A 61636-nucleotide genomic window follows, 5' to 3' on the forward strand; every position below is an offset into this window, starting at 1 on the left:
TCTACTTTCTATTACGAATAATGTCACTATGAACATTTGTGTACAAATTTTTGTGTAAGCATATGTTTTCATTTCTCTTAATGAAGCAACTCCTCTCTTGCTTCTGTTCTTTTTATCAGGGAATCCAAAGATTCACCAATATGCTTCCCCTTCGTTTCATTGGTCAGAGTTTAGTATCATGGTCACCTCTGTCTGTGAGCCTGGGAAAAAGAATGTTTCTGGTTTATTCTATCATGGGAGTTGAGAAAGGGAAGCGGGAGTTGAGAATGACTACTGGGTTATCCAACTAACTGTTCTTCCAATGGACCTGTGCCTGCTGAATATCTCCACTTGTGTCAAAGGCACCTCAAAATCATCACGTCCAGCTCTCAACCCAGCATCTCCTTCTTGCCACCAAACCTGGTCCTTCTCCACCACAGCCTGGCTTCCTGGTCTCCTTTCTTTCCCTCACCCCTGGAGCTAATCAATCTCCAAGTCCTATTTTACCTCCTAAGCACGTCTCAAATCTGTTCACTTCCTTCCATCTCCTCCACACTATTTCAGGAACCTTCATCTCCTCCCTGCACTGACACAATCGCCTCCACTCTCTCCTCCCTCCAACCCATTCTCTACACCTTGCCCAGAACCACAGCTTCCAAATGCAAATTAGTTCATGTTCCTGTGAAACTTAAAATCTTTTGAAGACTCCTCATTGTAAAAGCGGTGATAAAGACTAACATCCATCAAGCCCCTTCATGACCTCTCCTGCTCCAGGCCTTTCCACAGGCAGCTCTTTCTGGCTTAAATGTTTCCCCCTATTCCTTTGTCTAATTTTAATTCCTACTCATCTTTCAAAGTTCAGCTCAAACATCCTTCACTCTAAAAATCTTCCTTGATTCTTCAAACCAGGGCAAGTCTTCTGCTCTTATAACATGCATTTTGCCTTCACGCATTTAACACATCCAATTAACTCAATATGTGATTACGTGTTTAACATCTGTCTCTCCAGCATGAAAGTAAGCTCCATGGGTCAGGAAGCGTAGCCTTGCTCTCTGCTCCTTCTCCCATGCCTAGCACAATACGTCACACATGGGAGGTACTCGGATAGTTGTAGAACATAAACAAGAATAAATGAATTAGAAATAGATGGAAAGTATTCAGAGCCAATTACTACCACAAAGAAAGCCACTGAAGCAACTCTGTAGCTGGGGACCAAAGGGAGGAAGGGAAGTTTGAAGAGATTTGACTTCCTCCATGAAGTACAATATTGCTTTCCTTGTAGACAAAATCTTCAGGCAGTAGCAGCCTTTGGGTGCCTGACTACCAAAGCTTTCAATGGTATTTGCTCAGATATTATTTTCTGATCCTTTCTTGTCTCAAGTTCAAGTCTGTTGAAAGCTAGGATAGTTTCTGATAAAGTACCTGAAGAGTACTAGCATGACATTTGGTACAAGGCAGAGATATCCAATAAATACTTTGAGTTTAATTGAATCCTGATATCACTGAATTTTAGTGTCAGTGGCTTCTGGTCTCCAAAAACGTTGTAAGGGGAGAGAGAAAAGTTCTAAGTGCCTTGAGTGAGGGCAAGGACAGTATATTATTATATAATCATCCCCTTGCCTGACACATAGAGGACCTATAAATGCCCACTGCTTTTGTACCACGTATGGATCCCTCCACAGGTGCTGGCAATGAACAGCCTGTCTCACCAGCCCCACTCTCATTTTACCTCTTAAAACTCTCATGAAATCTCCACTTTACAGGAGAAAAAGTACCCCGTATGCTTGTCTGAGGGAGTGATCTGCTTTAGAAGAACCCTTGCTTAAAAGTCAGATTCAACCTAGGGGCAGGAGAGGAATAAACATGCAGACAAAGAGAATGGAATAGAGGACATGGGGAGGGGGAAGGGTAAGCTGGGACAAAGTGAGAGAGTGGCATGGACATATATACACTACCAAATGTAAAACAGACACCTAGCGGGAGGCAGCCGCATAGCACAGGGAGATCAGCTCGGTCCTTTGTGACCACCTAGAGGGGTGGGATAGGGAGGGTGGGAGGGAGATGCAAGAGGGAGGGGATATGGGGATATATGTATATGTATAGCTGATTCACTTTGTTATAAAGCAGAAACGAACACAGCATTGTAAAGCAATTATACTCCAATAAAGATGTTAAAAAAAAAAAAAAGTCAGATACAGTGCCTCTAGGCCACCTCAAAAGAGATCACAACTTTCCTTCTCAATTTAAGGAAACAAAAGAAGGAGCTTTGGGGCTCAAGCCTACTCTCTTCGCAGTGACAAAGAAAGCGATTTTTCCCTCAGTTGTTCAGAGCTTACCTGGTGATTTCTTTTTCGCCAGCACAGTACGCAATTGCATAATTCAGCCCAGTTCCATTGTCGCTAAACCCTAATACTTTAGCTTTCTCTTAGAGCTAATGATCTCAGGGAAAAGAGCACTAGTGCTTAAAATGTACAAGCCTCTCCTTGAGTTCTATTCTTATTCTGCTCTGCTGCTCAGCACCAAATCATAAAGCAGGGCACCATTTCATTCTGGGTATCCCCATCACACCTACTTAACACTGAGCACTTAAATCACCCTGCCAAGTAGGAATATGCTCATTGTGCTGTCTCAGGAATCGGCACCAGGCGATACCAACCAGCTCCCCACAAATGCTCGCTGAAGAATTTCAAGGCCAGCAGAAACCTTTCCAAGAGAAACCTGGCAGCCTTTGAATCAAATTTCAAATAAATTTGCTGTCTGCAAAGACAGCAATATTATAAAGGATTTTTATTCCTTGACCTCTATCCTATAGTTTTTTGGTTTTAAAAAATATATTAAAAATTTACTCATCCAATCCTTTGCACCCAGGTATTCAAATCACTTGGCACAGGATAAAATGTCTAACCATACTTTATATTATTTTATAAACAACTTTAAAACTGGAGAAACTTGGACTTCCCTGGTGATGCAGTGGTTAAGAATCTGCCCGCCAATGCAGGGGACAGAGGTTCGAGCCCGTGAGCCACAGCTACTGAGCCAGTCTTCAAGACATGGTGATTTCTTCCTCCTCATCAGACCCCCTCCTCAAAGACCTGAGCCCTGGGTGTTACCCTCTTAGTGATCAGTTCTTTTAGTTCACATAAATAGCCACTTCCAAGTGAGCCAGCCGACCCCAGGAAGGCTGAGTGAGGATGGGCTCCAGCATCTCACCCATCTCTCTCTCCATATCACGATACCTAATCATTCATGCATGCAACTCAGGGGGGCCACACAAGCGATTCTGCTAAAGTATAAGGAAACTGTGTTTCAGAATTAGTTTCTGTCCTTGCCTGCATATGAAGCAGCTAGCAACTTCCTCTTCCTGAAGGAAGAGGAGGGGTGGGAACACAGAACTGTAATCTCCGGCTGCAGGTTCCTCTGGAAGAGCAAGCCCACCGCACTCAGCAGAGCAGCTCTCCCCTCCCAGACCTTGTTGGCAGGGCGCCACCCACTGAACATACCATTTCTTGACAGCGCCATCGTTGTCGGTGACAGTTCACTGAGTCCTGAACAATCTTCACAGTGGCATTGCGGTCCGTAACGCTAAAACTGTTCTCCACGTTCTTTGGCAATTTAACATAGCTCACATCTCACAAAACGAGAGTGAAGCACACTTCCATTCTAGGCTTTGTATTTTTTCTGTAATTGAGAGGAAAGATCTTCAACTACAGGACCTTAGCTGTTCTTCTCCTGCAGAGTGAGTTCCTTTATTTAAAGAGAGATATCTGTCCTCTGAGTCCCAGGGCTTTTTCCCTCCAGAGCAGCTGGACAAGTGCTGATAGTACGCACAACTTAAAGAAGTTGGAGAGCGTTGTAACTGCCTCTCTTACATTACCCTTTGCTTTTGAAACTTCAGAATAAATTACAACTTGTACAGTCATATTTGAATCAGAATTCTTATTCCCACTGGCAATTTTTCAACCCCCAAAGTTGAAAAAAGAAAATCAAAGACACACAGATCTTTTTAAAACATCACTCTGTGTTCTCCTCCTAACTCTATTTTTTTCCCTCTGGCCTTAAGACTGTGCATTCCCTTTGGGCGACCTCCTTAGTGAAGCCTCTGATATGAAATCTGCCCTTAGGCCACTTTATCAGGATGGAACTCATCCACCATCCCTGGCCTCAATTATTTTCATACAGAACCAAAGATTCCTTCTGCCAGTTTTTCTACTCCAGAACTATCACACGGTGCCCCAGGATTTTTCTACTGTGTAAAATAGAAACTAAGTTGAAAACAATAATAGCAAAATATTTTATCCTGGTGATGAGTGATTCTTGAAGTAATTGGTAATTGCTTATAAAATTTGATTCTGTATTCAGCTCAATTTATGCGATCTCCCCCGAAACTGAAAATTAAAAGGGATCAGTTTAACCTGTAACAACTTTCAACTTACAGATCAATTGTAATCCAATTATTGTGGAATAATTCAACAAGAGAATACAACTGCAAGAAAGCCTGTATAATTGGAAGGAAATCAGTAGATTTTTGCTCAACCTAAAAAGCGAAGATCGATATATGATTAAGGATGGAGGGGAAGATGAGTCCAACAGCTTGGAATCCTTTCTGAATTGTTAGGCACTTATAAATAAATAAATAATGAAATCAACATGGTACTGCTGGTTCTTTTGCCATCAGGACAAACATTAACAAACATTAGTGGTATGTGAACCTGTCCAGTGATTTACTGAACCAATCACTGCCTCTTAGATGCATTATCTTATACATTGCAGTTATATGCTAGTCACTGTGTGCTGTAGTGCCTCCTCAATCTACAAGGCACTATATGACACTATATATGGTTAGGAATATGGACTTTGGAGTTAGACTACCTGGGTTCAAGCCCTAGCTCTGCTACTTACTCTGTGGTCTGTGCCAGATGGACCCTGCATCTCTGCTCTGTTGCTGGGCTGTATGGATGACATTAACAGGCTTCAGTAAACTTGAACTTCTGATGAAGTCTGCCTAAGTCTACCACTAAAGACTCCTGGCAGGAGCCCAGAGGGATGGAAAAGGGGTTAGGGTGTTTCTTCCCATGGTTCCTTCTCTGCAAGGCTGCCATGGGCTAACATTGCCCCTACCCCAGAGGTCACTGCTCCCTGCAAGGTGCTGTTGGCTTCATGTACCTCTCTCCTCCAGAGTTTTACGGACTGTTCACTACCCTCATCCATTCAGACCTGGGATAGTAACAGCCTGCCTGCTCCTAGTTCCACCAATTCCTCCCCAAAACCCACATTTATAATTAGCCCATTTTGTAAATAAATCCTCCCAAGTTAACTATCTTTATGTGTCATCTATGCTCTGTTTGGATCCTGACTGATAAACATTGTGACTCTGGATAAATTACGTAACCTCTCCACGCCTCCATCTATAAAACGTAGAAAATAACAATAACTTACTTCCTAGGCTTGTGAGGATTAAATGAGTTATTCATATATATGAAATACTTGGAGCGTTGTCTGGCATATAATAAGCATAACTAGTTTATTTTTCTTGGACCACTATTTTCATCATTGTTATCATTAGGCAACACTAATAAACAGAGGTGACATGTCCTCGAGGGGCTAACCATCTGGTTTCTAGCATGCTAAGTTGTTTGTGGAGAGCTGTAATTTAAAGAAAGGACCCAGAGAAATCTGACAATTACTACAGAAAGTAGCTTAAAGGAAAGCCAGTGGTGATTTAACAACACTGGGCAGTTAAGATCGATAGTAATTACTAGTGATCCCAAAGGATTTCGACATTCAGTTGCTTGCTCTGCTTTTTCTCAAAGCCCTTTTGATGTATCTTATCCTAGATTCATAGATGTTTAGCGCCAAAAAGTACTCTAACTAGAAACATAACCCCTCATTTAGCACTTTATTTAGAAAAGACAACTGACTTAACCAAAATAAACTGTGGGCCATTCAGATGCAGACCCCGCATAAGAAAAATAAGTGGGAAAAAAATATTGGGGCCTTTTAGTCTTGCTCAAGGGACTCTCAGCTAACCATTTGGAGAGATTTATTTCTAACCAAAGTTTCCTAAATCCAAGAAAGAATATTATTGTATTCTCTCCCTAGAGAAGGGAAATGGATCTTAATAAAGGAAAAAGAAGAAGAAGAAGAAGGAGGAGGAGGAGGAAGAGAAGGGGGAGGGGGAGGAAGGGGGAGAGGAGGAGAAAGAAGAAAGAAAACAAAGAGAAAACGGAAGTCCCCCATCCATTCTGCAGACTGATATATAATACCCATTAGGTTCAGCAGAATATGAATTGCTTTGTGTCCAAAGCATTTCACCAGGACTTATATCCAATTCCAAGGGTGATAGTAAATGGCAGGGGGTAGGAGATGGTTATTCCTCAAAAGAAGAGTGAAATTTACAGGATATTATGTGTGTCCAAGTCAAGTTGTGAGAGTCTCATTCCCTTGAGAGGATGTAGGGCTAGATCCATCGTTTTCAAAAATCAGAATCTTTGGGGGAAAAGAAACTAGATCTCAACCTTAAATATTTCATTTCATCTCTCTGAGCCTCTATTTCCTGTAAAATGAGAGGGCTGAACCAGATGGTCTCTGTGATTCCGTCTAGTCCTTTATATCTAAAATTCAGTGAATTTTAAATTGGATATTACAGATATCAAAGAATCCCCTTCCCAGCCTCAGATTCTATTACAAAGAAACAGATGAAGATTACACCTCACTTGTGAAAGGCTCAAAGTTGCTTTTTGATTTTTCTTTCTCTTTCTTTCTTTCTTTCTTTCTTTCCTTCCTTCCTTCTTTCCTTCCCTCCTTTCTTTCTTTCTCTCTCTCTCTCTTTCCTTCTTTCTTTCCTTCTTTCTTCCTTCCTTCCTTCCTTTCTTTCTCTCTTTCTCTCCTTTCTTTCTTTCTCTCTCTCTCTCTTTCCTTCTTTCTTTCCTTCCTTCCTCCTTCCTTCCTCCTTTCTTTCTTTCTTCCTTTCTTTCTCTCTTTCTCTCTTTCTTTCTTTCTTTCTTTCATCTCTGAGTGGATTTCTGATCCTTGAGTCCAAAAATTCATTTTAAACTCATCTAGTTGTTTCAAACTCCTGGTGAAAAAAATTTAGTTAAAAGAAATTGATTTACAAGTAGCATGCCAAAAGCACTTCATTAATATGTCCAATTAGGAAACCCACTTGGTAGAGTGTATTGAAATGAGAAGGATGAAAAGATACTTTGAGCAAGGTTAGAAAACAAGCCATCAACTGAGAGAAGATACTTGCATCACAGATAACGAGCAAAGTGCCAGCAGGTGAAACTTGTAAAAACCTGCAAATTAACAAGAGAACAACAATCCAACAGAATAATGGGCAAGAGATTACAAACAGGAGAGAAATGGCCAATAAACATTAAAAGCCGCTCAGCCTCACTAATAATCAGGGAAATGCAGATAAAAACAACAAAAACCATTTCGCTCCTATCACTTAGGCAAAAATTTAAATGACTGATATTACCAAGGTTTGGTGAAGATGTGTAGACATAGGGACACACAAGGCTGGTAGTAGTACAAATAAAAATAAACATTTTAGAGAAAAGAGCTAATGAAGTTGAAGACATGCATACACTGAGGCCTAGTATTCTTCCAAGTATATAATCCAGTGAAACTCTAACATAATAGTTCAAGCAGACAGCTTACAAGAACATGTTTATAACAGCAAAAACTGGGTACAGTCAAATGTCTATCAAGTAATAAAAAAATAAATAAATTTGGTGTAATCCTACAACAGGATATTATACAGCAGTTAAAATGAATGAGGTGTCGAGCCAAATGTACCAATAGGAACTTGTAAATGTCTAGTTATATATAGTCACAACATTATTTCATTCATCTAGTATTATAAAAAATGCCCCAAACTACATTATTTATGGATACACATACATGTAGTCAAGATATAAAGTCATGAATGGGAACATATACAGGGTTGATATGTCTGGCATCAGGAGAGTAAAAACATCTGATGAGGGAAACAAGGAAATTTGATTGAGAAAGTGTTCACAGGGCACAGGGGATTTCCATGATGTTTTGCTTATTTAGAAGAAGAAAAAAGAAAGATCTAGGGATGGAGTAGGGAAATGACAAGATGAGTCTGGAACACCTTGTGGTACCAGGAAGGAAGGAGGAACTCAAAAAAGATGGAGCGTGTGGAAAGTATGTAGGAGTCATCTTGAAAGAGCTATCAGTGGCTAAATCTAGGATATTTTGAATGACAAAATAATGATAGTAATGAATTATAGCTTATAAAATAAAGCAAACTCCATGAGTCCACTTTGATATAATAAAATATTAACTAAATAAATAAATGAGAGAAGTCATGATGGAAATAGAAAAATAATCACCATTTGGCAAACACCAAAGGAATCATTGTGGCAGACAAGAGCCGCCAATGGATGCTAAAGTTATGATGAAAAACAGGATATTTGCATAGTCTCAGTGTATTTCTGCATAAGATACTCATTAATACTTACTAATTGCAAAGGGGAAAAGAGTAAATTCTCTTCAGCCAAATGATCAAAGTGAACATCACCAGTAATGGAACATATCCACATTGAGAACACCCTGATGTGATGCACTGAAAAGGGCACAAAGTCACTTATGTGGAGTTCTTGCTAAAAATGCATAACATGAATTCAAACATTAGAAAACACCAGACAAATCTAAATTGAGACACATTCCACAAAATAACTGGCCAGTATTTTTCACATGTCCAATCATAAAAGACAAAAGAATACGAGGAACTATCCTAGTGGCAACATAGGACGTTGGTGGGGAAAGTTGGGGACATCTGAATAAGGTCGGTAGGTTAGTTAAGAGTACTGTATCAACGTTATTTTCCCAGTTTCAATCATTGTGCTATGGTTTTGTAAAGGGTTAACATTTGAGGACGCTAGATGAAGGGTATATGCAGACTATTATTTTTGCAATTTTTTTAAGTCTAAAATTATTTCAAGATAAAATGTTTTACAAATAGCTGCAGCAAATATGACAAAATGGCAAAGTGATTAATGGTAGTGAAGTATCTGTTATCTATACTTCTCTGTATGTTTAAAATATTTCATAGTAAGAGGAAAGAAAAAATGAAGGATGTGTAAATTTAAAATGTGAGTATAAGGAGTTAGTCTAAAGAGATACTTTTATCACATAGCAGTTTTAAAACAATGAGTTACTGTGGTGTGGGCCCAGGCTTTGTATCTGCCAGTCAGAAGCCTTGATTGAAAACTAGAAATACAAACACTGGCATATTGAGAAGTCCTGATCTTCTGACTCTATTCTAAGCAAAATACATGATGTTAATTTCCTGTCCCCCTGCCTGGTTTTCTCTTGAGGTTCATGTTGATTTCCCTTGGCCTACTACTACTCTAATGTTCTTCCTGATTTGCTTTCCACCTAATTTCTCACTAGCCTAGCAGTCTAGGTCCAGTTCATTTTGCGGCTTTAGAAGTAATTGTCAATTTATAGGAAAAGCTATCTGAATGGCAATAGGGAAATCAAGCGTACAAACTAGCTTTGAGGAGATGATGAGTTTGACTTTGAAATGTAGAGTTTGATTGGCTTCATCACGACCTTCACGTGGAGATGCCTTGCTGATTGTTGGAAATGCGAGTCTGGAATTTGGGACTACAATGAGGATATGACGTAGTATTGGGGGACTATCCACAGAAGATGTGTGACTTGACAAAACCACCAAGGTTTGGGAACAGAACCTTGAAGAACAATTAAATTTAAGGAGCAGAAAGAAGAGAAACCAGCCTTTATTGGGAATGTAATAAACATTATTACCAATAGTGTTAAATGATGTAATAAATTCAAGAAAGATGAGAACTGAGTTAAAACTAGTGAGTTTGGTTATTAGAATGTGGTCTTCAAGGCATCAGATGCCTCAGGATTGTATGGAGGGGTGAACTGCAAGAAGCTAAGGCCAAAATGAGTGGGAAGGGAACGGGGAGGCACAGACATGTGGTGGCGAGATGAGGAGGAAGAGAGAATGAGTGTTAGCCTTGAGGGAATAGCTGCACCAAGGGAAGGATTTTAGAAAACAAAATGCAAGCACACTTGAGGGAAAGGAGAAGGAGCCAATAGAGAAGGAGAAAAATGATGCGTTTGAAGGGTAGAGCAAAGTCAGGGAGGGGAGAGAACGCAGGTCACAGGCTGAGGGGTGCACCAGCATCAAGGGCTGAGCCTACCGTCTTCAGTGCGGTCATGAAAGAAAGACTGAAAGTGAGGATTTCGGAGTCAGAGAAGAGAGACACTGAGGAAGCCTCTGCCTAGAGCCTCAGGTCAAATTCACCTGTTGTATGAGGAGTATTAGGGGAGAGACTGAAGGAGAGTAAGGAGGTTCAGGGGGAAATTGCAATTTTAAAATAGCATTAAGTATAAATCCACCGCTATCTTATTTTCTTAACTGACTGTGGAGCAGCCCTGGAGTGGAAAAGTATCAATGCATACAGCATTTAATAAGGCTGCTTTTGCATTTGTTTTTTTTTTTTTTTTTTTTTTTGCATTCGTTTTGTAACTTGATTCCAATAATCCTATGATATAACTGGAATGGATATTATTAACCCTGTTTTATCAACAAGGAAATCAAGGCTCAGTAGTTAAATGCCTACCAAGATCGTACATCAATCAAATCAAGATTAGAACTCAGTTCTATTCACTTCGTTCACTCAAAGCACTTTGGAAGAAAGGGCTATTTTATACAAACGATATTCAGCCAAGCAATTTTTTAAAAAGCTCCCAAGAAAAGCTGCCAACGCGTGCACTGTCAACAGAATCATGCCTAATAATCTTATTAGTGGAACAAGAGTCTTCATTAAATTTGTTACATGGTTAGATGAGGGTTGGTAGCAGGTGGTAGATATTGAAAGCAGCTCCTTACAGCTAAAAGCTGTTGGCAAGAGCATTTAGAATATACAATGATGGATGACATAGTATTCAATTTAGGGAAGGTGGCCGAGTCTAATACAGTGACCCAAGGGTCAAGCTCAGGCTTAGTGCTATTTAACATCTCTTAGGATTCTTGCAGCATGCGTAACAACATGCTAATAGAATCTGAAGACAGTCATAACTGATGGGTGATGGAAATACTAATAAGGCAGGGGAAAGAAAATAAAAAGGAACTTGATACAGTTTAAGGTTTGAAGTGAAGAGATTTTTCACTAAAAGAGAAATGCAAATATACTGTAGTAGGGTTGAACCCCTACACTCTCGGAAGAGGATCAAGAAAAACCTAGAAGGTGATCAGAAGAGAAGTAACAGGTGATAATATAGACAGGATGATAGTGCAGCCAAAAGGTTCAACTTGAGTCTCGAGTTAAAATTGCAACTGACATGCTGTCACTTGCTTAACAAAAAAAGGGGGGGAGGAATGGATTTATGTGTTTGTGAACCTATAAAATGCACACATGCACACATACATACCCATGCAGAATATCTCTGAAAGGATACAGAAGAAAATAATAACCTTGGTGGCCTCCTGTGAAACAAACCAGTGCCCCTCAAGCTAAATCCCACCTGCAAACTGTTATATTTGGCAGCACATTTTTAAAGTTCTGAGTATCTTTAGGCTTGGTGTAAATTCTCCAGTTTAGCATAAGTCTCATCATTCTCTCATTTCCCATGTTTATGTTATCTGCCTGGCTCTTACAGGGAACTGAGTTGGCATCACCACACATGCCCAGACACACAGACACAGTCACATATGGAAATAGATAAACATAGAAAAGGGCCTATACAGATATATTTTGAAAGGTTAACAACAATGATCTCGGAGCAGTTAGATTATGGGCGACTTCTTTTATCAACATTTCTAAATGTCCTACTAAAGACAGCATATATATAAGATAAATAGTAAATGCTGGTTGATCTTAAATTCATGTTTAAATTAACATCAATTAGCAGTCTCTAGCCAAGTACAGTCATAGACCTTCCAGGAAGATGTGGTGGGACAATTGTTCTGATAGATTTTGCTTTCTGTTCCTCCTTTTATGCCTGTGCCTACATCTTTGTATGTGTCTTCAACTCAAGCCAGGGCAGGTGAATGTCTACGATGGGTTGACCACGCGTAGTAACTGCATGGTATCCACATTTCAAAAAAGGAAAATATTTAAAAGAATTTTTTTGTGTTTTTATTTTTATAGGTAATATTTTAATGGGTAGTGTTTAAATGATTAAATAATAGCCCACTCTCCCAATCATCCAGTTCTCTTTCACAGAGGCAACCAAAGTTACCAGTTTGTTGCGTATTATTTCAGAGGTGGTCTATGCATATAAGTAATTACAAATATATAATCTTTGGGAAAATTTTGCCCAGAGCAAGTCTATTGTTTTTATCTGGGCATTATGAAGATGACTTAGAAATGTATTTTGTCTGGTGATGTGAACAGAGGTCACTTTCAAGTATTTGTGGAACATCATGGCGTTTGCTATGACAGGTACGTGTGTCACCGCAACGGTGGCCACGGAGACCAACCGTTTTCTCACACTTCCAGCTGTAGGGAAAGCAAGAACAGCAGCCTAACCAAATATTTCAACCAAGCAAATCGACTTTGTCAGTACTTTTAACAGTATTCCTCTCATCTGATCATTATTATCCCATTTCTTCCCTGTTGCTGACAAAAAGCCTATAGAGAATAGCTAGTTTCAAAAGTGAAATGGGCTTGACTGTGAAAATATGCAACCTTATGATTTTCGTGACAATTTATCTTAGTCAGAGCTAAGCGAATTCAAATCCAGTCCATCATATCTCTACCTCCAAATCTCCTACACAATGCTGAAAAGACACAGTTGTGTCTGCTTCTCCTCAAGTCATTTATCATTTTTAAAGGGAGGAAGAAGAGAAAGTGGTTTCCTGCATAATTAAAAATCAAGAGTTCCCCACTGTGAAGGCTGGATTCTAACTGAGGCGGGTCTCTTAGCTGAGGGGGTTGGAAGAGGGGCTGGGATGTGTGTGTGTGGATGACAGCCCAGGTGAGATAAACGTCCCTTCTTTAATAACCCATGCAAACGCCACACTCAAGGGATTAGGGAGAGGCCTCCACTTATCGTCAGGATATTTCCACATGACAGGTGACCTCTGTGACCTGGTCCTGATGGAGAGAAGAGAGTGTTTAGGAAACAGGGGCCAGCTCCCTTCTCTCTCCTGCCTCTCCCCTCCTGCAATCTAAATGGTGTGATTGAGGCATGCTGAAAGGTGAACCTGTCACACAAATCTCCTCTCCAACAGTGTGCCAGAATGTGGAGATGTGACAGGAAAGGTCACGACACCCAAACAGAAGGCTCCCTTGTGATTTTCGGCTGTCACTATACAGGGTAGCAAGGCTGTCTTCTCCTTACTCCAGAGCCTGGAGTAGAGACTTTCCTAGGATGCTCTTCTGGCAAACGCTTTCTCCCCAGCTCCAAAGCAGGAGCACATGCTGTCAGCTACTTAGAACAAGAGGCCCTGCGGTTCTAAGAATCGGTCGGGCAGCAGGGGTCAATCCTCACAACCCTCGGTAATTCATTTTGCTTTGCCCTGGGCTGGCTGCTTCAGCCCTCACTTGCGCACACGTGGTCCCAAGTCCACTGCCCTTACCTTTAGGAACAAATCCTTAGCTTTCCTGAAGGCGTCTGACCCCATCCGCCTAACACCTTTTAACAAGACGCTCTCTCCACCACTGTTCCAGCTCTCAAAGCTCGGCCATCTATCCTTAGCAAATCTAAAAACAGACGTCAGGAAGAGATTAAAGTTAAGCGTATCTGCTTCAGGATTTTGCCAATCATCTTCCACTCACCCACCTCCATTCCTATCCCACTCTGTGCCCAAAGGGCTCAAAGCCCCCAGAGCTGACAAGAGACAGGAATAGCCCAGCACAGTTCAGTGGTGGGACTTGGGCACTGCCTACTCTCTGAGGAAAAGTGCTATTTCTATTTGTTGCAAAAATGTCTACAAAGTAGATTAATCATCTTAGGGAGTTCTACTTTTAACCAGTTAGGGGAATAAACGCCATCTACAGTGTAATGTGGTGAGCCAGCTTTGTCTAAGTGAAACTGTATGCTTTTCCCTCACTGAATGTGGACTCATAACCCAGTCAGTGTTGCTTTAAAAAGACCCTTACGCTTAGATGTGGGACGCCCACCCAACTGAAAGCAGAGCCTAAGCACGATTAAGGGGAGGGAGAGTGTCTAGGCTGGCCTTGCACCCAAGGGCTGCAGGGCTGGACAAACAATGGAGGAGGGGCACTCAGTCTTTGCCTTGGGCTATTTACTGAAATAACATCTCTCTGGGATAAAGAATGTTATCATAAAAAAAAAGAAAAAAAAAGAGAGAAACCTAATGGTTTCAAGACTAGTGCCTGGGAGAATTAGGATGAAACACCCTGTCTAATGAGAACAGCAACATTTCTAAAAGGACTTCAGGGAAAACTGGGGTGAAGGCCTTCGGGTGGACATTGCTTCTGCAGTAGCCAGGTCTCCAACACCCATATCAGTCATTCATCAAAAAAATGTCTGAATTCCACTCTGCCGGCCTCACCAGGCCCTTGGCTCTTTCTCTGGCCTCTCACTGCCTGCCCCACCTCAAAGAGAAGCCACCTCTAAACACCCTGGGTTCCCACAAGCCCTCTGCAGCAGCCCCTGCCTGTAAGCCTCCCCTGCCCCCTGTCATCTGACCCTGTTAGCAGCTATGGCTCAGGCCGCACTCTCTTCAAAGATACCTCACACCTGAGTGATGGGGGCTGTGGAAGGCTAGCACATCCCTCAACCCAGTTCTTTGTAATTTCGCCCAAACTTGACAGAGAAATAAAACAAAACCATACTAAATATAACATTTGGGGCCGTAAGAACTTAAGATCGATATGAAATTTCTATCATTAGGGACTATAATATTGGGAAAGTTGGTAATATATGGGAGAAGGCATTATAGGGTGACTGAAACTGACATCCATCTGGAAGCAAAACACTATTACTGTCAAAATGTGTGCTGCATACAAATTCTGTGTGGAATTATCAAATACAGAAATAGTTGATTGTTATTCCAAGGACTTATTTTTTGTGATAGCTTCGTATTATTAGAAAAGAGTCCTGTTCACCACTAAAACCACTTCCAGCTGGTCAGAGATACCACCAACCTAGAGAGGGACTTGCAATTGAGGGCTGAATGCACCCGGGAAAGGAATCAAAATGTGAGGGTGAGTTTTATTCTAATGATTTTCTAGGCACTAAAAAACCCATAACAACACTCTTCCTCTTGTTATAATTTTTCTGTGCATTTAGCTGGGAAACGTCTGAAGCCATTTTCCTGATAAACGAAAGTTTCAATTGACTTTTTGCCATCATCTGGAGGTTTTTGTTTAACATGTAAAACAGCCAACGTTTAAAGCTGGTTTTAAGGATTTCATTACAAAATGTTACTCCCCCCTCTGCTCTCACACTGTGAGCTGAGCAGCTTTCAATTACTTGAATCACGTGTACCTGAATGAGGTAACGGTTGAGTTTAAAGCAGTTAAGTGGAAAAAATAGTAATTATTTTTCTTTTGCAGTTGAAGGGCACATATTATTTTTATTTGAAAAATCAAATCATGTGATTGAAAACAAAATAAGCAGTTCAGGCTCATATCTGTGAAATAGCCACTGGATGCTTTGAAGGCAAAAAGCAGCTTAGACATCATATTATTTAATCATTTTCTAAATAACCAGCGATAAATATGTTCCCAAACTGCAAATCTAACATAAATGCACTTTGTCAGCTAGACAAACCTGCAAATCTAACATAAATGCATTTTTCTAAACAACCAGCAACAAATATGTCCCAAACCTGCAAATCTAACATAAATGCACTTTGTCAACTTGAGACTAATGAATACAAGGTAGAAGATTATTTAATGGCACAATATGATTGAAAACCTGAGACAATACCAACGTGCATAAGAAGTCCCTTCAGACACTGATTTGCCGGAAAAAAATTGGTGCTTCTCTGACCCAACCAAATATCTGCCCCCCAGATTAAGAATGGCTGGCCATTCCCTGGTGGTGCAGTGGTTAAGAATCCGCCTGCCAATGCAGGGGACACAGGTTCGATCCCTGGTCCGGGAAGATCCCATATGGCGCTGAGCAACTAAGCCCGTGCACCACAACTACTGAGCCTGCGCTCTAGAGCTCGTGAGCCACAACTACTGAAGCCCGTGTGCCTAGAGCCCGTGCTCTGCAACAAGAGAAGCCACCACAATGAGAAGCCTGCGCACCGCAACGAAGACTAGCCCCCACTCGTCGCAACTAGAGAAAAGCCCACGCATGGCAACAAAGACCCAATGCAGCCAAAAAAAAAAAAAAAAAAGAGTGGCTGGCCAGCCCATCCAGGTCATCACACAGCCTGAAGCCAGAACAAACATCATTCCAGAGACACAAGAATCACCTGTTTCTCAAAGCAGCTACAGGAGAGGTCTCAGCTTTCCCCTGAAAGCCATCAAGATGCCTCCAGTCTCCACTGCCATCACCCCCTATCATTCATCCAGCCTGAATCCTCTTTGCTGTGATTGGAGTCTATCCCCTCTTGGTTTATCCTTAGTGAAGACAAAGAACTTCGGTCACCATCTTCTTCCACTAATAATCTGTCATATCCTTACGACTGCATTATGCCCAACAGCAGACTTTTTCTTGATGAATTATCCCTAGTCCTTTAGCATCTCCCCTCAGGGCTAAATTTTTTTAGCTCTTTAATCATTCCTATGGCTCTCCTTTGAACAGCCTTCATGTCCCCCCTCAGGATGTAAAGTCCAGGCCAGGAGACCGTATTCCAGCTGTGCACTGACGGTGCTGATGTGAATAAGGTTATGCCTAACAGACCAAGCAGAGACGCAGAGAGGAGCAAAGACTAGAGATGGAAAGTCCCAGCAGCCTTCCAGTCTTTGCTTTGAGTCTGTTACTAAGGTTCCAAGCACCCCTGTCTCCTAATAATCACTTCCCTTTTTTTGCTTAGTTGGCTCCACTGTTTTCTGATACTTACAAACTTTTTCTTACAAATACAACATCTGTGTTTAACAGTTGCTCCCAAATATAGCTGCTTTAAGACTGACAAGGCTCAGGTACAGAGCAAGGCAGAAAGAAGCCCTTAACAGCAAAATGCCAAAGCTTGGCCATTTGACCCTGTCTGGAGACTGTGTCCTAGAAACTCGCTCTTCCACATTTGACCCACCACCACTTAAGCCTCATGACTCCTGCCTAGAAGACCAATTCACTATAATCTTAGATAACAACCCTCAACTCAACCTTCCCAACTGCACAGCCCCAGCCCCCTTTCCAACACTCACTAGGGTCACAACCATCTATTCCAACACCATCATTTCACAGATGTGGAAACAGAGGCTGAGACAGACATAATGTGACAGTATCTAAATGTATAGCGCTGAAACATCCTTTCACTTGACTCCTGCCAATCAATCCATGACTTGCCCCAGAGGCACTGAACTCCTTAGCATTGTCTAAATGATGAGGGAATTGGTTATGTCAACTTTCAGCAATGTGATGTCCAGCAAAGTGTTTTATGGTTCTCTGGCTCTGTTTCCCCATCTGTTTCTCAGGGTATTTTGTTTCTCTGAACACCAACTCCCATGGACACACAGCCCAATGCCAATGGCCTTGACTACCAAATCACAAGGTTCCTTTTGTCTCTGACCTCAGTTTCCCTTTAAAAAAAAAGCTACTTATTTTAACTCTATGACCATTACCAGGAAGAATAATTTCCGGGCAACGTACCTCAAAAAGATTATCCCCTAGCAACATGAGGCATCTTTCTCACGATCTTTCCATTTCCCCTTATCAAAAAGAGTAAAAATGATCTTTTTAATATGCAGAATCCTACTTATTAATATGTGAATTCTTTTCAAACTCCTGCTCTCCTAGCTGCCAAACCCTTGTTTAGCATTATGAAATATTTTTATTTCCAGATAGAGATTATATTTGCCATTATTTCCCTGCCTTCCTTTCTTGCTTTTTTCTTTCCTTCCTTCCTTCCTTCCTCTCCCATCCTCCTTCCCTCCTTTCTCTCTCCCTTCCTTTTTCTGTCTTTCTTTCTTTCTCTTCCTCAGGTTCACATCTCTGCATTCATCCCTTCTGCATTCTTCTATTTTCACCTCTACTTACTTCCCCAGTTTCCTGCTTGTTATCTAGCCTGAGTCTCTGCTATTCGGGCTACTTTTACCCTTTCCAAATTCCAGATTTAGGGTCCTCTAAGAACTTAGTTAGATTTTATTTTCATTTAATTTCCCATCAATCATTAACACTGCTCCTGAGCATTTACCTTGTATTTTGTATTTTAATAATTGGTCATATCAGAGGAGAGCTAACTGGACTTTCTTGTGCAATTTTGTTGTACATATACTGAGTCCTATTCCATTTCTAGTCTCCTCTCTGGAGTCTACTCACATGTGCTGGGACATTATACATAATCCATTATCCAGAAAATGGAAATATAATACTAAGTGGCTTACTGTAGCCTCCGTTCCTTTCATAATGTCGTAAAAATTTATAACACTTAAAAGCCAGTGATCCCCAAGGTCATTTATCCTCAAAAAAGAACAAGTTTATTCTTATGGAGCAGAATCTATATCAAATGTAGTCCTCACATTATAAGAAATGCACCTTTAATGCACAACAGCAGGGCAGCCTGCAAGTGCCCAGCATCCATTCAGTGTCCTGATGGTGCAAAGCCAATTAGACGGAGGCAGGTGGGCTCTTACCATTCAGAGGTAAGGACCGGTATTTCAGAAATCCACTTCAGCCTCCATATCAGATGTGGCTTCACAGAGAGGTAATGATCCCCTTCAAACAATAGGAAATAACTGAGAAAAGACATTATGTCACGGTTAAAAAATGTACACGATTATCCTGCCCTACCAGTTACCTAATCTGAGTTTTATTTCAAAAGGCTCCTGAGTGGGAAGGCTTATACGCACATACCTAGCTCATGAAGTAATTGCTCTCCATAGCCATCAGATAGTGGTAGCGGAATTTGAGCGACTGCAGAATGAGGGGTGAGGTAACAGGAATGAGGTATCAGCTAAAGAAGCTCTAAAACTACACCCAGTTACACAGAGCTCTTTCTAACACCAGTTGAAGAAAAGGCAAGGTCCTCATCCGGCAGATGAGCGCTTTCTGAACACCAGCTGGCCTGAGGTGACTTCTCCAGAGCCATCTGCCTCCAAAGAGGCCCTCACCTGGGCTCCAGGCCGCTTCCTGGGGGAGCCCCAGGCTACGAGCGACACCGATCCCCGCTGACAGTCACCTCTCCAGACAGCGCCCTTCGGGAGACACCAGTTGTCCAGGTATTAGATTCAGTCTCTCAGCCCCGGGCAACTGTGCGACTAACCTTTCCTGGTGACCTTCTTTCAAGCCTTCTGTTCCCACTCAGCTCCTGTGAGTTAGCAGTTCTCCTGAATTCCTGATGAAAAGGAGCACAGCACACAGGCTTTTCATATCACTGAAAATTGGTCCTTCCACATCCTCCCAATTAAATATTAGGCAGCCATTTGAAATGATGATGCCGTTACATCTACTGACCAAAAAAAGTCCACGCTAGATTATTAAATTTTCAATTTAATAATGAAGATTATAAAACATTAATCTGACAAGTTTTTTTAAAAATAAATGTTTATGTGAATATATTTTTTAAAGGGGTTAAAATGTCTGTTAGGGCTTACCATCAAAATATGAACTGTGCAGAGAAAGACAAATATCAAAAGATATCACGTATAAATGGAATCTAAAAAATAATAGAAATGAATTTAGTTATAAAAGAGAAACAGACCCACAGACATAGAAAACAAACTTAGGACTACCAAAAAGGAAAGGGGTGGGGAGGGATAAATTAGGAGTATGGGATTAACAGATACACACTACTATATATAAAATAGATAAACAACAAGGACCTACTATATAGCACAGGGAACTATATTCAGTATCTTGTAATAACCTACAATGGAAAAGAACCTGAAATATATATATATATATATAACTGAATCAATTTGTTGTACACCTGAAACTAACACAATATTGTAAATCAACTATACTTCAATTTTTTTTAAAAAATGAACTGTGGCCAACTCTGAAGAGTGGAAATTGCAGATTATTTTTTTCTTTTTGCTCACCCCTGTTTTCTAATTCTTTGGTGAATGTGCACTATATCTGTGATTTTTTAAAAAAAATAACAAGTTAAGAGAAGGAAATTCAGCCTGTAAATACATGGGGAAATTTTTTGTTCCATTTTTTTATATTGGGGACTTAGGAGACAGCAGTTGTTGAACTGGGCCAGGTTGGGGGGTTGGGAGCAAAGGATTACGGTGCCTGACTCTGGGAGAAATCTCCACTGGCCACAAGGATTCCTTGAGTGCTCTGTGCCCCATAAAGGAACAGAAGAGCCTTATAAAGAAAATTGAGGCCTTGGAGAACCACTGATTAAACACAGAAGAACCACAGGAGACTCGAAGGGGGAAGTCCAAGTAACATGGCTTTAAAGATTTGCTTAAAGGAAGTAAAAGTACCCCTTAAATAAAAAATTGATTTTGAAACTGTATTACTATGACCTTTTCTTGATGATCAAAAGTAGATAGAATTTTATTCATCACCATCATGATTTTATTTTTATATTTTTACCACCTCTACTTAATATAAAACATCTGCTGCCCTTGAACTAGCTTCCAATTCTCCCTACCACCCTCTGTGTATCCAGTCCCACCCCTCAGCTATGATGCCATTCTTAACTATATTCTTTCAGTTGGTCTCTCTGTGCTTCATATCATTTGTACGACTTGTTTGGTTTCAATAATATAAAAGCTTTATGTGGTAAATTAAAATTTAATGTGTGTATAGCGTCACCTCTTAAGAAGATTTAAGTTCACTACCAGAGATCCTGCTAGTTGTCCGCTAAATACATTCTTTCCCTCTTCCAGAGTAATAGAGCCCCTGATTTTACCTGGGGCACATAGCCACCCAAAACAAAGCCCACATTCCCTAGCCTCCTTGCCCTAGAACTGACAATGTGACTAAGTTCTGGCCAGTGTGACATAAGTAAAAGGGCTGTGTGAAATTTACAGGAAGGGCCTTTAAAGAGAGGGAGCGTGCTCTTCTTTTCTCCTTTTTCTTGGAAATGTTGATGTGATGGCTGGAGCTCAAGCAGTGAGTTGGGACCCTGAAGTAAAGCTCACATGCCAAGGAATACAGAGCAACAAGACACAAGTAAACTGGGCCCTGATATTATGAACCTTCCTTAAACAGCCTGGACTGCTTTTCTCTAGATTTATTTTATGTAAGAAATAAACTTCTATCTGGCTTAAGCCACTGTTGTTTTGGGGTTTCTGTCACTCACTGATGAACCAAATCCTAACCGATAAAAACAGTGACTGTATTTTCATTCATTCTGTAAACATTTCCTGAGCACCTACTGTGTGTCAGGCACTGAACATCCTGGCTCTGGAAATACAGCAATGACCAAAGCAGGCAGAGTCCCTCTCCTGTCCTCCCATCATGGAGCCTACATTCTAGCTCAGCCTCCACACAGCAAGGCATCTAGTAGGTGCTGAAATATTTGGTGAACAAGTCAACAAAGAGCCCTCCTGTTTATCTTTTGGTTTAAAACGGATTTTGTGTTCATGTCTGAGGATATTTGCACAAATAATGCTCAAGAAAAAAATCACAGCTGCTTTTTAAAAGAAATAAAATTACTTAACAAACCTTTTCTGTTGCCATCCCTACTCCCCCAAATTAGGTAAAGACATTAACAAAGCCTATGGTTGCCTTTTAAATTATAGTAAACAATGATGATGCCACGACGATAGCTCAAAATAATGCACTGTCGAGTTACACATACCCCTCTATGCCTCCATAATGGGGATATGTATAAGACCGGTGTGAGAATTAAATGAGATAATGTCTCAGAAACAGTTATTAAATATTAGCTATATTCAGTTGGCAATAAATATTAACAGCTTTAAAAACAGTCATAATTTTAAATTCAGTAAATCCATTTCTGGGATTCTGTCCTAAGAAAATAATCCTAAGTATGAGGGGAAATTTTATGAAAAAAATGCTCATCCCAGAGCCATTTATAATAGGCACAAACCAGAGATTCAGTGACCTTACCCTGCCACCCTGACTCGCATCCAATGGTGAGCTGAGGCCGAGCACTCTGGCCCAGGCCGAGAGCTATAAACCCGGGACTAGCTGGGAAGATGCAGACGGGGTTGGGAAGAGGCAGAGAAGAACGCAGAACTTGAGTCCAACTTCCTGGCAAGGCAGACTTACAAGAAAGAAGAGTTCAAAATATCAAGTCCATCAGGGTAGAGCAGAGCGAGAAAGCCAAAATGAGGCTTGACCCCTGAGATCAGGCTCCTTGAGGGAACATTCTAGAATGTGGATCTTGGAGAGATGCCCTGAGATCGGGAGGGGAACGGGAGGAAGAACCCTCCACAGAGCATCTCAGGCGCAGTTGGTGGGTGGGCCAGGAAACGCTGGGTCCTGAATAGGAACAAAATATATTTCCATCATGAGTGGAAGGGCTAAATAAATTATTGAATACCAGAGTAAGATATTATGTAACCATCACCAAATGCTGATTAGGAAGACTGTAGTAATCAGAGAAAAATGCTCAACTATTGCTAAGTATATACGTTTATGTACGTATAGTATATATCATGTATATGTATATATTTATGTGCATATATAAAAATATATCTAAGTACTTACTATATGTATATGAAACTATATATATACTTACACATATATATGCATGGTATGTACTTATATATAAGTATATATGTATATGTGTATATACATATGTATACACGTATATGATAGCAGCTATGGCATATGCATAGGAAAAATATTTGGAGGAACCATATCAAAATGCTAATAATTGAGTAGGAAGGTAATGATGATTTGCCTTTTTTCTCTATTTGTTAAATTTTATTTAATGTTCAGGCTTTAAACTTTTATGTTTAAAAACTTGGATGTGAGGACAAAAAGAAAATTAGGCACAAGAAAACTAGGCACATTTATCTAAATGTTATAGTGTTACTCTTCCAGAAATTTGTTTCTTAAGAATAAAATATGTTTGTCTTAGGCAGCGAGCCATATTTTCAGCCTCCTAAATCCTTTCCTCTAAATATCAACTGATGAGATTCCAGAGAAAGAATGTTCCTTCCTTGGACTACTTTTGGCTCTTTGGGAATAATTGTAACTCCTTCCTGACATGGGATATCATTTAGGGGACAAAACTCAAAAACCTTGTTTATGGAATACACTCTAATGGTCAGCAATTACCTGGGTCCTTTCCAAAGGTTCTCACTTGTTCCCAAGGTAAACCTAACAAACGCATCATATAAAGCAATACAAAAGAAAGGGAAATGCTACAAATATAAGTACTATTATACTTCTCACATTATATATTTTCTCATTTTTATTAGGAACTTCTTGACAGAATGGGAGTCATTTTAGTTCCTCAATTCACCAGAGCACAAGTTGATCTTTGGTTTTGGAAATTTTAGAGCTATGATCAGAATCAATTAATATATATGCCAAATTGAGCACATGATTATCAATACCAACTATCAGGCCTGCCAAAGACCTCCCATGAATTCTCTGAATCCAATCAATTCAGGCAAATATTTAGAATAACATCCTTAGTAATCAAAGATTGATTTTGAATTTAATTAAAAAAATTTTTTTAAGTTCCTCTAAACAGTTGGGGAAATATGAATGTGAACTAGGTATTAGATAAGATGAAAATGCATTTATTGTACATGGAAAAGTGGAGATCCTTGACTTTAAAAATCAAGTGGCAAAATAGCAAGTAAGGTATAATCTCATTATAGGGACAAAAATATATATAAGCATAATTAGAAGGGGATCCGAAAGGATATACAATGATGGGTTGGCAGGAATCATCTCTGGATAATAAAAATAGTGTTTTTATATTCTTATTTTTTGCTTATTTGTATTTTTTTATTTTTTAGGCCATGCCGCACGGCATGTGGAATCTTAGTTCCCAGACCAGGGATCCATCCCTCGCCCCCTGCATTGGGAGCGCAGAGTGGACTGGACTGCCAGGGAAGTTCCCTTATTTGTATTTAAAATTTTTTCTATAATACACATACACTGTGTTTGTAATAATAAAAGAATATTTTCAATTTAAAAAAAGCTCCCTTCTGTTTTAAAAATAGACCTCTGCATTTCCTGGTTCTGGCTACGTACAATATTCAGAATAAAATGTCAGACCCATAGAAAGCCAGAAATGTGGGAAGCATCCTCTTAAGTAAAGAACATAAATTTATAAAGAAAATCTCATGGGAAAAAGTTGCTTTTGCAAGATTACCTGCCCAAGTTTGCCAGTTCAAAGCTTTAACACATTTTGCATAATTTTTTGATAAATAAATAGATTTTAGGGTGATTTACCAAAACCAGGTTCATGCTCTGATCATTTTGATGTTACCCATCATTAGTCAAACTCTCCCAACAAAATTCTCCAGGCTGCACCTCTACATCCTAGTATCTGTGTATAGCATTCCCTTTAAAATATAACAGCTAGATGAACTAGTGATATTTAAGACATTTTTTTATATTTTGGTTACCTTGAAATATTCATCTGTTATAGTTAAAAATAAAGGTAAATTATTCATTGACCACTTCAGCTGTAATGATTCCGAAGCAGCTGTTATTTATCTGGGCAACGGTCCTCAAATTAAAATAATTCTCTGAATCAGCTCTGGGCTTCATGCTGCTACTCCTTATGTTTCACAGATAGGTTGTAGCAGCTCCAAAAAACCACTGTGGGCCAATGAGTAAATAACCATTTTCAAAAGTGTAATTATATACTGTATTTATATTATAGTCAGAGATATGATGATCAGGTAAATAATTGAAAGTGACAGGTCTGAAACTAAACAAAAAGACTCTCAAGGAAACAAAAGGCACTTTGATACTACCTTTCAAGCAGTATACCTATGTATAGAGAATGTTATCCTTTTTTCTTAGCCCCAAAAGAAAGAATCAAAGAAATAAATAATTATATAGCTCCCCTCTATCCTCCAAATTAAAGGTCTACACCTAGAAAAAATTGAAATAAAATTGACTGTACCAATCCTAAATACCCCTTCTTGCACATTGATAAAGGATTTCCTTGCTTTTAATGACTCTTACTGTTTTATGAGATTTAAAAAACAGAACACAGAAAGCCTTGTGTGTTTTTCAGAGTGGGGTGGGGAATTTTGGGGAAGCATATGATTGGCTTTCCTTCAGGACTCTGCCGCCTCTTTGAATTCTATCCATATTAAAAATAAATGGGTCAGTGGATTCTGGATCTGCCATGGCAGCCTATTCCTCCTACTAATTACAGCTAAAAACTCTGACAAAAATATGCAGAGAAAAAACTACCTGAGGACTGTTAAAGTAAACAAAAGCAGATGGATTTGGGGGGATGGGTGTATTGTCCATTTTTTTCTTTTCTCATGCAGCTTTATCCTAAGAACAGATCCCAGTTTCGAAGCAGTGCGTGCCATAGGCAGCTAAAATTCCAATAGAAAACATGTCTTTCTAGCCAGAGGGACAAGGTAATGATCACTCTGTGGGGTGGAGTGAGTGGGAGAAATTCCAGAGGGGAAAAAACTAGAGAAAGGGGTCCCCTAATTCTGTGTATGAACCCTTGGTTCAATCTAACATCTGAGCCAAGCATGCAAGGTACAGACTCAAACCAACACAGCAAAGGCGTTGAGAGTTTAAATGAGATATGAACCACCTACCTAAGTGTCAGACTAACCCCTGAACTATGCAGGTACAGGACAGACCCAAAGCAGTACAACAAAGGCTTATATGATTGAACTCAGAGTTAAACCACTGCCCACAAAGGTGAGAAGAACCTAGGGTCAGAGCCTAACCAGGTTGATAGTCTGCTAAAGCAAACACATCAACATTCTCCTGAGGATTATGAAAGGACTCAGAACATATGCAGTATTACATTGATATGTTCAGGATACAATCTGAAATTACTTGACAACCAAAGAAACGGGAAAATGTGACCCGTTCTCAAGGGAAAAACAATCAACAGATGCCAACTTCAAGATGACCTACATGTTGAAACTATCAAACAAAGACTTAAAGCAGCTACTATAACTATGCTCCATAAGGAAAACACATTTGAAGTGAATGAACAGATAGAAATTCTCAGTAGAGAAATAGAAACTATACACACACACACACAAACACACACACACACACCCCAAAACAAAAACAAGCAAACAAAAAAAATCCAGCTGGAAACTTTAAGACTGAAAAATATAATACCTGAAATTTTTTTTAAAACTCACTAGATGGGCTCAATAGTAGAACATAGATAGCAAAGGAAAATGAAGATAGAGCAATAGAAATTATCTAAACTGAAAAGAAGAGAGAAAATATTGGAAAAAAGGTTTCCAGATCTTTAGGACAATATCAAAAACTCTAGGATTGGAATTCTACAAAACAATTACTAAAACTAATAAATGAATTTACCAGAGTTTAAGGTAAATATACAATATCAACTGTATTCTTATATACCACTAGCAGACAACTAGAAAATAAGATTTCCAAAACTTCTATTTACAGTATCACCAAAAATCAAAAAATACATAGAATAAATCTAACAAAAAATGACCAAGACCTTTACACTAAGAACTATAAAACATTGCTGAAGAAAATTAAAGAATACCTAAATAAATGGAAAGATATGGCACACTCATGGATTGAAAGACTCATTATTTTTAAGATGGCAGTATCTCTATAGTGAACTATACTCCATGTGATACAAATAAAAGTTTCAGCAGGGTTTTGTTTTGTTGTTTTGTAGAAATTGATAAGTTGATTCTAAAATTTACATAATAATGCAAAGGATCAAGAATAATCAAAGGAGTTAAGAAGAAGGAGAACGAGAAAGCAAAGTTGGAGGACTTGCCCTACCCGATTTCAATAATTACTGTAAAGCTACAAAAATCAAGGCAGTTGGTATTGGTGAAAAAATAGGCATATAGATAAATGAAAAAGAATAGAATCCAGAGGGGCTTCCCTGGTGGCGCAGTGTTGGGGCTTCCCTGGTGGCACAGTGGTTAAGAATCTGCATCCCAATGCAGGGGACATGGGTTCAAGCCCTGGTCCGGGAAGATCCCACATGCCGCGGAGCAACTAAACCCGTGCACCACAACAACTGAACCTGCACTCTACAGCCTGCAAGCCACAACTACTGAGCCTGAGTGCCACAACTACTGAAGCCCGTGAGCCACAACTAGTGAAGCCCACGCGCCTAGAGCCCCTGCTCCGCAACTAGAGAAGCCACCGCAATGAGAAGCCCGCACACCGCAATGAAGAGTAGCCCCCGCTTGCCGCAACTAGAGAAAGCCTGTGCACAGCAACGAAGACCCAACACAGCCAAAAAATAAATAAATAAATTTATTAAAAAAGAGGAATAGAATCCAGAAATATATATATATTTATATATATAATAAATATATATATATTCTATATATATTTATATATTTATAAATATATATATTTATAAATATATATATATATATATTTCAATTTTTTTTTTTTCTTTTACAAAGGTGCCAATTCAGAGGTGAAAGTCATTTCAGTGAATAGTGCTAGACCAACTGAATATCTGTTTGGAAAAATTGAACATCTGTCCTTACTTCTCATCATACCCCAAAATTAAGTCAAAATAGGTCACTGACCTACATGTAAACCTAAAACCACAATACTTCTAGAAGAAAGCACAGGAGAAGATCTTTGCAACCTTGGATTAGGCAAAGGTTTCTTAGATGGGACATCAAAATCACAAACTGTAAATGAAAAAATAGAAAACTGGACTTGATCAAAATTAAAAATGCTTGTTCTTCATAAGGCACCATTAAGAAAGTGAAAAGGCAAGCTACAGACTAGGAGAAAATACTCACAATATATATCAGAGGACTTTTACATGAAATTTAAAAAAAAACATAAAACTCTTACAACGTAATAATAAGAAGCCCAACAACCCATGGACAAACTATGTGAACAGATATTTCACCAAAGAAGATAGATAGATGGCCAATAAGCACACGAAAAGATGTTCAACGTCATTAGTCATCAAGGAAATTCAAATTAAAACCACAACAGGATACCATTATACGTCCATTAAATTGGCTAAAACTAAAAAGACTGAGCATGCCAAATGATAGTGAGGATATGGAGCAAGCAAAACTCTCACATGTTACTTGTAAAAATGTAAAATAGTACAACCCGTTTGGAATATATCTTTGCAGTTAAACATACGCCTACCATAAGATCAACGCATTCCATTTACCCAAGGGAAACAAACACATCTGTCCACACAAAGACCTGTGCATGAATGTTCTTCACTGTTTTATTTGTAATAGCCCCAAACTGGAAATAACCCGAATGTCCATCAACAAGTAAATGGGATAAACAAATCATTATTTATCTGTACAGAAGAATACAACTCAGCAATAAAAAAGGAATGAACTATTGAGACATGAAGCAACATAGACAAACCTAAAAATCATTATGCAGAATGAAAAATTCAGGCAAAAAAGAGTACACACTGTTTAATTCCATCTATATAGAATTCTATAGAATACATAGTAATCTATAGTGACAGAAAGCAGATCAGTGGTTTTCTGGGGAAAGGGGTGGAGGCAGAGATGGAGTACAAAGATCTCAAGGAAAGTTTTGAGAATGATGGAAATGTTCGTTATTATTGATTGTGGTGATTACACGGGTATATATCAAAACTGATCTAGTTGTGAAGTTCAAGTATGTGCATTTTATCGTACTTCAGTTGTACCTCAATAATATTGTACCAAAAATTGGAGGGGGAAAGGAGAATCCAACTTATTGGCAAAGGCAATGGGTAGCTCTATGGTTCCTGTTTCCAGCCTTTTGATGGATAGACAACCTAATCATTTCACTGTAAAACACTTGGAAATGATGGGTAAACTATTAACAAACATCCTCGTTAAGTGTATATTGACTTCACTAGAAATGAACCCAAGTTTGGTCTACCTTTTTGGAGAGTAGAGGGAGAAGTTTCTGGTCCCTAAAGCAAGGCACACAAGGACAAGGACTTGGCTCTCTGAGGGTAGGATTTGGGACTGAGACTTCCCCATATTCCTACAGGCACAGAAGCACTATACCCTCAGTGAAGAGTTGGTCCAAGAAAAAAAAATCCACTTCTTGGCCCAGGATGAAAATAAGGAATCTCTTCCACCTTGGGAAAGGTCTCCTCTGAGAACATGTAACTTCCATGTGGATTTAGGATTTGAATTTATACTACCTCTGTAGTCAGGTAACCTCAAAGCAGAGAAATGAACTTAAAAGTGGTCCAGCCTGGAAATGTCCCTGAGGCACCTGCCAGAAAAAAAGACAAAGCTCCTCGGTATGGCAAAAGCCTTAATCAAGACTCATAGGATTCCCGCAATAATATCCCACTGAAGTGACCTCACAATACAAAATAACAAAATACATGAGAAAACTAGAAAGGCAATATGTGTGCAAAAGTATAGCACTCAGGTAACACTTTTGCTGCTAAATATTAGAATTTTTCTGAGCAGAGCAAAAAAGTAGCCCCATAAAATCTGGTGCCTTTTTCCTCTGGTGCCTATTTTCCAAGGACATACTTGGAATCCCATTACAAAGAGAGAATTCTATTCACGAAATGAAGGAAGCAAGTTACAGAATGATACATATAAACTGAGACTTGGTTTTGAAGAAAAAATATAAAGGTTATATATTTGTGCATATACCAGAGTATGGAAATATATACACCAACGTTACTGAAGAGTAGGATTTGAGGAGGATTGAGAGAGAAGAGTGTAAACACCTGTGTATATATCTGGTTTCTTTTTCTTTTCTGACAATGAGTATTTGTAATTTATTTAAATAAAGGAAAATACTTTAAAGAGCCATTTTGTTTGAAACAACAATAGCAGGTATTTTGTCATTGAAAATAATGGACAAAACCCAATTTTCCAAGTGCAGTACAACTGCTAGCTACAGGGAAGTCAAGCAATAGAGGTGGACAAACCCAAAGTTCTTTGAAAAATCCTGTTTTTCATGCTTCTCTTCCTTTGGCATTCTGTCACCTAACATGTAATTATTCAGAAGCTAGTTTTCAGGAAGCATCCCCTTCTGAGAATAATGCTTATTGAGAACAACTTGGACATGATTCAACAACTGACTGCAGGTCCCAGTTGCCTTACACAATAAACTTTATAACTTGCCCCCAAAGAGATTGGATCACACCATTAGAAAACATGGTGAGATCATCCCCTTGTTTGCGCTTGGCTTAGATTTAATCAGGTAACCAAAGAAATTCTAGTCAAAGAAGAATGACTGCATATAAAAACATATGAATACGAAAAGACTAGCGACTCTACATTTTCAAAAATTGTCTAAGATGTTAAAAAAAAAGATGTCTTGTTGAAAAAAAAGTCTTATCTTTATAAAGATAAGATACAGTTTTATAGGAGAAATAATTTGCTATAGTTTCAAAGTTAAAAGCCTTCTTAGAGATAAGAGGGATATAAAATATAGGAAAAGAGATCATTTCCAAGACAGAATTAAAAAATGGATAGTTAAGGGATTTTTGTTGCATTGCACTTTAGCATGTGAAAAAATCATTTTAATGGAGTACATCTCATAATAAATATATGAATTATGAGACTGAGCTGATTCCAGAGTCTCCTTTTAATGAAATGTATCCTCCCACTGGCCAAATCTGGGACATGTGGAGCATCAAAAAGAACAATAACCGTAAGTGATTGTAAAGAATCAAATGAATCAAAATCCACGAATCCATCATGATATTTTAAAAAGAGAAAGGGAAAAAAAACAAGGAAAGCTCTTCTTTGTAGAATGTCAGCTAGTAAAAGAAGAAAAGATACTTAGAAAACCATTTTGCATCCCCAAGGCAATAACTGATTCAGGCAAGGATCAGCAAAGTAAACTAAAGCCATTAAGTGGAAGGTTATGAAGAACAGGATATCCACACACACTACCAAAGAGTCACCCACAAACACTAACCATTTGCAAAGAGGAAAAACAAAACCTTTATAGTGGAGAAAATTCTGCTCACAGACTTGACTCTTAAAGGGATCACTCTTAAATTCAGTAATAGTAGGGCAACCTGATATTCTGTTTCTTGATGTGAAGCAATAAAAGTACGCAAGATCACTAGTGAAGTCTTCTTGCCAAGAATGTTTAACCTGAATCCAATCAAGCCTTCACAGTTTACAGGAAATAGAGGAACTAGAAGATGTTAGAAGTCAACATAAAGAAACAACCAAATTCAGAATGTGGGCCCTTCTACAAGACAACTGCTCTAACTTTAAAAACCCAATGTCATTTGAAAAAAATTTGGAGAGGCTATTCCAGACTTAAAAGACTAGGGATCTATAACCAAATGCAACGTATAGCATTGACTGAATCCTGGTTGGGAGGAGCAGGGAAGCTGCTACTAAGAAATCCTTGAAACAAATTGGAAAATTTCAAAAGAGATTAAATTTTTGATGATAGTAAGAATTATTGTCAATTTTCCTTGGGTGTGATCATGGTGTTGTGATTATACAGGAGAATCTCCTTGTTCTTAGGAAATACATACTTAAATTTTTAGAGATGAAATATCATGATGCCTGAAATTTACTTTAAAATAATGTAGTAGCGTGGTGGGGAGAGGGAGGATTGCCAAAATCTGTCTTTGACCCACAAAACCAGCAATATGGTTTAATCTAATATATAGCAATACATAAAGAGTGTTAAAGCAAGCATGGCAAAATGTTAACAATTGTTGAATCTAGGTGATGGCTGTACAGGTGTTTATTGTACTATCCTTTCAACTTTTCCATGTTGAAAATTTTTCATACTTAGACGTTGAGGGAGAGAGGGGAAGTCTTCTCAGAAATATTTTCCTTAGAAGAGACCTATCAAATGTACCTTAAATTTTAAAGAAGCACCTTAACCATTCTAAAGAAGTAGCTTGCTTTTCCTCATTTGTTTATTCACCATCCATTCCAACACTCCTAAAATCTGCCTTAATTATTATTGCAAATAATATTCTAATGCTAGAACAGGCCTAATATAAATCCCACAATAATCAGTACAAGATTTATAGGTGTAAACATCTGGTTTTATACCCAAATAACAAACTTAACAGCAGTAAAACAAATCGTTTATTACAGCATATAATGCGTTATATTAAATTTACACAAAGATATATAAAAACACATACTGTTTATATCATACAGTCATTTAACATCAACAGGAATATCAAAACAAATACTACTCATGCACAAAACATGCATATACTGGTATAAAAAAAGGAATTTTACACAATACTGTTTACCAAAAAAAAAAATTTTTTTTTAAAAGCCCTTCCAAACAGGGTCAGTGGTCCAATCTGGACTGGATTGCACTAATACGTTTGGGCTAATGCTTAGGTGGCACAGTGCTACGCGAGCAGTTCTGAGCTTGGAGTCGTACCCAAGGGTTATTTCACTAGGAGTGAATTTCTCTGTACCCGATGACCAAAATGTTCTCCCAAAGGCAAGTCTCCAAGGGAGGAATGGTTGGATCTGCTGCACACTAGGGAGGAGGAAAAAGGCATCAACGTTGGGTAAATGGCCCTAGAAGGGGTTACTGTAACCAGGGCCTAGGCACCAAGTGTGGCAAAGGTTTTAGTGAATCCTTTTAAGGTATTACCAGCCTCCCTATCCAGGTCACCTCTCTGGATGTAGGGTCTGGTCTTCAAGTTCTGAGTCCAGTAAACCAAAGAGTTCTGAGGAGAATACAGAATGGGGATACATCCGAGAAAAGAAGAGTATATAGAAAACTACAGAAAACCATGACTGCCCCTTGTATCTACCTCACACAATTGTATGTGATACCCCCAACAGGAAAACGCTCCTGGAGACGCTGCCCTAAAGAACCAAAGAAGCAAATGTATGTCCTAAAATTCCATCCACCTGACCTCCAGATCAAAAGGTCTCATCCCATTAACACTTGAACATCAAAACCTGTGCCTTCACAGATGCTCACAAAATGTCAAATAAAAACCATCTGATACCACAAAAGTCACTATCACCACCATTAGAAACTCGATATTCACTTCTAACCAGCAAAGACATTCTTTACCTTCCACTAAAGGCACTAGCGTCCATACTTGACGAAGATGAGACACAATTCACCTCGGTTTTATCTAAACCAAAGGAAAGCATTCCATGGGATTATTACGCACAAAACAGTAAGACGCCGCCGTTTCTTCGGGAACTAGAAAAACCCCACTTTCTACACCAAGGATGTTACTCAAACGGTCGTCATCAGTTTCAAAGAGCCAGACCGAAAGCGCAGGATCTTCTTCTTGAGGTTGTGTGAAGCCTTAATTTTGACGAAGGTTTTGGTGGGGTTGTGGCGAAGGTCCGGGGCCGGGACCGGCTGCAGAGGGAGAGTCTGGACAAACTGGGACCAAATCAAGCCTCCGCTCTCCTCGGAGTCGCTGGTGCTGGTGCTGTCGCCCACGAACTCGCCCTCGCTCACGCTGGACTCGCTGTCGCCGAAGCAGTTCGTGGTGTAGTTGCTGCGCTCGTCCTCGCTCGTGTCCAGCACGGTGGAGTGGAACAGAGACTCGCACTCGGCCGAGTACTCGGAGTCGCTGGCCGCGTACGCGTAGGGGCTGGCGTAGGGCAGCGGCCCGGCCGCGAACAGCCCCGCGGGCTCCCGGCGGCCCCGCCGCGCGCGCCGCAGCGCCTCCTCGTAGGACACCTCGGCGGCCGACCTCCACCGCCGCGAGTCGGTGCGCTTGTGCTTGGGCTTGGCCACCACCGCCTCCCGGCCGTGGCCGTGGCCGCGGCTCCCCGCCCGGTGGCCCGTCCCCAGCGGCCGGCTGGGCGGTCCCGCGTCGGGCTGGCCGCCCCCGCCCCGCCGCCCCTTGGCCGGGGCTCTCCGGAGTTTCTTATTTGTATCCGCGTCATCGGGGAACCGACACTTTTTGCCGGCCGCCCGGCCTTTCTCCCTTACGGCGGGCAGCGCGCTCTCCGGCCCGTGGACGGCCGGGGCCCGGGGCTTCAGGGTGGAACCCCTCGGGGCGGCCGCGGGCCGCGTACCCCGGGGCGGCCTGACGCCGGGCGGCTGCGCCAGGACCGGCGGCGCCTTCCCCAGCGGCCCTTCCTCCAGGCTCTGAGAAGAAGAGCCCTCGCTTCTGAAATCCAGGGCAGGCCGCTCTTCCACCGGGAAAGCGGGAGACAGCAGAGCCGAAGCGGCGGGAGGGGGCGCCGCCGTAGGGAGAGCCGGCGGGCTGTTTTTCTGTGGCACCTTTTTCAGTGGCTGGACCACCTTGTTCTCTTGCAGCGAGGCGGGGACCCTCCCGGGGCTCTCTTTTGGGGAGGCAGCTGGGATCTGCCCGCTTTCCTTAGGAGACTCCCCTGCCCCAGCAGGGGGACACCTGGCAAGTTCCTGGGAGGCTGGCTTGGCATTTTTGGGCAGATGCTTACCTGGAAGTTCAGTGGCAGCGCCTGGGGAGATGCCCTCAGGCGCGGGCAACCTCTTGCTTTCCAGTGGTTCTGGCTTTGATTCTTTTGACCACTGTTTCAGTGGGGACAACGTCCCATTGTCCAAAGAGGGGATCCCGCCAGAGGGCAAAGGCACCTGTTTAGAATTCTTAAGGTTCCCACCGTTGCCCTGTGAGACGGCCGCAGTCACTCTGACACAAACGCTCCCATTCCTCAGAAGCCCCTTGGTGGGGTCAGCGTTCACACTGGTTCTCGGCTTGTTGGTCCTTACAGGGTGTGTTTTTTTCTGGACCAGGCTCAGAATGTAACCATCCATTTTCTTACTCGATGAAGGATGGGGAGCAGACCACAGACTGCTTGGAGAGGGTAAGGAAGTGTCCGTCTTGACGGCATCCAGCTCAGATCCGACACAAATGTCGTTGGCATGGCTACCGAGCCTCTCGTCTTCCCTCAGGGGATTGCCGGTCAGGCAAAGGAGAAACATTGGGCTCTGCACGGCCACAGCATGAAGCGGACTGGGGTAGCGATACACATCATTCCCGTTTTTAGACACCAGATCACACTGGTACTTGGGATTCACATCTGCAATGACACCAAGGGAATTAGACTGTGATGTGGAGGGGGAACGGCCAACTGCCCCTGAGGCCTGGTCTTCACAGTGGCCTTCTTTATATTCCAAACATCCTATGAGATCTGAAAAACATTTAAAGGTACACTCTGAAGAAATGAATTGGTGTCAGCACCATCTCGACTCTGGCCAGTTTCTACGAAGACAAATTCATGGGTAGAGGGAGAATGCCAAAGAATCAACAAATACTCCACAAGCTATTCTACTATTTCACATACAGTTCACACTACTGGGTGACGGAAAAAATAATTAACAAAGGAATTTTTGACAAGCTATAACTCTGAAGGAAAAATATTCAGTCATTAAAAATGCTTTCAAACTATTGAACAATATGGGGAAAACACTTTAAAGTGGAGTGAAAATCATAATACCAGATTATTGATTATAGTTTTATTAAGACTGGATATATTCAAAGAAAAAAGTCTGAAATGAAGCACACCAAGATGCTAATGAAGCACGAGCATCTCAATGTGGTGGGAAAGCAAGTAATGTTTACTTCTTTATTTTCTATTTTCTAAATTTTCAGTAAATATGTACTGCATTATACATATATTGCAGTATATTGCAATATTTCCAGTATATTATATTACTGGAAAAATAAATGTTTTTTGAGTCGTTCTTTCTCTAGGCCACTCTCCCTTCTGTGTTCTATTCCTGGTTTCCCTTTAAAATACTTCAGATAAACTATACTCTCTATGGGCTTCCTCCTCATTTTTTATTTTTTTTTTTAGACCTAATTCTTAATGACATGTGTTCTAGTATAACTGTCAATTGAAAGGTCAGGGTAACTAATCAAATTTCAATAGAGACTAATTAAATTTAAATAATAATCACCCTATGTTTTCAATAGTGACACTAAAAAATAAAGTACAATATTTTAGGAGGGAATTCTTGATGATGTTTTAAAAGATTGAGTAGTAGTATTAATGAATAAATTTCCCACATCTCAAAAATGTAGATGCCAAAATACAATGACATCAAGCTTTCTTGCTTAATTAAATGATTTTGCTCTCTTGTCTTGACATACATTATAAATATCAAATCCCTTGAATGACCTTTAGTTAGAGATAATCAAAGTTTTTGTCACTATTTAATTTGTTGTCCATTATAATTATATTTATTCACTCAAATATTGAAAACCCACTACATGCTAGGTTCTATGTTAACTGTTAATTTAAGGGAAAGCTCCATGAATTCCAATGATAATTAGCAGCTGGGGGGGGCGGGGAAGGGGGGGAATACAGCCTAGACCCAGAAATTATATGATTCATTTGTAAACAAAAGATTATTGTAAAATAAAAGTGCCACATCCCCAATCCCACCTCCACTGCCAATAAATAGCTTGTTGTAAGAAGGGGAAACCTCTCTAGCTAATATCCTTGCCCATCCCTCCTCACTACCCCAAGGCCTATCCTTGTCTTACTTTAAGCCACATTTACCTACATGACATCTTTCATCTCTTTTTCCTCCATAAAGTTAAGGAACAAGACAGGCATCCCAGCCGGCAAGGGCCAGCCCAACTGTCTCAATTATGTGAAGATGTGGCATTTGGGATAGCAGGAGTCTGTCTTTTAGGAAAACCTATACCAAAGTACCTTTAATAGGTTTATAAAATTTCACTCTGAAACCAGATCTGCAGAGTGAAAGGGAGCAATTACCAATGAACTTGAGGCCCAGATACTCTAAATAACACAGATTTGTGCTTCTCCAAACGTTTGCTGCTACCAACACACACTGTACAAAGACACCAGCCAATTAGCAGCCTCAGTTGTTTAGTGTTATGTTTGCATTGCCTGGACCTCAGAAGTTCAACCTTTTACCCAAGTGGGCAACACATACAAACCAAGGGTGCAGTGACTTGTGCCGGAACCCACAGCTCCTCTAACTTCCATATTTTCTCTGATCTTCTGAGGAATCGTACTAAAGCAGAACTAAGGAAGGTGTCCCGAGTTTCAGCAACAACTCTGCCATTCAGCAAATGAGAAGCCTCTGACAAAGGCATATAAAACCAAATTCCTCCTCTGTTCGTTGAGAAGGTTGAACACAACAATTTCTGGATTCCCTTGGTGTGGTGGAAAAACATGGACCTGGCAGATAGTCCTGAGCTTGAACCCTGCCTCTGTCACTTACTCTCTATATAACCTTAAGCAACTTACCTAACCTAACCTCACCAGGCCTCATTTTTCTGATACGTAAAATGGAGCTAACAACCCTTGCACCCTGCAGAATTGTCGGGAGGATTCAAAGCAGATAAACGTACGCAGAGCAAACAGCAGTGTGTGACACACAGTGGAAATGCAGAAACTCTTCCTGTACCAACAATGGCATGATTCTCTCTAGAGGTCACTGCAAGAATAGCCCAAAATGGGGAACATGGTCTAGGGGATCTCACCCTAGCCACCTGCTAAAAGAAGAGAGCTGCCATCATGCAAGGCATTCTGGAGAACACAGAGGGGCCACTGCTACCAGAAGTGCCAAGCAGCTCTTAGCCAGGCTGACAGATATATTTAACTTAATGTAAGCTTTAGCTTTAAATGATTAAAAGAAGAAGAAAACAGATCCAAAGTAATTCTGTAAAGAAAATGCAAACAACTGAACAGCAAAAGCTCAAAAACAGAGCTCAAGACCTATAATATTGGGACAGGATTTCTAAAAATAAGCTGTCTTGCCATCATCAGAATATAAAGCCAGGTGATACCCAAAGAGGACTGGAATAGTGTAGTGGTGATCTTGATTCTAGATGCAACGATGGCACTAAATGCAGAAAGCTGATGAAATTCTCTGAGCCTTTGTTTTTCATCAGTAGAAGCTAGACAACCTTTAAAGACCTTTGACCCCTTCCGATTAAAAATGTCTATCAATTGTAAAAAGTCTTACCTGCAGATTTGGGGCAACCATCTGAGATAGTCAAGGTTGCCTCCAAGGGGCTGCAAAAACAGGTGCTGGAATGACAACTGGATAAACACTCACTAAAGACGGAGTTCGAGGAATTGGAAAGGGATCCCGAAGCCCCATCACTCAGTTCATAAAACCCTACAAATAAAAAACACCACGTGGGATTAAGATCATATCAAGCAATAACACACATTTGTGCCTAAAAGGAAAAGGGGTAATCATGTAGAAAAGGTAGGAAAGGGAGAGTATGAGAGGGAGGGGCACCAATTTTGGTTCACGAGATTTAGTGTCCTGACTTTATGGTTTCATTTCCAGCACTCTTTGGAAAAAGGCAAAGAGCCCATAACTATGGGTATGTTTCAAAGCTGAGAGTACCCTCACTCTCAAACTGACCTTACTCCTAGACCCCACCTTTAAAGATGTGCAAGGAAAGAGACTTAGATCTGTCAAACTTCAACTTTTTCACGAACATTTCAGAAAGAATAACTTGAAGAGAAAAACAAATCTATTTAAGTAGCCAAATGGTTTAAAAGAAAAAAAGAACAAACTTTTGAAGTGGTCTCAGGAAGCTGAAGTGTGACTAATTTTCTAGCCCAGTTCTGACTTTCTCAAGTTTCAAAGGAGAAGCATTCTTCCAGAAATCTGAATAGAAGCTTTTATTTTTAAACTCAGGAGACTTCAGTCAGATCAATCTCATTATTAAAAATTTTGTTGTCTAACGAACTTATCTACAAGACAGAAACAGCCTCACAGACATAGAGAACAGACTTGTGGTTGCCAAGGGGGAGGGGGTGGGGGGAGGGATGGATTGGGAATTTGGGATTAGCAAATGCTAACTATTATATAGAGAATGGATAAACAATAAGGTCCTACTGTATAGCACAGGGAACTATATTCAATATCCTGTGATAAACCATAATGGAAAAGAATATGAAAAAGAATGTATATATACATATTACTGAATCACTTTGCTGTACAGTAGAAATTAAGACAACATTGTAAATCAACTATACTTCAACAAAACAAATTTTTTAAAAAATTTGTTTTCTGATTTTGTTTCCCTCTTATGCAACTGAATGGCAGACTTCTCTTGTTTTGTTTTGTTTTATTCTCTCTGCACTGGAAACAAACTCCACTGCCATTTGCAGGTCTGGGAATGCTAAGCACAGGGGGCCAAGGCAGAACTCAGGACCGCAGAATTCCTGCTTGTGCTCCCACACTCACCTGAGCTGGGGCGGCTGTCTGTCTCCAGGTGCTCTTCAGATGTCTTTTCCACATCCAGTCTCAGGTCACTTATCTGCTTGTCGAGTTCCTGCAACTGGTTCAACAAACCAGCATCTCTTCTCCTCAAACAATTCTGATTAGGAACAAAGGGAGAAAGGAAAAACAAATACATTTTGGTGACAAAGAACCAGAAAGTCTGCTCTAAGTATTCCAATTACCATCTGAAGAGTTCCCTAAATCTTCCAAAACCAGAATTTTTACTGGATGACCTGAAATAAAGAAAAACTTCAAGAATATGTCCTACGTTGAATTCCACTTTCTCACATTTTGTGGTGATATAGTTTCTTCATAAAAACAAGACTTGCTTTTAGTTTCAACTAATATATATATGTATATATATATAAACTTACTTTTTATAGGTAGTATGAGAAAAACCCACTGAGATTTTTCAAAAAACCTCTGTGTACAGCCAATTTTTTACAGAACAGTACTTCACTGTAGACTCTTTAATTTGAAGTCAGAGTATAACAGATTTCCTACAATACACTATAATCTTACTTAGGTGAGATTTTCTGGCCAAATGTCCTGCAGAATTTTGTTTTCTATCAGTTGCTTTGTGGGGTTTAATCAGTCTTAGGGCCTTTGAAAGTGAGAAACTAATACTAATAGCCAGTGCCAAGTATAATGTGAGCTGGCAGAATCCAAAACCCTCAAGGGAAGGTCCATCAAGATTTGAACTCAGCTCGGGTTTCCAAAGGTGACAGACCGTAGTGCTAACTCACACCGCCACCTAGTGCTTCCTATTGCTGGGGAAGCAAAAAAACAAAACTCAAAAGGCATCTGGTTCAAATCACAAATGCCAAGTCTACAAATGAAAACAGTACCACAAACACTGAGTGGACGGGAATTCTCCTGACATGCTGCCTTGCTCCCCTCCAGGGGTCAACCGGAATGCGCCACTCACAGTTGTGAGATTCATGAAGACAAGAAGGTGCTATTGTATAAGACAATGCACACAATGTCAATGACAGGCATAACCAGCAAGAATTGGCTCAGATCAGTGTCTGCTACCAAAAAACACAGCAAAATGCCAAAACAGAGGTATTGCACAAACCACCAGATACATATTGTACATCCTTACAAAACAGATGCATATGGATCTACCCCTCCTGTCTGTTCTTTGACTTAAAAAGCTTGGAGACATAACACGCTTGTTTGTTAGAATGAGTTCAGAAAAAATGAACCAAACAAGTCAAATCACTCTGATGCTCAAAAAAAGAGACAAATTCTCTGAAAAGAGGTAATACAAGAAAACACTTGACAAATAACCACACAGCATCACTCTGTTGGTAATCGTAGGAGGGACATTATCTAGCATGCGTCTAGTTTCAGATAGTATCACATGGTCAGATAAGGATTTTTTTTTTTTCTCCTGTTTTCAAAACAACATTTTTGAGGTCACCGAAACAAAGCTGCCGCCATTACTCTGAGGCTGGGTCAAAAGCTGTTCATCAATACATTAAGCGCCGAAGTTCTTTTTCTTCCCCATTAATGAAGACGGCAGAGAATGTCTGAGACGCTGACACAAATCCAATGATAAATGCTCTCTGAGAGCAGGTTTTTCTCTTCGCCCACCTCCACCTCAAGTCACAGCGAGCAGTACATATAAAATATGAGGGGAGGGGGCACTTTCTCCAGCCAAATTTCCATCATTTGCATCGGTTTTAGCCGCCTTATACAAAAGGGCTTCTATCTTAAATTAAGCAGCAGCCCCGGCAAAAGCTGGCAGGCTGGGTAAAGCCTTGGGAGGGGTAGGTTCCCCGCGGCCGCCTCCGTGTAATCGTAAAATTCGGCATTGGACGGTCAACCGCGCCACAAGCCCCCTCCTCGGCTTTTGTCCCCTCTCGGCGGGAGGACATGAAGCCAAGAAGCTCCCCAAAGAAATGCTATTTTAAATGAGGCTTTGCAAACCTTCGGGGAGAGGGCACGCTTTCGTCTAACTGGAGAGTTTGAAGGTAGCAACCAGGAGACTCCAAGAATTCCAAAGGCGGAGCAGGAGGGGAGAGCGGCCACCCCCGCCCGGCCGTCCGCGCGGGGCTGCCAGCCCCTTACCTGACACAAAGCGGGCACACGCCGGGATCGCGTGGGCGTCGGCAGCCCACGCGCCGCGGGCGCCCTCGGGAACCCGGGTCAGGGGGGCACCGGGCGGGGGTCCCGGGAAGCCAAAGGATTTCCCCAGTCAGAGGCACCCCAGCGCCCACCGCAGGCCACCTGCCCGACCCCCGGCCCGTCTGCAGGGACAGCCGTGCCCCACCTCCGGGCACGACCTACCAATTGCTTCCGCAGCAGCAAGATGTTCTCCTCCAAGAACTTCTCCTCCAGGCGGCTGCGCTGCGCCGCCTCCCCCGGCAGCTCCCCGGCGCGGGCTGCAGCTGCCCCCGCGCCCCCAGAGCTGCGCAGGGCGCCCCGGACCAGCAGCTCCTGGCGCTGGCGCAGGTACTCCAGCTCCGCCAGCCCGGCCAGCGTGGCCTCCTGCCGCTCGCGGGTGCGCTGCCGCTCCGTGTCCGCCTCGCCCTTCTCCCGCCAGCGCCCCTCGGGCTCCGCCGTGCGCTGCTCGCCCCGGACCGGCGCCGGCGGCTCCAGCTCCCTCGCCGTCCCGGCCGGACTCGGTTTCATGGCCCCCAACCCTGCAGCACGCACCCGTCCCCGCAGCCGGGCCGCCCGGGCGGAGGAGCGGGCGCTAGGGCTGCAGCCGCGGACTCATGCCTCCCGGCGGCCGGGGCGCGGCGGCAGGGGCGGAGACCCGGAGCGCTCGGAACCCGCGCGCGCGGCCGCGGGCTGCGGCCGTCCGGGACCGGGCGGCGCCGTCCGCTGTCGCCACGCGTCCCTCGCCGCGGCCCCGCAGCTGATAACGCCCTGCCCGGCGCTACGTCACGCGCGGCGGCCCGGCGAACCCCCGCCCGGCGCCCGCCTCCCCGCGCCGGCCCCTCGGCTGCGAGGCCCCCTCCCCTCCGGCTTCCCCCTCTAGTGTCAGGGGCGCCGCTCGCGCTCGGCGCCGGCCTCCTCCTCGCCGGGCCCTCCCCGCTCCTCCCTCTCTCCTCCCCCGCTCTTCCCGCGGGCCTCCTCGCCCCCTTTTCGGGTTTACAGCACCCAGTTTTTGCCTCGCTCCTCATTGGTTCTTTTCCCTCGCACAAAGCAAGGGGCGAGCACCTCGAGCCCCAGCATCCTGTTACAGTCGGCCTCGCAGGCAGGGTCCACGAAGGGACGCGGCAGTTGGGCTCCCTAGAGAACTTTCGGAAACTCGACCGAGTTGAAGCACACAACGTTAACCCTTTCCCCACCCGTCCACTGTTCGTACCCACTCAGGCTGATTTAGGTTTCTTTCACCTTACCCAGCAAGGTACTGCGAATGTATTCAAAGACCATTTCTTGGGTTTGGCTTTTTGGACTCCAAGTTGTAAAGGCAGGCCCTACAAGGCACAGTGCAACGTTGTCCTAAAACTGTTTCACTCTTAGTTTTGCTGCTGTTGTTTTAATCTTTTCACGGAAGGCATTTATCAATAAAATTAGGCAGGAGGATGTCGCTCTATAGCAAGAGGTTGCATCAGTTCTTTTGCAAGCGCCGGGTTTAGTGAGTCCGCGCGCCTGCGCGCTTTGGTTTTTGTTTGAGTTTTTTATTGTTGTTATTTAGTCTGCGAGCACAAGAGCTCTGACTCTGAAACCAGACTGCCTGAATCTGAATCCCCTTTCCAGCCAAGACTAGCTGTGCAGGCAAGTAACTTCACCTCTCTGTGCCTCCGTTTCCCCAACGGTAAAATGGAGCTACTAACAGAAGGAGCCTGTTGTAACAATTATAATATATAGTATATAATATATATGGGAGTAGGGGTGTTTACAACGTGGCAGGCACATAGATAGTAAAGGTTATATGAGTTGTATCTTTTTTTTTCCTCCAGAGGGACTAATAAACTTTTCCCCTGCAGTAGCATTTGTGGTATGGTCATCTCTGCTTGGGACACTGGCCACAGGGAATTTCAGTGGGATAGGGGTCTGGAAATGCCACTAGCTGGCTTGTCTAGGGAAAAGTACCATATCTCTTTTAAACAGCAGTACATCCAAGAGCCTCAGAAATCGAATCCAGCAAGTCACAGTTTGCTGAAGTTCAGGCTAAGTGTTGTGTGAAGGAGTGCATCCTGTATCATTATTTCAGACTCTTAACACCTTTACCCAGCTGCTTAGCCCTGCTAAGAATTCTCCATTTCTCCCCTCTGCGTAGTCCAACCTTCTTCCCTCCAAGATCAGTTCAGTTCTCTCCTCTGAACTCCTGTTAACTGCATGAATATTTGATTCTTACCAAATGCTATTTGTATGGTTATTTATATGAGTATGTACACTTACATCTATGTACGTAGGTGTTTATGTGTATCCCTTCTCTCCAATTACATTATTAAAGTTCCCTGAAGGCAGTGATTGTCTTAATATCCTCTTAGTATTACTGTACTCAGGACAATGCCTTTGCAACCATTCAAGAAGCTGCAGGTTGGTTGTAAATTTTTTTTATTTTCACACACACACACTGTATTTTATTTTTACAAGAGATAAATAGACTGACACCAAGCATTGTACATGGATGACCACAACAAAAGCAACAATGATTGCAATTACCAAACATGAAACACACTCATACTATGTCATAATATTGACATTCAGTCCAGTAATCCTCCACTGTAACAGCTCCTTTACTTTGCAGTGAAAATTGGTTTGTATATTCTTTGCCTCTGAGTCCTTGTGGGATTTTTTTTTTTTTAAATTCAGACAGAAAGTCACAAAAATTATACTCATCCTCATCAGTTCACTCAGTCCCATGTAATTAATTTTTTTTTTTATCTTGATCTTTTGTTAGCACTTTTATGAGTTCATCAGTTTTTCATTAGAGTTCTGAAAATGCTTATTCATTCAGTTCAGCAGTACAGTCAGTTACCAGAAACCTGTACTTGTCAGAGTCTTTTCCATGAATTTTTTGAAGATGAAACCCTTTTATAGGAACATATTTGCAAAATCATCAGAGTACACCCAGAACTGTCTGTAAATGACAAAAGACTTAAAAATGACCACGGTTAAAGATTTGATGAAAGTTCATAATAATGCAGTTGACAAGAAAATTAGTTATTTCTGAGATATACATTTTAAAGTAATAACTAGGATTATTACATATAACATTATACCAGAACATATAAGATTTTTAGAAATTTCATGTAATGTCTGAAACATTTATATTAACATATTTCCATACATATTTCCATACAAATACAAATATAAGATTTTTAGAAATTTCATGTAATGTCTGAAACATTTATATTAACATATTTCCATACATATTTCCATACAAATACAAATATAAGATTTTTAGAAATTTCATGTAATGTCTGAAACATTTATATTAACATATTTCCATACAAATAACCCAATAAAAGTTTAGTATTAGTTGTTTTGTTTGTTTTTTTATACTGCAGGTTCTTATTAGGCATCAATTTTATACACATCAGTGTATACATGTCAATCCCAATCGCCCAATTCAGCACACCACCATCCCCACCTCACCGCAGTTTTCCCCCCTTGGTGTCCATATGTCCATTCTCTACATCTGTGTCTCAACTTCTGCCCTGCAAACTGGCTCATCTGTACCATTTTTCTAGGTTCCAAATACATGCATTAATATACGATATTTGTTTTTCTCTTTCTGACTTACTTCACTCTGTATGACTGTCTCTAGATCCATCCACGTCTCAACAAATGACTCAGTTTCATTCCTTTTTATGGCTGAGTAATATTCCATTGTATATATGTACCACTTCTTCTTTAGCCATTCGTCTGCTGATGGGCATTTAGGTTGCTTCCATGACCTGGCTATTGTAAATAGTGCTGCAATGAACATTCGGGTGCATGTGTCTTTTTGAATTACGGTTTTCTCTGGGTATATGCCCAGTAGTGGGATTGCTGGGTCATATGGTAATTCTATTTTTAGTTTTTTAAGGAACCTCCATATTGTTCTCCATAGTGGCTGTATCAATTTACATTCCCACCAACAGTGCAAGAGGTTTCCCTTTTCTCCACACCCTCTCCAGCATTTGTTGTTTGTAGATTTTCTGATGATGCCCATTCTAACTGGTGTGAGGTGATACCTCATTGTAGTTTTGATTTGCATTTCTCTAATAATTAGTGATGTTGAGCATCTTTTCATGTGCTTCGTGGCCGTCTGTATGTCTTCTTTGGAGAAATGTCTATTTAGGTCTTCTGCCCATTTTTGGATTGGGGTGTTTGTTTCTTTGATATTGAGCTGAATGAGCTGTTTATATATTTTGGAGATGAATCCTTTGTCCGTTGATTCATTTGCAAATATTTTCTCCCATTCTGAGGGTTGTCTTTTTGTCTTGTTTATGGTTTCCTTTGCTGTGCAAAAGCTTTGAAGTTTCATTAGGTCCCACTTGTTTATTTTTGTTTTTATTTCCATTACTCTAGGAGGTGGATCAAAAAAGATCTTGCTGTGATTTATGTCAAAGAGTGTTCTTCCTATGTTTTCCTCTAAGAGTTTTATAGTGTCCAGTCTTATACTTAGGTCTCTAATCCATTTTGAGTTTATTTTTGTGTATGGTGTTAGGGAGTGTTCTAATTTCATTCTTTTACATGTAGCTGTCCAGTTTTCCCAGCACCACTTATTGAAGAGACTGTCTTTTCTCCATTGTATATCTTTGCCTCCTTTGTCATAGATTAGTTGACCATAGGTGCGTGGGTTAATCTCTGGGCTTTCTATCTTGTTCCATTGATCTATGTTTCTGTTTTTGTGCCAGTACCATATTGTCTTGATTACTGTAGCTTTGTAGTAGAGTCTGAAGTCAGGGAGTCTGATTCCTCCAGCTCCATTTTTTTGCCTCAAGACTGCTTTGGCTATTCGGGGTCTTTTGTGTCTCCATACAAATTTTAAGATGATTTGTTCTAGCTCCGTAAAAAATGCCATTGGTAATTTGATAGGGATTGCATTGAATCTGTAGATTGCTTTGGGTAGTATACTCATTTTCACAGTGTTGATTCTTCCAATCCAAGAACATGGTATATCTCTCCATCTGTTGGTATCATCTTTAATTTCTTTCATCAGTGTCTTATAGTTTTCTGCATACAGGTCTTTTGTCTCCCTAGGTAGGTTTATTCCTAAGTATTTTATTCTTTTTGTTGCAATGGTAAATGGGAGTGTTTCCATAATTTCTCTTTCAGATTTTTCATCATTAGTGTATAGGAATGCAAGAGATTTCTGTGCATTCATTTTGTATCCTGCAACTTTACCATATTCATTAATTAGCTCTAGCAGTTTTCTGGTGGCAGTTTTAGGATTCTCTATGTATAGTATCATGTCATCTGCGAACAGTGACAGTTTTACTTCTTCTTTTCCAATTTGTATTCCTTTTATTTCTTTTTCTTCTCTGATTGCCGTGGCTAGGACTTCCAGAACTATGTTGAATAATAGTGGTGAGAGTGGACATCCTTGTCTCGTTCCTGATCTTAGAGGAAATGCTTTCAGTTTTTCACCATTGAGAATGATGTTTGCTGTGGGTTTGTCATATATGGCCTTTATTATGTTGAGGTAGGTTCCCTCTATGCCCACTTTCTGGAGAGTTTTTATCAGAAATGGGTGTTGAATTTTGTCAAAAGCTTTTTCTGCATCTATTGAGATGATCATATGGTTTTTATTCTTCAATTTGTTAATATGGTGTATCACATTGATTGATTTGCATATATTGAAGAATCCTTGCATCCCTGGGATAAATCCCACTTGATCGTGGTGTATGATCCTTTTAATGTGTTGTTGGATTCTGTTTGCTATTATTTTGTTGAGGATTTTTGCATCTATATTCATCAGTGATATTGGTCTGTAATTTTCTTTTTTTGTAGTGTCTTTGTCTGGTTTTGATATCAGGGTGATGGTGGCCTCATAGAATGAGTTTGGGAGTGTTCCTTCCTCTGCAATTTTTTGGAAGAGTTTGAGAAGGATGGGTGTTAGCTCTTCTCTAAATGTTTGATAGAATTCACCTGTGAAGCCATCTGGTCCTGGACTTTTGTTTGTTGGAAGATTTTTAATCACAGTTTCAATTTCATTACTTGTGATTGGTCTGTTCATATTTTCTATTTCTTCCTGATTCAGTCTTGGAAGGTTATACCTTTCTAAGAATTTGTCCATTTCTTCCAGGTTGTCCATTTTATTGGCATAAAGTTGCTTGTAGTAGTCTCTTAGGATGCTTTGTATTTCTGCGGTGTCTGTTGTAACTTCTCCTTTTTCATTTCTGATTTTATCGATTTGAGTCCTCTCCCTCTTTTTCTTGATGAGTGTGGCTAATGGCTTATCAATTTTGTTTATCTTCTCAAAGAACCAGCTTTTAGTTTTATTGATCTTTGCTATTGTTTTCTTTGTTTCTATTTCATTTATTTCTGCTCTGATCTTTATGATTTCTTTCCTTCTGCTAACTTTGGGTTTTGTTTGTTCTTCTTTCTCTAGTTTCTTTAGGTGTAAGGTTAGATTGTTTACTTGAGATTTTTCTTGTTTCTTTAGGTAGGCTTGTATAGCTATAAACTTCCCTCTTAGAACCGCTTTTGCTGCATCCCATAGGTTTTGGGTCGTCGTGTTTTCATTGTCATTTGTCTCTAGGTATTTTTTGATTTCCTCTTTGATTTCTTCAGTGATCTCTTGGTTATTTAGTAACGTATTGTTTAGCCTCCATGTGTTTGTCTTTTTTACGTTTTTTTCCCTGTAATTCATTTCTAATCTCATAGCGTTGTGGTCAGAAAAGATGCTTGATATGATTTCAATTTTCTTAAATTTACTGAGGCTTGATTTGTGACCCAAGATGTGATCTATCCTGGAGAATGTTCCGTGCGCACTTGAGAAGAACGTGTAATCTGCTGTTTTTGGATGGAATGTCCTATATATATCTATTAAATCTATCTGGTCTATTGTGTCATTTAAACCTTCTGTTTCCTTATTTATTTTCCTTTTGGATGATCTGTCCATTGGTGTAAGTGAAGTGTTAAAGTCCCCCACTATTATTGTGTTACTGTCGATTTCCTCTTTTATAGCTGTTAGCAGTTGCCTTATGTATTGAGGTGCTCCTATGTTGGGTGCATATATATTTATAATTGTTATATCTTCTTCTTGGATTGATCCCTGGATCATTATGTAGTGTCCTTCCTTGTCTCTTGTAACATTCTTTATTTTAAAGTCTATTTTATCTGATATGAGTATAGCTACTCCAGCTTTCTTTTGATTTCCATTTGCATGGAATATCTTTTTCCATCCCCTCACTTTCAGTCTGTATGTGTCCCTAGGTCTAAAGTGGGTCTCTTGTAGACAGCATATATATGGGTCTTGTTTTTGTAGCCATTCAGCCAGTCTATGTCTTTTGGTTGGGGCATTTAATCCATTCACGTTTAAGGTAATTATCGATATGTATGTTCCTATGACCATTTTCTTAATTGTTTTGGGTTTGTTTTTGTAGGTCCTTTTCTTCTCTTGTGTTTCCCACTTAGAGAAGTTCCTTTAGCATTTGTTGTAGAGCTGGTTTGGTGGTGCTGAATTCTCTTAGCTTTTGCTTGTCTGTAAAGCTTTTGATTTCTCCATCAAATCTAAATGAGATCCTTGCCGGGTAGAGTAATCTTGGTTGTAGGTTCTTCCCTTTCATCACTTTAAGTATATCATGCCACTCCCTTCTGGCTTGCAGAGTTTCTGCTGAGAAATCAGCTGTTAACCTTATGGGAGTTCCCTTGTGTGTTATTTGTCGTTTTTCCCTTGCTGCTTTCAATAATTTTTCTTTGTCTTTAATTTTTGCCACTTTGATTACTATGTGTCTCGGCGTGTTTCTCCTTGGGTTTATTCTGTATGGGACTCTCTGCGCTTCCTGGACTTGGGTGGCTATTTCCTTTCCCATGTTAGGGAAGTTTTCGACTATAATCTCTTCAAATATTTTCTCTGGTCCTTTCTCTCTCTCTTCTCCTTCTGGGACCCCTATAATGCGAATGTTGTTGCGTTTAATGTTGTCCCAGAGGTCTCTTAGGCTGTCTTCATTTCTTTTCATTCTTTTTTCTTTAGTCTGTTCCGCAGCAGTGAATTCCACCATTCTGTCTTCCAGGTCACTTATCCGTTCTTCTGCCTCAGTTATTCTGCTATTGATTCCTTCTAGTGTAGTTTTTCATTTCAGTTATTGTATTGGTCATCTCTGTTTGTTTGTTCTTTAATTCTTCTAGGTCTTTGTTAATCATTTCTTGCATCTTCTCAATCTTTGCCTCCATTCTTATTCCGAGGTCCTGGATCATCTTCACTATCATTATTCTGAATTCTTTTTCTGGAAGGTTGCCTATCTCCACTTCATTTAGTTGTTTTTCTGGGGTTTTTTCTTGTTCCTTCATCTGGTACATAGCCCTCTGCCTTTTCATCTTCTCTATCTTTCTGTAACTGTGGTTTTTGGTCCACAGGCTGCAGGATTGTAGTTTTTCTTGCTTCTGTTGTCTGCCCTCTGGTGGTTGAGGCTATCTAAGAGGCTTGATGGGAGGCTCTGGTGGTGGGTAGAGCTGACTGTTGCTGTGGCAGTCAGAGCTCAGTAAAACCTTAATCCACTTGACTGTTGATGGGTGGGGCTGGGTTCCCTCCCTGTTGCTGTGGCGGTCAGAGCTCAGTAAAACCTTAATCCACTTGACTGTTGATGGGTGGGGCTGGGTTCCCTCCCTGTTGGTTGTTTTGCCTGAGGCAACCCAACACTGGAGCCTACCCGTGCTTTTTGGTGGGGTTATTGGCAGACTCTGGGAGGGCTCACGCCAAGGAGAACTTCCCAGAACCTCTGCTGCCAGTGTCCTTATCCCCACGGTGAAACAGAGCCACCACTCGCCTCTGCAGGAGACCCCCCCAACACCAGCAGGTAGGTCTGGTTCAGTCTCCCCCAGGGTCACTGCTCCTTCCCCTGGGTCCCGATGCACACATTACTTTGTGTGTGCCCTCCAAGAGTGGGGTCTCTGTTTCCCCCAGTCCTGTCAAAGTCCTGCAATCAATTCCCACTAGGCTTCAAAGTCTGATTCTCTAGGAATTCCTCCTCCCGTAGCCGGACCCCCAGGTTGGGAAGCCTGACGTGGGGCTCAGAACCTTCACTCCAGTGGGTGGACTTCCGTGGTATAAGTGTTCGCCAGTCTGTGAGCCACCCACCCAGCAGTTATGGGATTTGATTTTACTCTGATTGCGCCCCTCCTACCGTCTCACTGTGGCTTCTCCTCTGTCCTTGGACGTGGGGTATCCTCCTTGGTGAAGTCCAGGGTCTTCCTATCAATGATTGTCCAGCAGCCAGTTGTGATTCTGGTGCTCTCGCAAGAGGGAGTGAGAGCACGTCCTTCTACTCCGCCATCTTGGTTAATCCTCCTGTAAATTGTTTTTTCATTAACATACTTTCCAACTAACTTAATAGTACCCATTTAATCTCTGCAACAAATAGAGTCAAGTTGACATGTACCAAAAAACAAAAATAAGAGTTCTCTAGCCACCCTCCCTTGACTTCCCCATTGCTGCCCCTCACACACTAACTGGAACTACAACTACATCCATGATTCATAATTAACCAGATTGTATATTAGATCTAAAAATGGAATTATGCTTAGGTGCTCATCAACATACAAAATTAATTCCATTCAGTTCACCTATGCTTTATGCCTGCTGTGTGCCAAACACCGTACTTGATAATACAGGAACTAAATTTTCCTCCCTAATTTTAGTAAGGCACTAAAGAATAATGACTAATCCTGTCTACCAAATGCCACTCACCCATGTCCTCTGTCATTGTCTCATGCTATTCATTTGTAGGCAAGCTTCTTGCTTTCTAGTTCTGAATTAGATTCCTTCTGGCTGGGTGGAATCTATTATTGTGGCCTGTGTTATGTCACACAGCGACAACTATATTTATATAGTTGAGGGGGGGGAAAAAAGCTGAAACATGTTTTTACACACTACTAATAAATCTTGTTAAAGCAGACAGACAAGTCGCTGTGTCTCCAAACCTCCCCACCTCCCAAGGCCCCTCCCCACCAAATGCCACTTTGAGCTGGCTCATTAGTCCAAAGCCAACCATTTGCCATAACAGCTTGTACATCTCCATGAAAAAGTGTTCCCAGCAAGTTTCAATATTAAAAGTAATGTATTCAAATGGTTCTGCCAATAAAATGGTCGCAAATAGGAAAAAAGGTCATGCTTTCTAAAGTGTCCATTACACATTAATAAATAATGCTGCTTATTCACGTGCCAATTAAAACAAACTCATGCTGTCAAGTGAAGTTAGAAGCAAGGAGCTCAATGCTGTAATTGTTTTTCCAGGAAAACTCCCAGTGTCGTCAGATTAAGTGTGCCTGGTTGGGTTGCCCCTCTTCTCTTCTTAACCCAACAGCCAATTTTACTCCTCTCCAATTTAGTCCTCTGGCTTTCTTTCCTCTTTGATTCTTTGTTTTGGTTGCAGGTATTTGGGACGCAGTTGAAGGTAATCACCCACTGTTCACTGTTCCCTCCTGTCAGAGACAGGATCTCACTTCCTCCTATTGTTTTGTTTTTTTTTTTTAATTTTTAATTTTTATTTATTTTTTAATTTATTTTTGGTTGCGTTGGGTCTAGTTGCGGCGAGCGGGGGCTACTCTTCGTTGCAGCACGTGGACTTCTCATTGCGGTGGCTTCTCTTGTTGCGGAGCACGGGCTCTAGGCGCGTGGGCTTCAGTAGTTGTGGCTCGCGGGCTCTAGAGCTCAGGCTCAGTAGTCGTGGCGCAGGGGCTTAGTTGCTCCGCGGCATGTGGGATCTTCCTGGACCAGGGATTGAACCCGTGTCCCCTGCATTGGCAGGCGGATCCTTAACCACTGCGCCACCAGGGAAGCGTCCCCCCACCCCAATTTGATTTTTCTTTCTCTTTCTTTTTTTTTTTTTTTTAATATTTATATTGCACTGCCCTAGAGGGTTTAGTCATCAATTCACTTAATTCTTTTTTTTTTTTTTTAATTTATTTATTTTTGCTGTGTTGGGTCTTCGTTTCTGTGCGAGGGCTTTCTCTAGCTGCGGCGAGCGGGGGCCACTCTTCATCGCGGTGCGCGGGCCTCTCACCGTCGCGGCCTCTCTTGTTGCGGAGCACAGGCTCCAGACACGCAGGCTCAGCAGCTGTGGCTCACGGGCTCAGTTGCTCCACAGCATGTGGGATCCTCCCAGACCAGGGCTCGAACCCGTGTCCCCTGCACTGGCAGGCAGATTCCCAACCACTGCGCCACCAGGGAAGCCCCCCTTTCTTTTTAAAGCAAGTGCTGGTGCTTCTTCCTCCTCTAATGCCACTTCATCTTCTTTGTAGTATCGCTCAGCTCTCCTTAGTTCTTTTGCTTTCCCTGGAGGCCTCTGTCTTCTCAGACAAGCTGCTAATCGACGCTCAGAAAGTGTGACATTAAAGACGGGGTGGATCTGCTGCCCGGAAGATCTGGAGAGTAAGATAAAGTCGCCAGCATGAAAAAGTCTCGACTGAATATATCACAGTCGTGTAGCTTATGCTTAAAGATATTTCCTGGGCAGAGTCAGAAAGGGTCCCTCAGATCACACAGTCTGACGCTTTGCCCTTGGGCAGAACAACTCCCAACAGCACCCTCACAAAGTCAGAGCATCACTGTACAAATGCCTTATCCAGCAGCGAACATTCTTTTGCAGCCAAGCAAAGTAAGGAGCATCAACTGCATGTTTTGCTATAGAGCAAAGCAACAAAATGATGCCTTGCAGCTTTTATGGCCAAACACAAATGATGTAATTGGGAGAGGCTGTCTCCGAATAGGAGGGAAAAAAATAAAGGGCAATCCTTTGAGTTGGGGTGATGACCACCATTCGAGGGACTGGGATCAAAGCTCCAGCCAGACATCAAAGCCCATCTGAGTCTAATGCCAGAAGAGCCACAGTGAATTAAACTTCATATATAAACTAATTATAGCCTGACCCCACAATCAGGCTTCAGTGAGCACGTAGGGGAAAGAAAGCAGACATTGAAACAAAAGATCAAGAGAAAAGAAGGTTGGTAGCGAAACTGGGCAACATCATGGCCCTGACCACTTTACAAATCTTTTGAGGGCAGAGGGGAATCGGGGAATGGCAGCGGAAACAAACTTTTGACAATGCTGGTCTTGTCTGCAAGACTATGAAACAGCTTCTTCCACCCTCACTGACTCGTGCACAACCAGAGGCATCCTTATTCCTGGAAGAAAAGGTTATCTTTTAGCTCTTTTTCAGCACTGTGAAAGAAGTTCCCCGGCACCAGATCTCTGTTGAAGGAGCGAGCGCAAGGTGATTCCATGAAGTTCGGGGGTGGATCCCCAGCACATCTGTCTGGCAGTGCCTGGCGCTCCCCACACTCTCAATCACTGATGTCTCCACCAGCTTTGGACTTCAGTCCCTTAGCTCTGCCGTTTCAGCTGGTTATCTTTACGGATGGAAAGCGCAGCATAGCAACTGTGCAAATACCCTAGAACTACCTGCTCCGGTAACAACACCATGAAATAAGACTACTTCATCCCTAGGCAAAATTTAAAAGTGTTTCAATTACAAGTGGCCTCTTTAAACAATTATAGTCAGTGGATTTTTGCCCTTACTCTGATTTATTGGGACCAGTCACCAATTATTTGAAAGTTTCAATCCCATGAACTGGCAAACCATTGCACATCTGATTTGACAATCCAAAGAACATTTTCAGTCATATTTTTTTGTAGATAAGCGTTAGTGATTTCTTAAAATCACAAAGTCCAAGTGTATAACCTGAGTCTCTTAATTAAGAGAAAAAAATTTAAAGCAGGCATTCTTATAAGATAAAATCAAATATATACCATCATCATTACACTGCACCTCTTTGAATGATTATTCATGTATTCAACAGATATTTGAGTACCTAATACATGTCTGGCACTGGGGACAAAATGGTAAACAAATCAGACGTAGTCCCTACCTTCATGGAGCTTAAGGTCTAGGAGGTAAACTGACACTAATTAAATAATTACACACATCTGTGAGATATATATATATATATATATATGTATATATATATATATTTCCAAATTGTGAAACTACCACAATTTGCAAAATAATATAGTGGGATATATAAATAATTTCATATTTTAAGAACAGAGAGAAAGGCATCAATATAAATTATCCTTGGAGGCTAATATTTCTTTTAATCCTGTCTAATTGTGTCATCTTAACAAGTAAATATAACTATTGATATTGTATTAAAAAATGGCACCCTCACTTCATTTTTCTTTTTTAAAATAATATTTTCAAAGCAGATATATTCTATGAGTCTATCCAAAAAGTAATACTCAAGTGAAATCACACACACCCCTCAAAATTATTGACCTCTATAAAAGTTTTTTTACAGAGAAGGGGATCTTATATTTAACTTTTTATTATCTTTTAAAAAAATATTTACTCTCCTTAGAGCTACGTTTGAAATGTCTATAGGGAGATACTTGATCTATAGCAAAATAAAATTTTCATCTAAATATCATTCATTAAAAGGTAGTAACTAATATATGTAAGTAAACTTTAAGGTAACTAATTTCCTTACAGATCTGTTTATTACCTTTTCCTCAGAATAATCTCAGAAAGGAGAAAGCTTCGCTCCAGTGCATGGTACTTTGAGCGATTTCCAGTGTGGTTTCCCGATCATCATTTCTACACCAGCAAAGGGAAATGACCAGGTGATGCTTTTGCTGGAGAGCTCTGGTTATTCAGGTGAAAGCAGAGGTTTCTGCTTTAGGATTTAGACAGTAGGTCCAGTTCTTTCATTTCCTTTGCTCCTATGAACCTAGACTCTCTGAGGCCAGGGAGAAACGGAACCAGAACTCATAACGAGCTCCCACCCTGAGTTCTGGGCCGGTGTTTGCCTCCAAGACCCACAAAGCCACTTTAATTAAGATCCCTCGGGGGCCTCAGGACCCCTGTGGAAAAGTCCAGAATGCCATTATCGCCCCGAGAGCGGCTGAAAGCGCCGGCTGCCGCCTGAGGCTTAGGTGGCCTCGCCCCGCAGGGAGCGGCGTCCTCTAATCCCGCTGCACCTCCGCGGCAGCGCCCGCCGTGTGAAGAGTAGCACGTCCACTTCAAACAGAAATCGGGCCTTGGGTCTGTTTGGGCGGAGGGCAAGGCAGGGGGTGGCGAAGCGCCGCAGATTCAAAGACAAGTCAGCTGGGATGACAGGCAGCGGCTCCAGCCCCGGAGACTGAAGCGGCAGACGGGAGGCCGAGGGGCTCCGCTTCCATCTCCCTCTGCGCCCCGGGGGTCTCTCCCTCCGGGGCCGCGACTCTTTGAAGTCAGGGAGGATGCTTTTGACAACAGATGGGACAATTCGCTTCTGTTCAGTTTGGTCCGCGCAGACTAAATCCAAACAGAGTGGGGGGAGTTTTGCCTCGTGATAAAGAAACGCTGCCATTTTGTCACACCCAACTCTTCCCCCTCCCAGGCCCCATGGAGGAATTTGGTTGACCCTCTCTAACCTTTAATACATGCTGTTTTCACAGAAGAAAGAATCCGATTCTAACATAGCACTCACTGTTGTGGTGAGAGGATGTACGCTGAGGGTCAGGCCAGGCTGGATTTGAACGCCAGCTGCGCCCTACTCCATGGCTCGGTAATGCCCACCATACACTGCTGTTGCCAACTTGGACCTCTCTCAGCCTCGTTTTACTCATCTGTGAAATGGGCCTTATACCTAACCTTAAAGAGAGGTTGTGAAATGTCTGGAAATAAATGTTGGTTACCCCAAAGTCCCCAATGTTATACGTGCTTGTGCCCTCCCACACAGAGAATGGACATTTAAGGACGTTCCTCTCAGATACAAATTATCATTAACCATTGCTTTGCCAGTTTTCATATATTGCTTTGAAATTTTTCCTAAAGCATACATGTCATATTGTTTTCAAAACATTTTATCTGGTTTTGAACTGTGATTTCACCCACTGGCACTTGAGGCTGCCAAGATGAAACACAGGGATCCTGCCCTTAGAAACTATATGGACCCGTAGAGCAATATGGTGTATTGGAAAGAGCATACATAAGCTCTGGCCAGCGTTCAACTCCTTAAAAAAGTCCTTTAATCTCTCTGAGCCTCAGTTGCCTTATTTGTAAAATGGGATCACAGTTAAGTCACAGACAGTAATATGAAGGATCTGGCACATTATATATGCTGAAGAACGGTTGACTTCCTTCTTTCTTCGCCTTTATCGTTTATCTGAGGTATTATTTAGGTTAATGAAGTTTATTTGGCCCCTTCCTTTTTTTTGCATGGCCTCTGATTATGGAAAATTTCAAAACACAAAAGTAGAGAGCATGGTATGATGAATTCCCATGAAACCATCACCCAGGTTAACAATTAAAAACAGATTATGAACAGGGCACATTTAGAAATAAATATTTTGATAATTTGGGGCTCAATGAATATAAAATAGAGTTACACATTAAAGCCATATTCCCATCTTTAGTTTAACGCCAGGCATATAATAAGCATTCAATAAATGCTACATATTATTATCATTGTTATCACTTATTTTTTCTAAACGTATCCAAAAACCTTTTACAGACCTTATATAATACACCTTTCATCCAAAGGGGGCAAAGCATTTCCCACAATCCTTAGAGTACATCATGATGTGGGAAGATGAAGTTACCCTGAAGAAAAAGCAGTGGAGTGATTCTCACAGCCTCTCAGGACAAGACCCCAGTTACTGGTCCCGTGGTTCTTGTTCTTGTGCACCAATGACTATTTCCCTCATGCTCTGTCTCACCTGCTGAGCTTGGCAGCGAGCTCCTTGAGAACTGGATTCATGCCTGATGCAGCTTTACCTCTCCAAGGAAAGTGGCTGGGTGAGTGCTTAATGTTCAAAGTCATAGAGTCTGGAACAAAGTACTATTAGGAAAAGAACTAATTAAGCCAAATTAGCTTGAAAATTAGTTAAAGCATCCCCAATGTCTAGATTGAGTTTCCTTCATTTGGGTTAGAGAGGCCTTTTTCATGAACAAGTAAACCTACTATGATACATAGATTAAAACTACTGGACCCTTTTGGCCATTATACATAGAAACACTGAAGCCAAGAATGCGAATTCAAAAACTCATAAGTAAATTCTTGGCTTAATTAGTGTTGCCTCTTATTCAATTTGACTTTAAACTCCTCAAGGGCAGGGACAAATCCTACTTCCTCTCTAACTCCCTCAGAACAAAGCCAGATACAAAGCAGATACTCACCAAATGCTTGTTTAATTCAATCGCCTTTCAAGGTAGATTGAGATGGAATCCCCTGTCTCTGACGGACTGGCTTTGGAAAATTCTACAAATAGATATTTAGAAACAAAATTGGGTACTTTTCCAGTCAGCTCCACTTTCAGAAACAACTTCTGTAAGTTTGTGTCTTTTAGGAAAATATTGAGGAAGCAGGAAAAAAGAGGAACCATTCCATTTCTGAAAAGATAAGAATAAAGTCTGATAAAGACAAAAGGCATTTGGGGTCAGTAGAGTTAAAACAAACTCAGACTGCCCAGCCTGTTTGAAGTTGACAAGAAACAGAGAATGACCCACTGGTCCATTATGGAGCCCAAAGCAACTTCATCAGCATTTCATCAATGAGACGACACCATGGGGTAGCCCAGCCAGGCCAACTGGCACCGACTGCGTAAAAAGCTGTGGGTATTTTTACCCAAAGAGCATTTCTACCTGAGCACATCTGTGTGTGTTTGTGTGTGTGCTGCGTATAAGGATGAGGAATGGCAGGGGGTATCACTGATGTGGGATCCATGCTTTCTCATTGCTTCCCATAATGGAATTCCTATGAAGATTCTTAAAAAATGGTTTCACTTTCTTTTGTCATTAATTCAAGTTTACTCCTTCCTGATAGTTTGTAGCACCTCACAGAGTCCTAAGCACCTACTAGGAGTTTAATAAAATGCTTGTTGAATTGGGTAGGTACAAGGGGTAGAAATCACTAATGTAATATTAAACAAATGCATTTCCACTGAAGACATACTTTGGTGAGGGCTCGTCTAACTGAAAATGTTTCCTTTCCTATGCTATCGCTTATATGTGGAATCTTAAAAAATGATACAAATGAACTTATTTACAAAATGGAAATAGACTCCCAGATAAAGAAAACAAACTTATGGTTACCAAAGGGGGGGGGGGCTGGATAAGTTAGGAGTTTGGGATTAAAATATACACACTACTATATATAAAATAGATAACCACAAGGACCTACTATAGAGAACAGGGAACTATACTCAATATCTTGTAATAACCGTTAATGTAAGAGAATGTAAAAAAAGAATATATATATATATATGTAACTGAATCACTTTGACGTACTCCTGAAACTAACACAACATTGTAAATCAAATATATTTCAATAAAATTTTTTTTAAAAAATGGTTCATTTCCAAAGATGGATGCATGTGAGCCCACTTCTCTGAGCGCAGAAAGTTTTACGTTAAAAACTGTTCCATCCTCAAGCCCCTCTTCCTAGTCAACCTGCACCTGGAAAAGACCCAAATATACTCTGACTGACGCTGGGTTCTTCTCAGGATTTTTCCAGGAAGCCAGGATCTTACCTTGCCAACTGCTGTGGCTGCAGCTGCTTCAGTCAGCTACAAAGGGAGGGAAATCTGGGGCTGCGGCATGACCGGTGTCCCTTCAAGCATCAGGCTGCCCTTTGCACCTGGGGGATTTCACTGGCTTAGGAAAAGCAGCACAGAAAAAAAAGCCCAGAGCTTACAAGTATACCTTTTCCTTCCCCTTTTAGCTCATTTCCACATCAAAGAATTAAGTTTCTCTATTTTCAATAGAGCTGAGGCCATTTTAGAATTACAACGCATATACCATTCTCTTAATCTGGACCAACTGTGTCTCCTGACACTGTCCAAACCACATCACCCTCTCTTTCCTCCCTCCTTCCTATTTAAATATCCCCTCTCCTCTGAGGACCCTAAATAAGCATCTTGGCAATGGAAGGCAGTAGAAATTAAAGTGGATCTTTGGCATATCATATCCTGTTGAAGAAACAGAAAACTGAGAGCTGTTTAGCGTGTGACCCAAGCGGGGACTTTGACCCTTAATAATCCAGGAAGGGAAGCATGCAGATATGTTGCTATGCATCACTAGGTAATTGCTTGAATTCTCGGTCTTTACAAAAAGTTTGTCATCCCGTCCAACTTGTCTTCTAAGAAAGAATGAAATTAGCTCTTTACCTTTCCCCCATCATCACAAAGAACAAAACCCCAAAGCTAGGTGATTATGTTTCAGGCCCCTGTATATCCCTTCTGCCCCATATGTTCTGACTGGGAGCCTATCAGAAGAATGTGAATAATGAGGCTATGTTTTCTTTTGACCCAGCTGTTTACAAACAAAGCTCTTCCTTCTAGGAAAGGCAACCACATTTAAATTGCTGAAAATTATCAGCCTCAACTCATCGAAATTTCATTGCAGTGCTACTCATTCAGGAAATGGGAACCATGAGAAGTTTCCCTTTTTTTAAATTGCCACCAGATGTGGCATACAAAGAATCTTTATTAAAATATCACACAGTAGCCAATGCCCTACAGTTTTTTCTTCTGACACTTTGGTCAGAAAATGAATAACAAACCACTGATCAGAGAAAAAGAGCTCTAGATGTTATCTGGGAAATTGCAAAGGCCTTCACCTGCCCCCAGAGCCTCCAGCCACCTTGCCCTGCCTTACCTTGTCTTTTTTCCATAGCACTTAACACATTATTACACTATATACTTATTTATTATGTTCATTATTTATTGCCTGTCTCTCTTGCTAGAATGCATGTTCCATAAAAGCAGGGATCTTTGTTTTGCTCACTGATATATCCCAAGGGCCTAGAACTGTGCCTGGCACACTATGCTTGCTCAAATATTTGTTGAGTGAATGAATCAATGAGTCAGTTTGTCCATTCTTATTTTTTTTTATTTTTGAAGTTTTTATTGGAGTATAGTTGATTTACAATGTTGTGTTTGTCAATTCCTATTGGGTCAAAATCTCTAGGCCTCACCTCGAAAGTGGCACTAATGCCACATATCCTATTCCACACAGGTATCATCAGAAGGATAATCCCAATCTTAATTCCAGATACACTTTGTCTCGCCCCCTTTACCCTGCTTCTCTTCCGAGAGTATCTATTTTTGTCAATGACAACACCATCTACTAGTCCTAACACTAAAATTCTTATTCTGTTACACTTCCCTCTTCCTCATCCCTCAGATCACTAAGTCATCAAATTCCTGAAGATGCTTCCTTTCAAATGTCTCTCCGATTTGTCCCTTCCTCTCTATTCTCATTGCCCTTGTCTACACAATTATCACCTCAAATAGATTCCTAATTGATCCCTTAGCCTCTAGTCTCTCCCCCCTACAGGTTCTTTTGCATATCATAAGCATCGTTTTAAACACATCGGTCCTCTTCCAAAGCCAGCTGTGATCTGGCCCACCTAGCAAACCTGACCTTCCTGAGTGGTCAAATGGTCAGGAGTTAAGTCTTGAAAAAATAGAAAGTGTTGCATAGGCAAATGAGTTATGATACGTAGGGGGAGGGGACAGAATCGCAACTCTCAGGCTAAGGAGCTTGAACTCCATCCTGGAGACTGACTGGAGACAGAATTCATGTTCTTTTCCAAGGTATTTCTGACTATTAATTCAACAATTATCTACTGTGTACCCACTATATCTCTGGCAGTGTTGAAGGTGCTGGGGATACAGGAGGGAATAGTTTTTCTTGGGATTCTGGGACAGGTAGAGAGAAAACAGCAAAGACCAATAACAAGCCACCCACAGCCTCTGTCCTTGTGCTCACTTGTCCCCTTCTACTGGCCCCAGACACTCTCAGATTTAAAATAAGCCCAGTTAGCCAGGCTAGTCATCGCTTCACCTATTCTCTTGCTCAAAGCTGCTGCTGCTGAAGACTTGGGCCACAGGTTAGTTAGGAAAAAGAAAAGAAATGTTTCATATAAGTCATGAGTCCACAAACTTTTTCTGTGAACAGCCAGACAGGAAATATTTTAGGCTGTGGACCTTACACTGACTATCACAATGACTCAACTGTAACACAAAAGCAGCCACAGATAACACCTAGACAAGCGGGCATGGCTGCGTTCCAATAAAACTTTATTTACAAAATCAGGTAGTGGGCAGATTTGGTCAGTTAGTTCACTGACCTCTGCTCTAATACATGAGGATATTTCAAATCTAATGCTTTGTTTTAATTAGGGAAGGTAGCATGGA

The 61636-nt window shown here is 41.1% G+C and overlaps 1 protein-coding gene across 2 annotated transcripts; it reads right to left on the reverse strand.

Moving 5' to 3' along the window:
- Positions 1–32154: 32154 nt before the first annotated feature.
- Positions 32155–42262, reverse strand: DACT1 (dishevelled binding antagonist of beta catenin 1). 2 transcript variants are annotated; one of them, XM_068544689.1, is made up of 4 exons: positions 41632–42262; positions 39301–39433; positions 38059–38214; positions 32155–35246 (listed from the first exon to the last, which is right to left on the reverse strand). In XM_068544689.1, exons 1-4 carry the CDS (start codon positions 41974–41976, stop codon positions 33352–33354), a joined length of 2529 nt encoding a protein of 842 aa, XP_068400790.1. In that variant the 5' UTR covers positions 41977–42262; the 3' UTR covers positions 32155–33351. The 2 variants fall into 2 exon arrangements, with proteins under 2 accessions (XP_068400790.1, XP_068400799.1); XM_068544698.1 differs by having other exon boundaries at positions 32155–35135; positions 41632–42261.
- Positions 42263–61636: the final 19374 nt, after the last annotated feature.

Source organism: Eschrichtius robustus, chromosome 1 (genome assembly GCF_028021215.1).
Source record: "Eschrichtius robustus isolate mEscRob2 chromosome 1, mEscRob2.pri, whole genome shotgun sequence".
Lineage (NCBI taxonomy): Eukaryota > Metazoa > Chordata > Mammalia > Artiodactyla > Eschrichtiidae > Eschrichtius > Eschrichtius robustus.

Bases quoted from the DNA above. Each gene is read 5' to 3' on its own strand.
- DACT1 (XM_068544689.1), bottom strand. From the start codon at position 41,976: ATGAAACCGAGTCCGGCCGGGACGGCGAGGGAGCTGGAGCCGCCGGCG. The intron at 39,434-41,631 runs GTAGGTCGTGCC...GTTCCTAATCAG, and splicing joins TGCTGCTGCGGAAGCAATTG to AATTGTTTGAGGAGAAGAGA. The intron at 38,215-39,300 runs GTGAGTGTGGGA...TTTTATTTGTAG, and splicing joins AGACAGCCGCCCCAGCTCAG to GGTTTTATGAACTGAGTGAT.